Raw genomic sequence first — 72,089 nt, 5'->3', positions numbered from 1 at the left:
GCAGCAAATGAGGCAAGATGGTAACATTGAGATGCAAAATGCCCGGGTTTGCGACATAACTGACAAGTGGGAGGCCTATAATTTTGATACATTTGCTGTCCAAAATGGTACTGTTGCTGCCCAAAATTATGTCTTTGAAACCCACGATAGGATGGCCTGTTGGGCCTGTTGGGCCGAAAAGATGACATGTTGGATCGTGGCCTGTATGTGTGATTGGCAGGAGGATTTTGTCCACGCAAGTTCTGATTGTTTATGGGTCTTGTAGGCTGGGCAATAAAAGCCACAGAAGGTGGTGTGGGCTCAGACTGAAGGTTTTTAGCAAAGAGTTCGTGACTCTCAGCGCTAGCTAATAAATCAACAAAGTTTGGTATGGGACGGATAGTTCGAATAGTGGTGGAAAAACTTTCAAAAGGCTTACCAAGCCCACATAAAAACCAATGGAGTTGATCCATTGAGTCCACGGGATGCCCAATCGCGTGAAGTTGGTCACAAATCGCCTTAAATTCGCGGCCAAATTCAGTCACGGTTTTATCACCCTTTTTAAGGGCACGTAAATTGTCACGTAAATTTTGTACCCGTTCGACAGAGGTGTTACAGAAAGCCGCTTCAAAGGCAACCCAAATATCCCGAGCCGTGTTTAACCCGATTGTCACAGCAAGAGCTTCTTCAGTCAAGGAGGCGTTAATAATGATTGTGGCTTGTTGTTCAGCTTGTAGCCAAGAAATATATTCTGGGTTGGTTTCTTCTTTGTCTTTGTTAGAAATCGTTGGTGGAGGAGCAGATTGCGATCCATCCACATGAGGCACCTGGTGATTAATGGCAAGAATGGGTAACATTTGTGTACGCCAATATATATAGTTGGAACCTGAGAGCTTTATGGCTATCATAGTGGCCAAGCCATTCATTGGGAGAGTGATATTGCTTGATGAGGAGGCCATGGGAGAGAAGAAAAAAAAACAAACAGAGGAGTAGGAGGATGAAATCGAACAGAAAGATGAAAGAGAGGGAGGACAGGAAAGGGAAGAAGAAGTGAAAAAGGTGGGAGAGAATGGGAGGGGTTGGACTCAAAGGAAACTCAACCACATGGGTTGGCTCGATACCATGAATGAATAATGATTGTTTGTATTTCCCATGAATGACAAGAATTACATCAGACAATATATAAGAAGAGAAGTTACACATAAGGACCTACATAAACCAAGATAAAGCAATAGCAACCCTACACTTTAGTATTATCTAACAGTTTCTTTGATTGCCAGGAAATGAGCAGACTTGGTGAGTCGATCCACGATCACCCAAATAGTATCGTTTCCACGTTGAGATCTAGGCAGACCTGTAACAAAATCCATGGAAATTTCCTCCCATTTCCACTGTGGTATCTTCGGTTGCTGAAGTAAGCCTGCTGGTTTCTGATACTCTGCCTTGACTTTTGCACAAGTCAAGCACTTGCTGACGTAGGTAGCGATGTGGGCCTTCATGCTAGGCCACCAATACGTTGTTCTGATGTCGTGGTACATTTTATCTGAACCTGGATGTACCGAGTAGCGAGACTTATGTGCTTCGTCCATTACAAGCTCGCGTAGACCGCCATAAAGTGGGACCCAAATACACCCCGTTACATAATAAGCACCGTCTTCCTTCTGTTCTAACCGTTGCCGTGAGCCACGTAGGGCTTCAGCCCTGACGTTTTCCAGTTTCAATGCTTCTACCTGAGCATCTCGTATCTGTGCAGGAAGTCCAGACTGAATAGTAAGCTGTAGTACTAGCACGCGTCTAGGTAAAGTGTCTTTTCGACTGAGAGCGTCAGCCACAACGTTGGCTTTGCCTGGATGGTACTTGATGGCACATTCGTAGTCGTTCAGCAGTTCGACCCATCGACGTTGACGCATGTTCAATTCCTTCTGCTTGAAGATATGCTCGAGACTCCTGTGATCGGTGTAGATAGTGCACTTGGTACCGTACAGGTAGTGTCGCCATATCTTAAGTGCGAAAACAACAGCTCCCAGCTCTAAATCGTGCGTCGTGTAGTTCCGTTCATGAACCTTAAGTTGGCGCGAAGCGTAAGCAATAACTTTATCCCGTTGCATCAATACACAACCAAGCCCCTGTATCGATGCGTCACAATAGACCACAAAATCGTCTGTGCCTTCTGGCAAAGAGAGGATAGGTGCACTGCAAAGTCTATCCTTTAAGTGCTGAAAAGCGGTTTCCTGAGTATTTCCCCAACGGTAGGTGACACCCTTCTGTGTCAGTAGCGTAAGCGGCTGAGCAATCTTTGAGAAGTCTTTGATGAACCGTCTGTAATATCCCGCCAAACCCAAGAATTGGCGTATTTCCATTGGTGTACGCGGTGCAGGCCAGTTCCTGATCGAATCTACCTTGGATGGATCAACATGGATCCCATCCTTGTTTACTACGTGGCCTAGAAAGTGGACTTCACGAAGCCAGAAGTCACATTTCGAAAACTTGGCATACAGCTGTTCTGACCGAAGAAGTTCCAAGATAAGTCGTAAGTGCTGCTCGTGCTCCTCCTGACTCTTAGAATAGATCAGGATATCGTCGATGAAAACAATCACAAACTTGTCTAGGTAGGGTTTGCACACCCTGTTCACAAGGTCCATAAATACGGCAGGCGCGTTCGTTAACCCGAACGGCATGACAAGAAACTCGTAGTGGTCGTATAGAGTTCTGAATGCTGTCTTGGAGACGTCCTCATCCCGGACTCTCAGTTGATGGTAACCCGATCTCAGATCAATCTTGGATTAGTAGCTCGACCCTTACAACTGGTCGAATAAGTCGTCTATACACGGAAGAGGATAACGGTTCTTCACCGTCACCTTGTTAAATTCTCGGTAGTCAATGCACATCCTGAAGGTACCGTCCTTCTTTTTCACAAATAACACTGGAGCTCCCCAAGGCGAAGAGCTAGGACGAATAAAGCCCTTTTCCGAGAGCTCCTGTAGCTGTTTTGACAGTTCTTCCAGTTCAGTTGGAGCTAAACGATACGGTGCTCGAGCTATGGGTGCTGCTCCTGGAGCGAGTTCGATTTGAAATTCGACCTGGCGATGAGGCGTTAGACCTAGTAAATCTTCAGGGAACACCTGAGGAAAGTCACGTACAACTGGAATGTCCTCCAATTTCTTTTCCTTCGCTGATGCATCAGTAACGAGTGCCAAAATAGCGGTGTGACCCTTCCGCAAACATTTCTGAGCCTTCAGAAAGGAAAGGAAATGATGCCAACCACAGCACCACTCTTGTCGCCTTGAACTTCGAGAGATTCTTGACCAGTACGGGGAATTCGAATGATCTTCTCGCTGCATAAGATTTCTGCCTGATGTTGGGATAACCAATCCATCCCAATCACGATATCGAAGCTTCCCAAGACTATGGGAATAAGGTCGATGGAGAAAGCTTGACTGGCTAAGACAATATTACAACCCCTGACTACATGCGTGGCTTCTAGACTCTTACCATTAGCTAATTCTACTACATGTTTGGTGGTTAAGAGTGTTGGTGCACGTTTTAACAATTTACTCACTTTCAAAGATACATAACTTGTATCAGCACCCGAATCAAACAAAACAGTAACATAAATATCGTCGAGAAGAAACTTACCCATAACCACATTGGGATCATTCCTTGCGTCGCCCTGACCCAGCACGAAAGCACGACCCCGAGCTTCGTTGCCGTTGTTGTTGTTGTTTCCCCCGTTGTTGTTGTTCCCATTGCCCTGGTGGTTGTTGTTGTTACGATTCTGGTTCTGGTTCAATTGAGGACAATCACGTTTGAAATGACCTTCAACCCCACACTGGAAACATCCCCTGTTGCCCCGCTGTTGCTGCTGCTGCTGCGGGTTTTGTGGAGCTGGTGGTGGTAGTTGCTGATTCTGATTCGCAGGTCGTGAGCTCCTGCAGTCTTTAGCTTCGTGCCCTAACTTGAGACATCTCTGACAACGTTCCTTACAACACCGTCCACTGTGGTGTCTGTTGCACCTATTACACAATGGGTGAATTCCCTGATATCCACCCTGCCCCTGACCACCAGAAGATTGTTGACCCAGACTCTGGTAGTAATTTATCTTGCGCTGCTGTGCTTGAGACTGAACGGAAACTGATCCTTTGCTGGAATCCTCATCCCATTTCCGTTTGTTGTCGCTGGGTGTAGCAGGAGTAGCAGCTGGAGTGGTAGCACTGACGCGTTTGGGCAGCTTGTTCTGTTCCACCGCCTGATCCGTGAGGCGATGAGCAAGACGTTGAATGTCTTGGATATTGTCGAGGTTTGCCGATGTAACATGGCTCTGAATTTCTGATGCTAGACCCTTGAGGTACAACTCGATGCGTTTGATTGGAGGGTCCACCATGGTTGGACACAGGATGGCCAGCTCGTTCGACCATTTCGTATAAGCTTCAATTTCCGACCCCGTCATTTTCAGATGATAAAGCTCCACTTCCAACTTGTGGATGTCATCACGCGTGCAGTATTCTCTTTTGATGAGTTCCTTGAAATCATTCCAAGGGGTGGCGTTAGCAGCTGCCAGCCCTAGAATCTGTACTTGCGCGTTCCACCAAGTCAACGCAATTCCTTCCAAAGTACCAGTGGCGTATTTCACCCTGCGAGCCTCAGGGCATTCACGCATTTCGAACACCGACTCGAGCTTCTCAAACCAATGGAGGAGTCCTACTGCTCCTTCAGTGCCACTAAACGTGCTTGGACGACAGTCCATGAAGTTCTTGAAAGTGCAAACAAGTTGTTGTGCGGGTTGACCTATTGTGTACGAATAGGACAGAGTTAAACACATGAGTTGGTTTAGGAGTATAGGATCTAAAGATCCTAGTGTGAGTTATGACTACAGGATATACCTCCTGCTTGTGCGGCTGCAAGTGCCGCAACAATTTGTTCGTTAATGAGAGCCGTCAACTGGGCTGGAGTCATGTTTACACGTCCAGACATGATCTTCATAGTAAAAGTAGCATAAGTGAGAATGGTTCGCGAGTAGTGTGATGACAGAAGAGTGTAAGCACATAGGTATTCTCATGTAATAGGGTCATGTGTATCTAAGCGTACTTCGAGCAAAGTTCTATGAAATTCTAGCAAGTAGGTAATAAACATAAACCATATTACCTAGGATGTTGAGTCTTGCACGTGGAGCGAAGCGTCGTTGTGGATCGTTGAGAGCACTGTTCTGGTTATAGTCTGGTTTTAATAAAAACGTTTTCCCCTTATTAAAATCGAGTTCTCTATAAACAATGGCTCTGATACCAATCTGTCACACCCCCAAAATCCACCCGCGGAGTACCACCGCTTGGAGGCGTGACATGACCAGGATCAAGCCACCAATCATATTGAACATAGTATTTAAATAATAAAAGTAATCAATACAACCCATCACAATATGACTGGTGTTTAACAAAACATAATTTGAGTAGCGGAAGCATAAGTATGTAAACCCAAAGTAAATCATAAGTTCAAAATGTTTAAACGTTTAACATGGCATCCACGATCCATGTCCCACAACGACCTGCTTCTCCCTGTGCAAGCTCCATATGTACCTATGGTCCTGCAAGGCATGCAGCAGAGAGTCAACAACTAGTTGAGCGAGTTCACAGTTGATAGTTCAGTAATTGTAACGGTATGAGTAGCTTTATGTTCGTTTATTAAATCATGTATCGTATTAGTTTGCATCGCGGCCCTCTAGGCAGGTATGCGAAGATTAGGGGAAGTTTTCCCAAGTATTCTAGACTAGGTATATTTGTATCGCAGCCACCCGGCATGTGTGCGAAGTTTAGTGCATGGTTCGCAGCCATCCCAGGCATGTGTGCGAAGATTAGTCATATTATCGCAGCCAACACCGGCGTGTGTGCGAAGATTTGTTCTATTAGTAGCACTAGTCTAGTCGTATCTTATCAATAACCGTTCCTCACCCGAGGACCATATCATTAAGTTCCATTAGCTAGGTAAGTACAAGTAAATCATCTAATCCCATTCCCACCCTGGGAACCCCATGCCTTGGCTGTGTGAACTCACCTTGGTTTTCTCGGCAGATACACAAAAGGTTTGTTGAACTAAGAGTGGTCAACCACGTCCTAACAGGGTTACCATACAAGTCAGGTTTTGACTCAAGCATAGCACATAGGTTTACACATAATCTAACAAGTTATGTACACGTAATGATCATGGCAAACACGTATTGATCATAGAAATCACGTATCCCACCTTAGTAGTCAAGTTCGTATCAAACTAACACTTGTACGAACCCAAAGATAATGCCCAATAAATAGGCGGCCCAACCGATTGTGCGATCAGCACAACTTGTGCTATCCACAATGGGTTGTGCGATTAGCCCTATGCCCGGCCCAATAACATAACTAGTCCAATAACATATTGGCCCAATTAAATAATGTATAAGTGGCTTGTGCGGTCCGGTTAACCTTGTACGATCCGGACAGCTTGTGCGATGGTGGTTTGGGCTTGTTCGGCCCAACAGCTTAACAACATTCAACATACGTGTGTGGCCCAACATCCTGTGCGATCGGCACCGGCTTGTGCGATCCACAAGATGTTGTGCGATCATGCATAACTAAACATAATTTGCAATTGGTCTTGTGCGTCCGGCTTGTGCGATCAGATCAGGTCTTGTATGACCTGATCTTGTGCGACCGAGAGGAACTTGTGTGCTTGACAACTTGTGCGATCGGTTAAAAGGGTTCCGAATATCATGCCTTATCGGTTACAAACATTCAAAGTTTCCAAGTTTACAATTTGTCAATCAACAGTTTCTATTCTAGCAATCATCGATCAAACAAGGTTGTTACAACCAGTTCACATAAACCTAATCAAAGCATGAACACTAATCTATCAATTCACATGAACATGTAGCCGATTACATCATCATAACCCGATTCACTAGAACATCAACCAGCTAACAATCCGAATCATAGAAACATAACAGCGGATTTACATCTACATCAAACCGATTCATATGGACATTATATCAACTTACACATGTGGCCGATTAGCTTATTATCACAACATGATTCCTTGTACAACATATGATAACAGTGACTAATAAGAACCCTAATCACTAAACAAGATCAACATATAGCAATATCCAATCATCAATCATACAACCAAAATAATAACGAAACACTAACCGGATGAAAGTAGAGATAGGTGATCCGAACAAGGGTCCTCGATGGAACGGGTGTGCTTGCCGTCGGGTTTGAGAGAGAGAGGATGAGAGAAAACTAGGGTTTTGTGTGAGGGTGTTTTGCAAAAAGTATGAGAAAGTTACTAACACCCTAGTGTTATGCGTGCAAGGTGGGTGGGCCGAGCCCTCTATTGGGTCGCCATTGGTCCATGTATAAAGATAAGGCCCGGATGGGTTTGTGCGATCGGGTGTGAGTGGTGTATTTGGGCCGATTGCATACATACATACATACATACATACATACATACATACATACATACATACATACATACAAGTACAAATTAAACATAACATTCATTTAATCAACAAGGTTCACATAAGCACGTAACGTTACACAAAGTAGGTTCAAATTACGAGTTGTCACAGGAGAGAACGCTTATGGATTGTCAGATCAAAACAATCTATGGACTAGATGACGAGGTGGCGATTTTGTAAATAACATCACTTTTATTAGTATGACGCGCTTCATTAAGGGTAAAAGGGTCTTTTGACTTCTCTACACAAAACGCCAAACTCAGGAATAAAACGCTATTAAAATCCCGCCTTAACACACATAGCACACTTCATCCTAATCTAAGCGCCACTAGATATAAAATGCCAAACTTTGTTTTTAACCGATAAAGCTGAACAAACAGTACTAAAACGACAGAACTTAATTACTAGCATTTACTACAACAAAAATCGCGCCTAAAATAAGCGCAAAAAACTTCCTATATTATCAACCCCTCAGACCTACTAAAATTCACATCAAAACCCCAAACGCCATATTTTCCTCTATACTATTCATCTTAGAAATGCCAAAAAAAAAACCCAAATATCAAAAATTCCAATCCGTGTTTCTTTGATATACACTATTTCCTCAATATAAATGCCAAAACATACAAAAACTATAAAAATTCAAAAATGCCATTTCATGGAGATTCAGTTTTGTTCTCAATAAAGTTTAGCTAAATGGGATGGACAACATTGTTAGACATCTTTCTTGACTGAAGATTAACAATGTTGTCCATCTCGTTCAGCAAAACATTATTGGGTTTAGCAATTTGGGGAAGCCTCGTTGCGCCATCTATTCAGAATGTAATGTTTTGGAAATTCCCTAATGTCCATTATTCTCAAAACATAAAATATATGTCTACATAGCAAACCAAACTGTTCAAAACGCCTGGATGAGCAATTGTATGTGCAATCAGAGTTATGGAACATTACCTGGAAAACGCCAAAAACAATATCTCTATAACACCATGCAGAGAATGTTTGTCTAAAAAAAACACATTGGTTATGAAAAACGCCATTGTTTTGGTCAAAAATTACCTAAACAATTAAGTGATCAAATTAGTTAAGTGAGGTAGTGTGCTAAGAGAATGTGTTCAAAAAATATGTTAATTGAGTTGTTTGCAAAAACAGTTTCAGGATATGGCTCAGGATATAGAGATATATCTGTAATCAAACAATGAGCAAAAAAAGTAAAGGTGGACACATGATGTACGAGGAAAGCCCTTGATCAATTTAGGATGCCGGCATAAAACCTCGGGAGCTGACAATCGTAGTTGCCTAGTTCTTCTATTACTTCAAATGTCAGGATACAGTGCAGGATGTAGTGCGGATCAACTAGGTGTTACAATGTAATTCAAGTACAAGTGTTTGTGGAGAGTGGTTGCTAGAAGCTAGAGAGCTAAAGTGTGCGAAAGAGTGAAGTGTGAAATTGTGTGCCTTAATCTGATCCGCCCCATCTATTTATAGTAAAAGAAATATAACAAACTATCCTATTAAAGCGGGATCCGACGGATATTCCCTACTTGAACGTTGTAGACTTGGTCTACTAATTCACTCGAACCGAACACTTTATTCTTTTAACCTTGAGCTCTGATTACCAACTTGTAACACAAGTTCTTATAAATCAAGGTTTAACGTATATTTTGCGAAAACATTCATGTAATTAATGATTACATACATTGGAAATACGGGATTAAAGAAAACTTTTACAAATTAAAAGTCATTTGACATAACGTGATCAGATTCGTCGTTTAAAATTTATGACGATGCAAAGTGCGGAAGCGTGTATCTTTATCGTGTTCGGTTCCTCGTTGAGCTTGATCGTCTTCCGGCATCCAGAAGTACCTACATTTCATAAACATGAAATGCTTTAATCATTCAGGGTTTAAAAACATGTCTAAACGAGTCCACGAAGCGAAACTAATTAAAAATATATTTTTGTTCAGGGTCCACCGTAAATTACGGTGGCTACCGTAATTTACGGTAGCCCCTGAATGTTGATTCTTCCACCGTAAAACAGGGGGTTCATGGCGTAAAGATATATAGGCTACCGTAAGTTACGGTAGCCACCGTAACTTACGGTGGCCTCTGCAGGATTTTCCAAGTTTGCCGTTTTCTAAAACGGAAACCTTCATAACTTTTAATCCGCTTTTCCGTTTGGCCTACCGTTTCTTCTTACGTGTTTGTAATTTGATTCTCCATCATATGGGGTTAAAATCCAACATCCGGATTAACAAAATCTAAGTCTTTTAAGTTTTCGGCTTAATACCCTTTTTACCAAGACCCGTTCGTGATTTTATCAAACAAACATGTTGTTTGATTCTAAATTCTCATCATTTCCATGTTGTTATCATATTAGATTCAAATCACGGGTTTATATACATTCTTAAACCCGTTTTTACTTAGATGTATAATTGACACGTTAAGGGCATTTTAAACACTTTTACGCATAATTCACACTCGATTATTCCTAGCATCTTATTTCCACATTATTTATCAATGATCTTCCATCACAACTATAATTGTGATGGATTAAATGTGGCGATCTATATAATCCGAGTTTTACCCCTCGGATTATTATTTTACGACAAAGACTCATATAGAGTCTTTTGGCCAAGAATTTACATCTTTCACTTTTATACTTGTTCTAAGTATTAACTTGATTATAAAACTCGTTTTCAAGCGACTTCTTAGGGTTGTTGCTTAATTTCTCTTACGAGGGCGTTTTGGTCGTTTTTAACCCTTCTTTTACAACGAAGGGCTACCAAATCTAGTTTTCAAAACACCCTGTCTATAATCTAAATCCTTCGGTTTACCTTTTAAGATAACCGAATGTCCCTTTTTACTTTGCCTAACTCCCATAGAACTCCAAGTTCTAAAGGATGAGTTGGTCAATTTTACATACCTGGCTCGGATCAACTTATTAACCCGGTTTTAATACCTTGCTTTATATTCGCTAATTAAGAACGATGCGAATATCCATTTGATATCTATTCCTGTAAGCATATAACTCGACAAAAGAATCATCAGTCTATATAGTCAAAAGGTGTTGTCTACACCCTTTGACCCGTTTGGCCGAATTGACCATTTATCGATTTACCTCTTTTTAACCATTATCTTTGATTACTTTGGTGCTTACTTTTATGAACCAACGAAATACCTATGATTTGATACATAAAAAACTGTCCGTCATTTTTTACAGATAGACGGGCGGGTCCATAATTAATATTCCCTTTTTTGTTAATTGTGTAAGATTTAAACGTCTCCTCATTATATCCAAATTCATTTCTTTCCTTTGAATATAGGATATAGAAATTTTTCTTACATTTATTAGGCTAACCAGGAGACCATATATCTGGATATTATTCATCATTTTTTGATTCAATTGATTCAAACGTCCAGTCCATCTTAATTGCAAAGGAAAATCTCCTTTGATTAATATTTGTAGTTTTTCGATCGATTCTAAAAGGGATTCTTCAATATTGTTTTGATTCTTTAATTCAAAATATTGTTTTGAATTGGATGGACTAAAATTGAAAAAAATCCTCATCCTCTTCGTGCTTTCCCTTGATATTTTGATTTTCACTAAAATTTGGATTGATATTCAAATTAAAAAGAAGTAAGTTGCTTGGAATAAACCAAGGTTTCTCTTTATATTTATCGATATCATCAAAACCTTGAGACTTGTTATCCAGGAACTTGTTCAGAAATACCGCAATGAAAGGAAGATAGGAGTTTTTCGCTAGGTATTTGACCAAATAAGATCGTCCAGTTCCTATAGAACCTATCACTAAAATACCCCTAGAGAGAGATAAGGCCAAGCGGAGCGAAAAGGGTTTTCCATGAGATGGGAAATGAAAACTATTAGCCCCACACGAAGTCGGTTTCTTTCATCTTTAATTATCTTGTTCCGTTCGACTACACGACGGAACATCATATTCCAATTGTTTAGATATTTCATTCGAAATTTTTATATGATGAGAAAATATTCCACAATTTAAGACTAGTGTAAGCTATACTTACCTCGCATCCATGCCATGCTTTTCCTTCCGTTCTTGATTCGTTTGACCCGCTTCATCCACAAGCTCCCACCTAGCTTGTCAAGCGTCAAACTATTGTCATCATTTACAAGGCGGTTAAGTTAGTCATTAACAATCACGACTATTCCCCCTCACTTATTTTCTATGTCGAAGCTATTATTCGACTTCATGATTAGTTAACTTAGTTTATCAAGGTTAACTACTTTCAATCACATGGTTTACAATATTAAGTCTAAATCAACATGATGATTAGAACTCTTCTTGTTTCGTATTTCATTTAACTAGCCATACTATTCAAATAAGCGTTTCGTTCTAAATTTCAACATTTGGCTTTCTCCTTGGCATTTTATCAAACACCTAAAGTGCATAGTTTAACATATTTACTAACTAGTTCATAACTAGTTATTTTCACCAAGATTTACATCAAATCAACCCTTCATGTCTAGTGTTCGTGAATTACACCTAGTACTAGTACCATAACATCAATTATTCATCAATTTAACACTCTAATTCAAGTGTTCATCATAATATACAAAACCCACTTGGCTCATACTTGGGTAATTGGCTAACCACTAGTTTGTGGCACAATTCTAAAAGTTTGCATCTAGGGTTTGTCTCTAGACATCGCTTTGCTTCAAATTTCATCAATACAACAATCATGCATGCTCAATTTTTGATTTTCTCAATTAACCTAAAACTGAACATGAATCAAAATACCAAAATTTTACATACCTTTTTATCCCCGCAACAAGGTGATCACAAATCTGTGTTTGAAACTCGATTTAGAGCAGATTAAGGGCTTCAATTTGTGAGTTTTATGTGAAATCTAGGGTTTGGAGGACACTCCCTGGTCGCCCCTTTCTTCTGTACGACCCAAACACACACTCATGTGTGTGTTTGGTGTTTTATTTACTAATAAAACTTTCATGTTTCAAGTTTTTGCTAATTTAGTCCCTTTACTCTATTTACCTTATAGTTTAGGTGTTTTAACCTTATTATATATCACCTCAAGATTTTTAACTAACTGGGTTATCGATTTCCCCGAAAATACACATCCCCTCTTATTAACTAAACTAAACATTTCTAGTTAACTTAGCGGGTTTCGGGGATATTTACGACTAAGTTTATTTTAGGTCCCGTTAGCTCAGACCTTTTGTAAACTCTGTTTATCCATGGACCTTTATTTATCTTTTTATTAAATATTAGGTTTACTTACTTAAAATTCCTAATATTCACCGGGTAAATTTTACTACTAATGGTACTTTACCCGTCTTTTAGTACTAATGGGGTTTGATTACCAAACCCGTTTTCAGGGTGTTAAAAGTCTACCCCCCTTAAAGAGGTTTCGTCCTCGAAACCTTTTCTTTCATAATTTATCGAGTTAAACTACATGCATATGCTCTCGATAATCAATTGAGCATTGCTCATATTTTAATCGATTATTAATATTACCAGAAAATTATGGTAATACCCCTTTTTTTGTTACAAAACATCTACGTGCCTCATTCGACATAAAGCAACTTGAAATAACGTGATTTCGTTATTTCTACTAGTTCAATTAACTTAGCGATATCCATATTATCGAACCCTCTGTGAATCCGTTACTTTGACCCGTTTAAAGGTCTTTTAGTGAATTCTTTCACTTTTAGCAACCATTCCTTTTGTTTTCAATTTCATTTATTCGATTCAGTTATACTGAATCCATCGCTTACAAGCGACCAAATTTTATTTAAATGACCTTAACCGGTCTCACTAACTAGACTTATTAGTCCAGTTACTTTTTACCACTCGCTTGGTTATAATGTGATTCTACTTCACATTGCATTTCTTGACTGTGATCGTGTCACATCCTGTTTAATTTATATCAACTTTTTATTTTCGAAAGTATCACTTTTCGAATATATCGTCTTGCACCTATCAGTATCAAGACTTATACCTTTCATGTTTACTATTTATACGTTTATCAGAATTCATATTTGTAAAAATGTTATTTCTTACCAAAACCAAAGTATTAGTTTAGCGTCTTCTCTTTACCCTTTGTCAATTATCCATTCCGGGATATTGACAGTCCAATATTTATTCTTTTACTGTTTTTATTCTGTGCGAGGATTTTCAACTGATCCTTTCGCTTTGTCTAATTAACCCGTAGGTTTTATTACTTAGCCTTATGGGCTATTTTGATTAGACTTTCATCTCTTTTTTTTTATCATGACCCGTGGGTCGTTTTATCCTCATAGTTCTTTCCATTGTTTATAACCCCAAAGGTTATATTGATCCCGTAGATCATTCCTTGTTCATGACATTCTTAAAATTTCATGTTTGGTGTCAAGGCACCATGCTTTTGTTTAACATCATTTATTTTCATCTTGACATTATCTTTGACCTTGACCGTAGTCTAAGGCTACATTCGTTTCTTTTCGGACACATTTTCCGACTTTATGACTTCTCACGTCATTTATGCGTCGGTTTATCTTATACTCACCGTTATCCAGTTTACATACATTCGTATTTGATTATGTCCCATCGTCGGGCTCATTATTCTTTTGCTTTTAATGTTACTATTGTCCCGCTTGTGTTTACTCATGCAGTCCGACATGATATTATATTCGACCCGTTCAACTTTAAATTAGTTGAACGAAATTTATTCACAACTCTATTTACATTATCTTGTCATCTTTTAGTTATGACCCAAAACCCAAGTCTTTTAATTTTCCATCCGAGTTCCCGTTTCTCGGTCTACGCATGTGTTTAATTCTTACCCATCAACCGAGTGTTTTACCGGAGTCGTTATTTTTTTTACAACACTCCCGGTATGCATTAAAATCTCGTTTCATCTTTATATTCCGACTTTGTCCTTGAGTTTGGCGTTTTACAAAAACGACCCATTTAGAGACATTCGCATTTTCCGGGTTCGAGTGCAAGTACACCCCCTCCCAGTGCATATCTTGATCATTCTACATGTTTATATTCTTCGGGTTCGAGTGTAAGTACACCCCTTCCCAATATATGTCTACATCATTTTACATGTTTCCATGTCTACATGTTTATAATCTTCGGGTTCGAGTGTAAGTACACCCCCTCCCAATACGTGTCTACATCATTTTACATGTTTCTATGTCTACATGTTTATATTCTTCGGGTTCGAGTGTAAGTACACCCCCTCCCAATACGTGTCTACATCATTTTACATGTTTCCATGTCTACATGTTTATATTCTTCGGGTTCGAGTGTAAGTACACCCCCTCCCAATACGTGTCTACATCATTTTACATGTTTCCATGTCTACATGTTTATATTCTTCGGGTTCGAGTGTAAGTACACCCCCTCCCAATACGTGTCTACATCATTTTACAATATTTTGCTTATCTGATTCATTTGGGTACTTTTTAATTTGTCCCATTCACCCCGTTCTTACTACATCGGGTGTAAGCATGTCCATTATGAAAAGTTCATGGTATCATGTGTTCACTACCTACTTGGCCAGAGTAGGCATTCAACACATGACATACATGACCCTTTTATAACTTTCATATCACACCCCATGTAAGTAACACTTCTATTTATTTCTCTTGGAAACAATATCCTGGATAGATTTTCAATCCGGGTTTTTTCCAAGTTTTTAGTCTACATATGCAACTTTCTATCTCTACGTATTTGTTGCATACTACTATTTGTGCAATTAAATTTTAAATGTGCACCTGGTAATGCTTGCCCCGACGGGCGTTCCTTGCCATTAACTTTGTTCGCGGTCATTACGTGATTTAGTCCTTGGTGAGCATGCTCCTCTTGTCATACTTCAGACCATTTCTCTCATCATACCCACAATTTGTTCAACTCTCGTCATCTTTAGACGCGAGTCTCCTTCAATTAAAACATTCACAAGAGTTAGTAATTTCAAATTCAATAATCGCCCGTATTATAATACAAGGCTTTTTCTACTATACGCGTCAACGCGCGTATTTTCGTCAACCATATTAATCATTTTAATTGGGGTAACGTGTATCACACGATAGCCTATGTGTTGTTTACAACACTTTAGCATGCTAAGCTATTAACATACCTGTACTTACCGGATTTGCGATCAAGCCTCGAACCGAACACTTTATTCTTTTAACCTTGAGCTCTGATTACCAACTTGTAACACCAGTTCTTATAAATCAAGGTTTAACGTATATTTTGCGAAAACATTCATGTAATTAATGATTACATACATTGGAAATACGGGATTAAAGAAAACTTTTACAAATTAAAAGTCATTTGACATAACGTGATCAGATTCGTCGTTTAAAATTTATAACGATGCAAAGTGCGGAAGCGTGTATCTTTATCGTGTTCGGTTCCTCGTTGAGCTTGATCGTCTTCCGGCATCCAAAAGTACCTACATTTCATAAACATGAAATGCTTTAATCATTCGGGGTTTAAAAACATGTCTAAACGAGTCCACGAAGCGAAACTAATTAAAAATATATTTGTGTTCAAGGTCCACCGTAAATTACGGTGGTAGCCCCTGAATGTTGATTCTTCCACCGTAAAACAGGGGGTTCATGGCGTAAAGATATATAGGCGACCGTAAGTTACGGTAGCCACCGCAACTTACGGTGGCCTCTACAGGATTTTCCAAGTTTGCCGTTTTCTAAAACGGAAACCTTCATAACTTTTAATCCGCTTTTCCGATTGGCCTACCGTTTCTTCCTACGTGTTTGTAATTTGATTCTCCATCATATGGGGTTAAAATCCAACATCCAGATTAACAAAATCTAAGTCTTTTAAGTTTTCGGCTTAATACCCTTTTTACCAAACTTTGACCCGTTCGTGATTTTATCAAACAAACATGTTGTTTGATTCTAAATTCTCATCATTTCCATGTTGTTATCATATTAGATTCAAATCACGGGTTTATATACATTCTTAAACCCGTTTTTACTTAGATGTATAATTGACCCGTTAAGGGCATTTTAAACACTTTTACGCATAATTCACACTCGATTATTCCTAGCATCTTATTTCCACATTATTTATCAATGATCTTCCATCACAACTATAATTGTGATGGATTAAATGTGGCGATCTATATAATCCGAGTTTTACCCCTCGGATTATTATTTTACGACAAAGACTCATATAGAGTCTTTTGGCCAAGAATTTACATCTTTCACTTTTATACTTGTTCTAAGTATTAACTTGATTATAAAACTCGTTTTCAAGCGACTTCTTAGGGTTGTTTGCTTAATTTCGCTTACGAGGGTGTTTTGGTCGTTTTTAACCCTTCTTTTACAACGAAGGGCTACCAAATCTAGTTTTCAAAACACCCTGTCTATAATCTAAATCCTTCGGTTTACCTTTTAAGATAACCGAATGTCCCTTTTTACTTTGCCTAACTCCCATAGAACTCCAAGTTCTAAAGGATGAGTTGATCAATTTTACATACCTGGCTCGGATCAACTTATTAACCCGGTTTTAATACCTTGCTTTATATTCGCTAATTAAGAACGATGCGAATATCCATTTGATATCTATTCCTGTAAGCATATAACTCGACAAAAGAATCATCAGTCTATATAGTCAAAAGGTGTTGTCTACACCCTTTGACTCGTTTGGCCGAATTGACCATTTATCGATTTACTTCTTTTTAACCATTATTACGGTTTCTTTCATCTTTAGTTATCTTGTTCCGTTCGACTACACGACGGAACATCATATTCCAATTGTTTAGATATTTCATTCGAAATTTTTATATGATGAGAAAATATTCCACAATTTAAGACTAGTGTAAGCTATACTTACCTCGCATCCATGCCATGCTTTTCCTTCCGTTCTTGATTCGTTTGACCCACTTCATCCACAAGCTCCCACATAGCTTGTCAAGCGTCAAACTATTGTCATCATTTACAAGGCGGTTAAGTTAGTCATTAACAATCACGACTATTCCCCCTCACTTATTTTCTATGTCGAAGCTATTATTCGACTTCATGATTAGTTAACTTAGTTTATCAAGGTTAACTACTTTCAATCACATGGTTTACAATATTAAGTCTAAATCAACATGATGATTAGAACTCTTCTTGTTTCGTATTTCATTTAACTAGCCATACTATTCAAATATGCGTTTCGTCCTAAATTTCAACATTTGGCTTTCTCCTTGGCATTTTATCAAACACCTAAAGTGCATAGTTTTACATATTTACTAACTAGTTCATAACTAGTTATTTTCACCAAGATTTACATCAAATCAACCCTTCATGTCTAGTGTTCGTGAATTACACCTAGTACTAGTACCATAACATCAATTATTCATCAATTTAACACTCTAATTCAAGTGTTCATCATAATATACAAAACCCACTTGGCTCATACTTGGGTAATTGGCTAACCACTAGTTTGTGGCACAATTCTAAAAGTTTGCATCTAGGGTTTGTCTCTAGACATCGCTTTGCTTCAAATTTCATCAATACAACTATCATGCATGCTCAATTTTTGATTTTCTCAATTAACCTAAAACTGAACATGAATCAAAATACCAAAATTTTACATACTTTTTATCCCCGCAACAAGGTGATCACAAATCCGTGTTTGAAACTCGATTTAGAGCAGATTAAGGGCTTCAATTTGTGAGTTTTATGTGAAATCTAGGGTTTGGAGGACACTCCCTGGTCGCCCCTTTCTTCTGTACGACCCAAACACACACTCATGTGTGTGTTTGGTGTTTTATTTACTAATAAAACTTTCATGTTTCAAGTTTTTGCTAATTTAGTCCCTTTACTCTATTTACCTTATAGTTTAGGTGTTTTAACCTTATTATATATCACCTCAAGATTTTTAACTAACTGGGTTATCGATTTCCCCGAAAATACACATCCCCTCTTATTAACTAAACTAAACATTTCTAGTTAACTTAGCGGGTTTCGGGGATATTTACGACTAAGTTTATTTTAGGTCCCGTTAGCTCAGACCTTTTGTAAACTCTGTTTATCCATGGACCTTTATTTATCTTTTTATTAAATATTAGGTTTACTTACTTAAAATTCCTAATATTCACCGGGTAAATTTTACTACTAATGGTACTTTACCCGTCTTTTAGTACTAACGGGGTTTGATTACCAAACCCGTTTTCGGGGTGTTACAAGTCTACCCCCCTTAAAGAGGTTTCGTCCTCGAAACCTTTTCTTTCATAATTTATCGAGTTAAACTACATGCATATGCTCTCGATAATCAATTGAGCATTGCTCATATTTTAATCGATTATTAATATTACCAGAAAAATTATGGTAATACCCCTTTTTTTGTTACAAAACATCTACGTGCCTCATTCGACATAAAGCAACTTGAAATAACGTGATTTCGTTATTTCTACTAGTTCAATTAACTTAGCGATATCCATATTATCGAACCCTCTGTGAATCCGTTACTTTGACCCGTTTAAAGGTCTTTTAGTGAATTCTTTCACTTTTAGCAACCATTCCTTTTGTTTTCAATTTCATTTATTCGATTCAGTTATACTGAATCCATCGCTTACAAGCGACCAAATTTTATTTAAATGACCTTAACCGGTCTCACTAACTAGACTTATTAGTCCAGTTACTTTTTACCACTCGCTTGGTTATAATGTGATTCTACTTCACATTGCATTTCTTGACTGTGATCGTGTCACATCTTGTTTAATTTATATCAACTTTTTATTTTTGAAAGTATCACTTTTCGAATATATCGTCTTGTACCTATCAGTATTAAGACTTATACCTTTCATGTTTACTATTTATACGTTTATCAGAATTCATATTTGTAAAAATGTTATTTCTTACCAAAACCAAAGTATTAGTTTAGCGTCTTCTCTTTATCCTTTGTCAATTATCCATTCCGGGATATTGACAGTCCAATATTTATTCTTTATCCTTGATCGGTCAATTCGATCGGATGTTTCTTCCACTGATTGGGTCTGCTTCCCGGCATACCCTTTTTCGCTAGGTCTTCAGTACCCTTTTCCTGAATTTATGGTGCAATTCTTCCGGACTACCGGTATTTCTTTTGCCCAAACCATGCCTATGGTCTGGAGGGTATTAATCGTTCTTAACCAAATTAAAAACCTTCACTATCCCGACCTTTGTATTGAAGATATGCCAATCGCATACCGCCTCCGATCCCATGGTTCTAGAAGGTTTTTGCTTTTTTCAACTTCCGACAAACCTCTTATTCTTAAAGCCACTAAGAATGAAGACGGATGGCAACGCAAGGTTTTCTTCGTCAAACGAGATTCCATTGATGAGGGTGCTAGCCTTCCGGTGGGGTGGTTAACCACCGGTAGGATCATGAATGTCCCCGCATATCTCATGACTTTTATCTTTTACTAATATTCCTTTACTAGATCCTTTTGCAGTGAATTTCAAGGAAGTAGCTCCCCCCACTACGGAATCAGAAAAGAGAATTGAAACAGTTTACTAATTACCTGCAAGTGACAGAAGTTTTACCACACATATCCCGAGTTCCAGTCAATACTTATCATCCGAAATGTCTGGTAAGGATTACTTTTGAAATAATTAATTAGCGCAATATAATAAAATGAAGGGTATAAAATTTTTCCCTTTATGCAGCACCAGCCAAGATCCCTGAAGTCTTTGACCTCGACGAGCTGGACAGTTATTCTGATCAGGTCCATATTAGGAAGGAACCTAGTCCCAAGGCCACGGCCTCATCCAAGCCCAGCAATTCCAAGGCTATCATCCTTCCCAAACCTTCACCAGCTACCAAGCCCTGAAGTTCAAGCTCTCGTAAAAGGAAGGAGCCCGATTCCCCTATTATCTCTGATACATTCCCCTACGAGAACCACGGGTTCATCGAAGCTAGCGGGTTTATGACTTCTTTTCTCAACCAGGTTAGTATCCTTGAGCCATATTCTGCAGCTTGTACCACTTATAAGTATTTATCAAAACCAATACCTGTCCTCCTATTTTTGCAGGGTCTTGAACGTCTGGTCCATCTATATCAAGAATCCTGTAGGCTCAACAAGACGCTTGAATCCAGATTGAAGAAAGCCGAGGTTACCATTTCTGATCAGGGCATGATTGCAGCCGCCAAATCTAGGCACTATGAGGAGAAGTTCAAGGCTATGACCCAAGAACACCAAACCGCTCTCAACCGCTAAAGATGGCCCATGAAGCCAAAGCACTGGGCTTCGAATGCCCTTCTTGGGACGTTAATGCCTGGGAAACGAAGTTAAGGAGTCTTGGCGGCACCTCTACTAAGCCTGCAACTGAAGGATCTTCAAAAGCAGTCGAAAAACCAACTGGTGCTGAGAGGGATGCTGAGGCTGATCCCGAGATGGATGCTGCTGAAAATACTATGAACGAAGAAGGCGTTGCCTCCTAAAACTTATTTTCTTTAGATTTAAGAGTTATGTTTATTTTCGAACAATTTTATTTCTATATTAAGACAACTTGATAGCCGAAGGTGGATGGATCCTAGGTTTTAGGATGAAACCTTCGGTTATCAACTGGTATTGCTTATTTCAAATAATTTCTTCTTTCAATTGGCTAGCTTTTGCTCTCATTATCCCGATCAATATATCTAGTGATATATTATGAAAACTTCAATAAATCTTAGACAAAACTTCTAAAGAATAAAAGATAGTCTATTTTCCAAAATCTGTTTTGATAACACTTGTTTGATCAGAGTATTGTTTTCAACCAAGTATTACTTCCCCAATATTTCAATCAAGTATTTCAAAGAAATATCCCGAAATGTATCCCACAAATACATTTTGAGGACATATCTTAAGGATATATCCTCATTAGGATATTTGAGTTTTAATCAGAATTAAATAATTCATGTAAGGTTCACAAAGGAAAGATCATACCAGGAATTGAGTCTAATCCTAGTATCGAACTCTAATCCCTTTGCCAACTTCTCCAACTAAGATGTCCCCAGTTCAAGACACTTAGCCTGATTTTGATCTTTTAAGCTTCACACAATTGCTTTAGAAGGAGTGTCCCCTGTGCATGAAGTCTTTAAATACATAGAAAAATTTGGAACATTAGTTCCAACTGTATAGACGATTTTTGTGTTACAGGGGCAAAACCCAAAGATATACTGGAGATAAATCCTTAGTATCCTGGGGAAAATCCCAAATTTTCATGCGCTATAGGCGGGAGTGTATAAACTCCAAGACTTAGAAAGGTGAAAACCTTTAAACCTTAGAGAGTATGAAAATACACTTTCCCGAGAGAGGGTGATCAATCCTCGTATACCTTTAGGATTCAGGATATAGCCAATAGTAACGAAATTGTTAGCCACTTTTACATGAATTGGTCCCGCTACCTTGAACTATCCCCGAATAACTTGCGCTCCAGGAGGGGTGTTTAAACCCAATTCGGAAGAAAGGTGAATACCTTTAAACCTGTGAAGGGATCAGGACCCCTTTAACGTGAGAGAGGGGGCCAATCCTCCAATCTTTCGAAGTATCCTGAATGCATATCCTGGAGCTATATCCTGAAGCATATTCTGCAAAACATCAGTAAACCAAGGTGGGTGTTAGCCTGGCTAACACCCCTCCGATGCTTAAGTTAGTAATGGGTTTAAAACAATGAATAATATCAAAATTTATTAAAAGAGATAGAATTCATACCATCCTGAGTTGGAATTTAAATTCCATACTCACTTGAAATAGAGTTTTAGATGTATAGCATTCAAGGATCTTGGTAGCATATCCCCCTCCATATTCTTGAGCCGGTATGCCCCTTTTCCTGATTCTGATTCAACCTCATAGGGTCCTTCCCATTGTGGAGCCAACTTTCCATCAGCAGGATTAGTAGTATTCTGAAAAGCCTTTCTCAATACCCAATCTCCAACTTGAAATCTTCTAGTCCTTATATTCTTGTTATATGCTTTAGATATCCTCTGTTGATATGCTGCCATCCTTAGCCTTGCAGCGTCTCTTCTCTCATCAATAGTATCCAGTTCCTGGCATAGGACTTCAGGATTCTACTCAGGATGCCTGAGGTTGGATCTCGCTGTAGGTATCACCATTTCTGTAAGGATCACCGCTTCTGCTCCAAACACCAAGGAAAACGGAGTTTGGCCAGTTGCACTCTTCACCGTTGTCCTATCAGCCCACAAAACAAAGGGTAATTCTTCTGCCCATCTTCCTTTCTTAGCCCCTAGTCTCTTTTTTAAGTTGTTGACAATTATCTTGTTCGAGGATTCTGCTTGTCCATTTGCTTGAGGATGTACTGGTGTAGATGTGATCATCTTGATTCCCCAACTCTTGCAAAAGTCTGTAGTCCTCTTACTTATAAATTGAGATCCATTGTTGCAAATTATCTCAGCTGGTACTCCAAACCTAGTCAGGATGTTCCTTTTTATGAAGGATACCACTTCTTGATCTTTGACCTGAACAAACGCTTCTGCTTCAACCCACTTGGAGAAATAATCCGTCATTGCCAACATGAAAACCTTTCCTCCTGGAGCCTTTGGAAGCTTTCCCACTATATCCATACCCCATTTCATGAACGGCCAAGGGGAAACAATAGGATACAGTGGTTCAGCAAGCTGATGTAATATGTTGCTATGTCTTTGACATGCGTCACATCTTCGAGCATATTCTGTGGCATCTTTTCTCATTGTCGGCCAATAATATCCTGTCCTTAATACTTTTGAGAATAATGACCTGCCCCCAGTATGATTACCACAATCCCCTTCGTGTATATCGTGAAGCACTTCTTCGGTTTTGGGATCCTCCAAGCACCTCAGATATGGTCCTGCAAGAGATTTCTTATATAAAACGTCATTTATAATAGTGAATCATGATACCTTCATCCTAAAGGCCTTAGGATTCTCGTTCTTTGGGATGTGTCCTTCCTTGAGATATCTTATGATTGGTGCCGTCCAGGACTTAGGATCCTGTTCGGGATACTCATCATCAGGATCCTGAATACTTATTACTTCCTTATCCTGAGGATTCGTCGCATGATATAGGATATGTAATAGTGGTATTCGGGTTCCTTCCGGTATCCTGACCGATGATCCCAGATTCGCCAAGGCATCAGCTTCAGCATTTTCCTCTCTTGGTACCTGTTCAAGTGTAAAAATATCAAAATATCCTACTAATTTTTTGAGAATATCGAGGTACTCGACTAACTTCTCACCTTTAACTGCATAGGATCCATTAAAATGATTAGTGATTAACAAGGAGTCGACATATACTTGAAAATTCCTAATATTCATATTCTTAGCCAATTCTAATCCTGCAATTAAAGCTTCATATTCTGCTTCATTATTAGTGGCAGGAAATTCACACCTAATAGCCTGGGGTAATATGTCCCCCTGTGGCGATTTTAGTAGTATACCTAGACCTACACCTCTTACATTAGATGCACCATCAGTATATATAGTATCCAGGATTCTAAGTTTTCTCCTAGCTGCTGTACTTCTAAGTCTACTTCGTTTTGAATGTCACTACTGAAATCAACCACAAAATCAGCTAAAGCCTGAGACTTTATGGCATTTCTAGGCTCATATACTAGATCAAAAGCACTTAATTTCACTGACCACTTATCCATCCTACCAGACATCTCGGGTTTCCTTAGCACGTTTTTAACAGGATAGTTGGTTTTAACATGAATTCTATGTGTCTCAAAATAATGTCTAAGTTTTGTTGATGCCATAACTAGGGCTAATATTAACTTTTCTAGGTGAGAATACCTAGTTTCAGCATCTAATAAACTTTTACTAACATAATAAACAGGATACTGCTGACCTTGATGATCCTTTACAAGAACAGCACTTACTGCATTCCCATATATTGCAAGATACAGGGATAATGGTTCGCCATCCTCAGGCTTCATCAATAAGGGTGCGGTTGAAAGATACTGCTTCAAATCCTGCAAGGCTGCTTCATGCTTTGCTCCCTGTTTTGGTCAAAAATCAAGCAAAGATAATGCAACCAAATCTTTATATGTGAGGTATGATGCTTGAATCAATGAACAATATTAAGGATCACTCTGAAATGTAGTGAACAAGTGACACAGAGACTTATACGAGGAAAAAGCCCTTGATCAATGAATGATCTCCGGCATAAAAAACCTCGGGTGATGGAAACTACCGATCACCAACTCAGATTAAACAAGAAATGTATTACAACTTCGGATGATAGCGAGCTAATTACATGGATCACTATAATGTAATGTGCACAAAAGTGTGTAATTGCCAAGTGAATTGTCAAGAGCTGGTGAGAGCAGTTACGAGTGTGTGTGTGTGTGTGTTAAGCTAAAAATAGCCAAGTGTTTCTATTTAGCTCGCTATCCCTTTTAAAAATGGAAAATATCTAAGCTAACAAACATTCTGCATTTGGTGCAAGTCCTCCACGAACTCCATAACGTCCATTTCAGCCATGCACGTGCGGAATAAATATAGAATATGCTCCAGGAATATCGCCAAGACCAAGTCCAAGCTCGTACTCCTGCAAAACAACATCATATTCAAAGCAGACAATCGTTAGTATAAGGATCCTTACGATGATCCATGATCCTGATCCTGCAATACTTCCGAGGATCACCAATTCAAACAGAAGTGAGGATCACTAAACCCAACAGTAATTGAGGATCACTGATCATTGGAAAATCCTCCCCTAACAATTTCCCCCAAAATATAAGGAGTAATAACGTAGATAACGAGTTATATTTTCTTGTCCTTATCCGTAACCAACCAACGGATATATAGCCGTTGAATCCTGACTAGCCGTGGCTAACATGACGTCATTGAGGTGACTATCCTGCAAAATCATCATTATAAATTGAAGTTAGAGATAAGGGTTAGAGAGCATTTAAATTCATGCGTTTCCTCTTTAAATCCTCATTCAAAGACTTGATCAGGTACTTCTCTTTCCTTTCTCTCTTCATCTTCTCACTCTGTTTCTCCTTCTTCACCACCGTCATAATCAAGATGATGCTAAGATCCTCACCGGCTAAGGATCACAAGAAGGACAGCCCCTTGAAAAGCCAAGGGATCATAAAAGATTCTGCAAAAGAAAGTTGTTGCTTCACCGATCCACAGATAGACAGAATCCGCCATTGTTTTCCGGCGAGTACTGTTTTCAAAACCTCTGATCCCACCATTCTGAGTGATTCTGTTTTTGAAACCTGGGTAGCTTTTCCGGTCACCCCATTCATAATAGGATACACATACCCTTTTCCAGATTTCACCCAATCCTTCTTCACTCTCACTGGCATCTCCTAAATCCAAGCAATGCCTATGATCTGGAGGGTCTTGATCACCCTTGAAAGGATCATTGAGAAGCAAGGTATTATTGATCTGGGAATGTCGGAGCTTGCAGAGATGTACGACCTCGTAAGCCATGGGTCTCACTGGTATCTACTCAAACATAAACCTAGTGAAGAACATCCCATCTTCAAAGCCACTAAGAATGACACCAACTGGAAACGACGATTCTTCTTTGTCAGAAGGGATTCTATCCCTGATGGAAAGGATCTGCCTAGAAAATGGACCACTCATGGTAGGATAGAGGATCCTTAGAAGGATCACCGGATGAGTTTGCTTCTGATCAGGATCACTAACATATTTCCATTTATTTTGTGCAGCTATTTCTGTCGCACACCTCATCACAACACCTGCAACAAAGGAAAGGCTTGCTGCTTTCTGAAGATTTGATCTTGCAATAAGATCGTTTAAAGCAAACACCCAGGATTCTCAAGAAGCATCCTCAGGTTCTATCACCATGTCGAGTAAGTATCCATGTTTATAAGTAATTAAATGCTTAAATTAAAATGAAATAAGGATACTTATCTGTTTTGGATGTGTAGGTGTTGAAAAATCTTCAAGATCTTCCTCTAAATTCAGTGTCACTGACCTTGACACTGTCCGATCCTCAAAGAAGAAGCTTGCTGCCAGCCCAGCTGTCACGATCCCCAAGGTAACCAGTTCTAAAGGCAAGGGTGGCAAGAAAAGGAGGACCTCTGAGGCTGACAATCTACAAGGCTTGCCGCTGATCCGTCATCAGTTCCTTGAGTACTTTAATGAGGTAAGGATCACTGACTTAGCTTAATTATCCTGCCCACTTGAGGATCATGTGATCCTAAACTTTATATCGTCTTCTTGCAGAAATTTGCTGAAATCAAGGACTATGTTGGGAATGTTGAAGAGCTGGAAGAGAAATACTCGGACCTTCAACAAGTAGCTGTGCTCAAGGATCACAAGATTGCCTCCCTCGAAAAGGACCTCAATGATGCCAAAACCCAGACTGCTAAAGTTCTTATCAACGCTGACTATGAGAAGCACGAGCTCATGGAGGGTGCTAAAGTCCCCGCTGCCATTGCCATGTACAAGACCAAACTGCAGATGGCAAAAGAAGCTCAGGAAACTGACTTTGACAGGAGCAACTGGTACATTGAGGGCTGGAAGGCTAGGCTAGCTGAGTTGGAGGATGAAGAGGAGGCTGAAGAGGTTCTAGCAATCGAGGCTGGTGGCAGTGGCAAGGATCCGGGTGGAGAAGCAGGTGGAGCTGGTGATGGTGATGCAGCGAAGGTGTAAGCTGCAAGGATGGGCAATGATGGACACTTCTAGACATAGCCGGAGCCCATTTTTTAGAATTTGGCAGTTTATTTTGGTTATGATGTTTTTGTTGAACAATGGTTGGTCTGTAATAACTTTAGACAATAGTTTCTAGGGTGAAGGATCATGAATCCTTAAACAATAGGCAGGATAATGGGTGGTGGATGGATCCTCTGTTTAGGGGATGATGCCACTCGTTATCCTTCCGTCTTTTATTTCCTGCACTACAAAGACCCGTAAACAATGGACACCCTTTGCCAACCCATGTGGACGGGCCACGTTTTGCTGGTAGAAACGTGGGTTGGCAATTTTGACAACCTTAAAGGGTTTAACATTTTGTGAATAAATAAAACTTTAACTTTTTGGGTTATCCTGTGTTGTTATCCTTATGAATCCTTTAGTTTCCAACTGTTATTATATACTTTGTTTGAATAAGAAAAGTTAAACAAATTATGTTTAAGAATTTTAGGATATGATCCAGGATCAAATATCCTATAGTCGAAAAACTTTAGAAAGGTTATGCCGTTTTAGGATTATTGGGTTTGTTGTCAAAGAATAAGGGTCACTTATATAAATGATAAATAAAATCAAAGTGATTTAAGGATCATACCTGAGGATCCAAGTTAGGATCCTAACTCCTTAACAATAATGATTAGGACAATCACAAAGACAAACCTTAGTGGAAGGTAACGATCAAGAATCCTTGGTTGTTTAACTTCAAAAACCTGAAATAGAATATAACTTGGGACTAAGCCAACATATAAGACAAGTTAGTGACTGGGGACAAGCCCAACAATTCTGGGGACAAGCCCAATATACTAGGGACAAGCCCAAAGGATAACTAGGGACAAGCCCAAAGGATAACTGGGGACAAGCCCAAAGGATCGTGTGTAAACTGGAGTATGGCCCTCACTGGCGACTATCCAAACTTAGTGACATGAAAATGCCAAAACCTTAGCTAACGTGAAAACGTTAGAAACCTTAGGAACGGATGTATGGTACGTCTACCATTATACGTAGGATCCCGGATACAGCCAGTACAATGAAATTGTCAGCCCCTAAAGCGAGTATTGGTCCCATTGCCATGAACTGTACCAGGATCATCGTGCGCTACTAGCGATATTGGGGACAGGCCCAAACTGGGGACTAGCCCAAAAAACTGGGGTCAAGCCCAAATAACTGGGGTCAAGCCCAAATAACTAGATACTTCTGTGGAGACTTATCCTCTGCCAAGGATACTCAAACCTTCTGCAAAACTTAGAAACAAGTGAAAGAAGGATAAAGGATACAGGATCCTTATCCTTAAGTATTTAACATATAAAAAGTTAAAGAGTTTGAGGTTAGATCATTACCATAACGAGGATCCTTTGTTGGCTAAGGATCCTTCAAGGATCATCATTGGCTAAGGATCACGGATCCTTATTACATGAAGTATCTCTTCAGATGGACAGCATTCCAAGCTCTTGGTAACAAATCACCTTCCATTGTTAGCAATCGAGATGCCCCCTTTCCTGCTTCAGCTTCAATCAAATAAGGGCCTTCCCATTTTGGTGCCAACTTTCCATCAGCAGGATTGGTGGTATTCTGAAATGCTTTCCTTAATACCATATCACCAACTTGAAATTTCCTGATCCTGACATTCTTGTTGTAAGCTCTGGCCATCCTTTGTTGATAACTGGCCATCCTTATCCTTGCCAAATCCCTGAGTTCTTCTATAGTATCCAGGTCTTGAACCAAGTTTTCAGCATTTCTTTCAGGATCACGGATACTTGTTCTTGCAGTAGGAACCACCATTTCTGTAGGGATCACCGATTCTTCTCCAAATACCAAAGAGAATGGAGTTTGACCAGTAGCATTCTTGGGAGTTGTCCTATCAGCCCATAATACATAAGGTAGCTCTTCTGCCCATTTCCCTTTCTTGGATCCAAGTTTCTTTTTCAAGTTGTTGATGATGATCTTGTTGGATGATTCTGCATGACCATCAGCTTGTGGGTGAACTGGTGTTGATGTTATCATTTTAATCCCCCAGCTGTCACAAAAGTTAGTAGTTCTATTCCCAATAAATTGGGATCCATTATCACATACAATTTCAGAAGGAATACCAAATCTAGTAATAATGTTTCTTTTAATGAAGGATATAACTTCCTTTTCTCTGACTTGAGCAAAGGCTTCAGCCTCTATCCACTTGGAGAAGTAATCAGTCAAAGCAAGCATGAACACTTTTCCACCATCTCATAAATAGCCAAGTCTGTATAATCCACACAAACTCTCCATTTCCCGTTTTTCTTTTGCACCACAACCACATTAGCCAGCCATTTGGGAAATTTGACTTCCCTGATCATCTTGGACTTTAATAATCTTTCAACCTCTTCTTGAATAATTATGTTTCGTTCTGGAGCAAACTTCTTTCTTTTCTATTGGACAGGCTTAAACGACCTGTCAATACCAAGCTTATGTGTTATAATATCCTTGGAAATACCTGTCATATCCTCATGTTTCCATGCGAATGTCGACATCTTGCATTTCAAAAAGTTAGTTAATTGGTTTTCAATATCCTGAGGGATATTGGTCCCTACGAGCACCGAGATATCCGGATTATCTTGATCCAGGATAATTTTCTTTACATCCTGCTCTGAAGCCTCCACAATATCCTGGGCCCGCATCTTTAATTGCTATGCTGCATTAGGCTTAGTCGAGGATTTCATTGAGGATGAGTAGCATTCCTTTGCCTCCTGCTGATCACTGTCAACCTTGACAACCCCCCAAGGAGTAGGGATCTTGATGCACTGATGATAAGTTGACGGCACGGCTTTCATATCATGGATCCATGGCCTACCTAATATGATATTGTAACAGGATAAGGAGTCCATCACACAGAAGCGCTGTATTGAATTGACCCCTTCAACATATACTGGTAATTTGATCTCTCCCACGGTATTCCTGGCTTCTCCACTAAAGCCGACGAGTACAGTGGATTTTGAAGTGATATCCATTGGAGATACATTCATTCTTTTCAACGTTTCTAGTTGGATTATGTTGACGGAGCTTCCATTGTCCACCAATATCCTGCGTACAAAATGGTTAGCTACACATAATGTTATTACCAGAGCATCATGGTAAGGATCCTGGACAATATTCCTGTCATCACTATCAAAAGTGATCACTTTATCAGTCGTGAGGTTTGTCATCCTGGTTGGTCTTTCCCCTCTTTCAGCTTTAGCTTCCTTTGCATGTCTCTTGGCCACAGAATATGATGTCCCACAAATGTCGGATCCTCCCAAAATAAAGTTAATTATCTTGGCATCGGCAGGAGGTGATGCTGCTCGTTCAGGATCCTTCTCAGTATCCTGAGCCTTATTCTTCTTTCTTCCCAGAAGATCCTTCAGATATCCTTTGCTTAAAAGATAGCTTATTTCTTTCCTCAGGGCAATGCAATCCTCAGTAACATGTCCGAAATCCTCATGAAAGGTACACCACTTGGATTTATCCTTCCAATCAGCTTTTTGTTGATTCTTCCGAGGCCCCCTGGCTTTGTCTCCTAAACCCTGCATAGCATACATCAATTCAGGTATATTAACAGAAAAACAATATTCAGACAGCTCAGGATACTCTTCAGGATCCTCGTCTTCGACAGCATTGAATTTTTTGCTATCATTTCTACCATATGGCTTTGAGCGATATGGTTTATACGAAGATTCTGATTTCTTGTTGGTCGACTCATATGTTGTGGATGAATTCATTCTCTCTTGCATCTTTTTGTCATCCTCCAGCCGAATGTATCTCAATGCCCTGTTACGAGCTTCATCCAGGTTCCTGCAGGGATTCATCACAAGATCCTGGTAAAATTGAGAATCTTTCTGCAATGCCATCTTGAAAGCCTGCACAGCTGTCGCGACATCAAGATGTGGGATATCCAAGGATTCCCGACTAAACTTATTCACATAATCCCTCAAGGATTCCTAAGGTCCTTGAGTTATCCTATAAAGATCACTGGTTAATTTCTCAAAACTCCGGCTGCAAGAAAATTGACTATTGAATAGATTAACTAAATGAGCAAAAGAAGTAATTGAGTGAGGAGGAACGTTTAACAACCATTTTAAGGCTGATCCCGTTAAGGTAGAGCTGAAACCCTTGCATAAGCATGCTTCTTTCAGATCTGGGGGAATGGGATTAATTTCCATCCTTTCCCTATACTGGGCGATATGCTCTTCGGGATCCGTAGTTCCGTCATAGAGCTTCATGTTGGGGGTTTGAAATCTTTTTGGGATTTCAGCATCACAGATAGGGTGCGCAAACCGAGATATCCTGTGACTGTCCTGGGATACTTTTGGAATTCGCTGGACCACCCCAGGAACACTGGATATCATGTCTTTTAACTTCTGAAGCTCCCTAGATAATGCTGACGTCACACCTGTATCCTGTAAAGATCCAACACCGTTAGTGGCAAGAGTATTATTATTATTAGATACATTACCGATCTGGGGATTCTGGCCATATCCTGATGCATATCCTGAGTTTCTCACAGTCGACACTCTGACCGAAGAGGGTATCTCAGGAGTATGATTCTGGGAATGACTAGGTATAATATTTCCCCGATTATCCTCAGTGTAAACTGCAGAACTGAAGTTCAAAGCCCTGGGCTGCAAGGGAATGACAGTATCTTCAGCAGGCCTGCTCGAGCTTGACTTCAAGAGTTGTATCTCTCTCATCAGCATCTGATTAGTTTCCTGCTGCTGCCTCATCTATTCCTGTACACTACCAAACAAACTTAGAATTTCCTCATTATAAGCTAAAACAGGACCGGATCCCTGGACATTACGGGTGGGAATAACATCCCGAGCCACATGAGTTTCAGTTCCTTGGGAAGAAGCTTGAGATCTCGGAGGAGGTGGTGGAAGCACCGAACCAATTGTTGTAGAGTTTGTAGCAGACATGGTGAAAGAGCTCATGTTTGATCTTGAGGCCATTGAAAACAGTTTTGAAAAGAATTTTGAAAACAGAAAACCAAATAGCGATTTTGCAAAGGCTTTTAGTAAAAATAGCACCACTTGCCCCACGGTGGGCGCCAAATTGTTTTGGTCAAAAATTACCTAAGCAATTAAGTGATTAAATTAGTTAAGTGAGGTAGTGTGCTAAGAGAATGTGTTCAAAAAATATGTTAATTGAGTTGTTTGCAAAAACAGTTTCAGGATATGGCTTAGGATATAGAGCTATATCTATAACCAAACAATGAGCAAAAAAGTAAAGCTACACGTGATGTACGAGGAAAGCCCTTGATCAATTTAGATCGCCGGCATAAAACCTCGGGAGCTGACAATCGCAGCTGCCTAGTTCTTCTATTACTTCAAATGTCAGGATACAGTGTAGGATGTAGTGCGGATCAACTAGGTGTTACAATGTAATTCAAGTACAAGTGTTTGTGGAGAGTGGTTGCTAGAAGCTAGAGAGCTAAAGTGTGCGAAAGAGTGAAGTGTGAAATTGTGTGCCTTAATCTGATCCGCCCCATCTATTTATAGTAAAAGAAATATAACAAACTATCCTATTAAAGCGGGATCCGACGGATATTCCCTACTTGAACGTTGTAGACCTGGTCTTCCGGGTCCAATGTCTCTCAAATAACTAATTCGCCCATTTCTCTAGGAGAAGAAGTCCATCTGACCGTTAGTGACTTCCAGCTTCTCACCTGCACGTGTATTATTTAGTGAACACCAGGATATCGCCCGGGATGTTACCAATATCCTGACCCAGCATCCTGATCACAAGCAAATAGTCAAAAGCAAGATATTAGTCAGGATATATATATATATATATATATATATATATATATATATATATATATGCTCAGAAAATAGCCCATAACAACCATTAACAGAAAACGCCATATAAAAACAAAACGCCATTATTTACCTCAAATAAGGATGTACAAGGCTGTTGGAAGTCATTTATGTAAAACTTAACAAACCCATCGGGCTGATCTTCGTAACGTTGATTTATGCAATCCGCAATTCCAATTAGCTCAGCTTAAACGTCACAAAAAATACTTTTTGTGTATATGTCAACATCAATTGGCCTTCCAACAATTGGTAATTACTCTTCAACTGGGGTCGTTTGTATCGAGATTCATGATCAGTTTTCCGGTGCGTGTGACGCTGTGCTTTTATTGCAGTTTCATAATAAGTCATGAACTCAACAAGAGTAGCTTTCGAATTGCACATTTGACCAAAAAAAAAGATTCTCACTCTCCGACCTCGATGTTGTTCGCATAAGACCCCACATCTCTTCCATTCTATAGTATGCAGGGATCCAAGATGCCTTGAGTGCAAAAATATCAGATAGCCAGTCATTATCTACTAAATTGAATTCTGCGATAATCGCTTCCCATTCTGATTCAAACTCTTCAGGTGTGAGAATATCCGTCCACAAAACACCACAAATACGGTCTTTAAAATTGGTGGAATTGCATAGCCTAACACCAACCTATGTATAACACGGAAACACCATGTATAAAAAACGTATAAAATTACACAAAGACAAAACTTAATTAAAAAAACATTAACAAGCTACAAAACGCCATATATTTCAAAGCGCAGTGTATCCTAAAACGCCAAAGGTAAAAATAAGCATACCAACCTTCAGAGAAAGTTTATGCATCACATGCCACATGCATAACCGATGCCTCGTGTCAACAAATACAACAGAAATAGCCTTCTTCATTGCTGGATCTTGGTCAATGACAACAACTTTTGGTTGAGAACCAACAGCTTTTAGAAAAAACTCTCAACAACCAAATATACGTATCAGCAGTTTCCGACGCCAATAATGCTGCACCAAATGTAAAATTGCAGTGATGATTGTCTATACTAGTGAACGGCACAAACACCATAGAGTATCTACATATGAAAATGCCATGAGATTTGATACAATAATAAAACGCCATTGCATGTAAACTTATAAAACGCCATTGCATGTAAACTAATAAAACGTCATATCATGTAAACTAATAAAAACGCAATTGCATGTAAACTCATAAAACGCCAAAAAACAGAAGAATTTGAATAATAAAATATTACTTGTTGGAACTATACGTGGCGTCAAACGAAATCCAATCACCAAACACATGGTAATTTCGTTTGGCTTGATCATCACACCAAAAAAAGTCCCTTTAAACGATTGTCTTCGTCTGTGAAGTAATCATACGAGAAATTAGGCTGAGAATGTTTTTTTTTTTTCATTCAAATGTCTCACAATCATATCGGCGTCATATTCCACTATAAACAAGTTAATTTGCCACTTATAGTTCTTAAATTCAACTTTACTTGCACCTACATCTTCAAAACCGCGAAAACAAGTCTTCATAACATTAAACACCTTCACGGGACCCAAATTCAGCTTAGACATGCTGTGTATAACATGCTTCTGGAGCTGAGTAAGGTGTCGTTCAGTTGGAAGAAAATGCTTATCAGGACGTTCAACAAGATAATGGTTGTGCTCCTCGACAAACTTATACACCTTCCATGATCCATCCTCAAAAGTTACACCTAACAATGAACACAATCAGTCCTCTTTGAAAAGTTGGATCGCACTAATCGCTTCTTTTGATTGGGGTCTAATGTATCAACCTTCTTGTCGTTGTATAACCCAGATCTCATACACAAGTAATACTTAATATGTAACACACCTTTAGAGTTTGTCTTTGTAGTACCTTTCCTGACTGAAAACCCACACTCTCTGGCATACTTGAGAATACCATGTCCATTGTGGGCTTTATTTCTTTACTAACGTCAGGAATGATAAATGATAATCCAGTTTTGGGGCAAAGCCTTTGACTCGAGGAAGCAACTTCGTCTGAGAAAACACAGTGAGGAATAGAAAAATCAGAAAAACGCTATTAAAAATAGAAAATGTCTCGTAATAACATTATATATTAAAACGCCATTAATTGAATAATAAACAAGACATAATGAACACATAATTTAAAAATGACATGATGAAAACGCCATGAGATGAATAATTAACAAAATATAACATCATAATGAAAACGTCATAATTAACAAAACTGATGTTTACACAAATTAACAAATAGTAATAACTGATGTTTACAAATACTACTACATAACATTCAAAACTAATCAAATAGATGTAAAACGCCAATGATCGTAAAAACATAAGAAATATACTAGATCGTAAACGACAATTAAAATTAATATTGAAAACTCTAATTATCAGTTCTTAGTAATTGTTTAAATACCAATTAAAACGCGATTAAATTGCATAATTGAATAACACCATTGAAAATCATACAACACATTATAAAAAAAACAATAAAACAAGCTTAAATGAACAAAACGCCATGTCTGTTGCATGATTTGCTGGAACAAAAATAGAAAACGCCAACGAATTTTACTTTGTCGAATAGAATCCACGTTAGACGTCATAGATCTGAGAAAGCCTGCAAAGGAGGTAACAGCTAACAAGAAAACTTTGGAGTTTTAATTTGAAAGAAATCTTGCCGTTCTCACATTTTCTCACATTTTTCACCGTTCTCTCCTGATCCCGTTTCTAATGTCAGTTATCCAATATTGCCTTAAGGAAATCTGCTAACCTGGCGCAAACTTTGCCACGTCGCCTATTTTGTTTGAATCCATTGAAGTCTGCCATCTCAATTAGCAGACTACCTACTTTCCCCTCATTCACCCATCTACAAACACTCTAAAACTTTCTAAACCCACTACTCATAAGAAAACCTTTTCTTTTGCAAAAGCTCAACCGAAAATCTTAATTGAATTTGTCTTTTCAAAAATATTACCAATATGATTTAGCCGCTCAGAAAGTAATCCGATTAATATCTCAAAACGGGTCTTTTGTTCCGCTTAACATGATCCACTTGTATTATGTAATAATGCATGATAACAATTGGCGAATCCCTCAATCAAGTGGTGGCCTGTGAGGGTTTAAACCTGATTGTGGATATTTTGTTCCTCTTTAGGTGAGGTAGAGTTAGAGAGTTTTAGCAGTTTGATGGTAAAAAAATGATGCGTGATAGCATTGTATAACATAGTATTATGTTGTATTATATATTCTACAATACACCTAAAGCAAAATTAATTCATACAAAATGGGTACGGGATCTCAACTCCACTTGTCTTATTATTATTAAAATAAAATAAAAATAACATTGGATTTTCATAATTGAAACATCTTAATTTGATATTTAATTTTGTTTTCGGGTTGTTTTAATAGATACGACTTTTGATCTTGTCAAACCTCTACGTATTTGATCACAATGTTTTACCTGCCCCTCTTTCTCACTTTGTATAATTGTATTAGTCAACCATTCTTCTTACTTAATCAAACGACATCATTCTGAATGATTCTTAATTTTAACAAACTTATAGATACGGCCATCTTAGCCTAGTCGTATTATGGCATTATGTGTTTATCCCTAAAGTAATGTGGATTTAAGTCTCACAAAGTAAAATAAGTGAACTTTAGGATTAGAATTTTAAAACATGTGTTATTAGTTAAAAAATGAACTTATATACATTACAAATCTAATACGTGATGTTTACAACAAAAGTAAGGTATTTACATCAACTAAGCAACAAAACTAAGCCACAAGAACAACAAATAAACATATATGCTACAGTTCGACATGAACCGGAGAAGGCGAATTCCTACAAACCGGACATGTACTGTTCATCTTAAGCCATTTGTCGATACAATCCGTGTGGAAGCAATGTTGACACTCGGGTATACACCTCACAGTCTCCTCGACATGGTACTCCGATAAGCATATAGGACATGCTGCATCCTCATGCCCCGGGAGCCGCTTGCTTTCACCAAGAACAACTTCCGTATAGGACTCAATTGTCGCTTGGTCAAGACCTACTATGCTTGGTGGCACAATCGCGCCTTCTGGCGTCACAGCAGTGATGGTGGTTCCCCGATTACAATCTTTGTGGCACGCGAAACATGCTAATGCAAGGGAGGCTGCCATGGTAGGTATAGCCACGGCAAAAGCTATGACTCTGATTACACCGGAAGGTGTTGGAGCCTGAGAATCTGCAAATCGAATACTTAATATTTAGTCATCTTTTTGAAAATAAGTATATTTGGGTAGTCGGCTCAACCTTTTTTGAGGCACAAAGTGAAGCCCTTTTCCTTAAAAAATGTTTTTTTCTCCTAGAGATAATATACGATGTACCGTATATGAATACAAAAGTGCACAAAATCACACTTAGTAGAGTTGGTAGAAATAATCAAAAAGATAGATGGCAAAAATTCTCTATCCAAAACATTTTCATATGTTGTTTGCAAGACCAAAATTTGCATAATCGTATTCAAATAATCAAAAAATGATATACAGTTTAGTATATACTCAACAAGATTTGGAGCCTTAAACGAACAACTTATTTTTTTATAAAGTCGAGCCACCCCTATATCTTACCATCACGGGAGGAGTAACATTTGGTCCTTTGAGTGTTACTATTTTCATAACCACACGATCTACCTGTTGGGTAATCTTGATGTTGCGGGTTATTTACGGGTCAAGTACGGGTTGAGTAGGATACCGGTAGTGGTTAAATGAGTTGCCAAGTAGAAAACGGGTCACTAGAGCATGGATACGGGTTAGAACCATGGGTCATGGAGCTGGAATGGGTCAGCAGAATATTTGGTCCATGTTGACCGAGTTTCCTGGGAGTGGACGTTTGGAAGTTAACATGGGGTTTGTTCCAAAATAACAGGAGAACATGGGTTTATTTTAGCATGTGTTTGTTTATGTTTTTCATTATAAATAGCATTAGCACTGTACGTAGAATAAATATCTCTTGTACTCTCATTTTTCATTTAAGCAAGAAATATAGCATTAAACTTTGTGTGTTTGATCTTGGGCTGATAACCAACATTTGGTATCAGAGCGAGGGTCGAGAAACGGTGTTCGCCGTTTTGAGAGGCGTGTTCGGAGAAGGGGTAGCAGCCCTCTAAACTGCGGGGCTGAGAAAATAGAAAGACGAGAAAGTTGCAGGTTCAGTGTGAACTGAGAAGATGAAGCAGTAGCAGTGTATGATCTCGATAAGAAGCAGTTGCCGCAGCGGTTTATCACAACATATGTGTTCAACAGAAAGAAAGTGAAAGTGAAAGTGAAAGCAAGCAAGGTTGATCAAAGTCGTGATTGGAAGAATGAAGCACGAAGCAATGATCAATTTTCAGGTTGAGAAAGAATTGAAGCAGAAGTATTACCAGAAGTATTACCGATTGAAGCAGCAAGAAAATTGAATAGAAGGAAGAAGAGAAACGAACATTCCTGTTTGTTTGTGATGATAAGTATGAATAAAAAATAATCAAAATTGAAGATGGTGGTTCCGAGTGGATAAGTCTTGGTGTTTTAAATTCAAATCCAAGTTTGAATTTTGAACTCACATATTTAAAAAAATTATAAAGCAAATTACGAAAGTAATTATGGTGAAGTTAGCAAGCAACCAGCACACCTCTGAATTATTTACCCAGCCATCATCGATGGAAATAAAAGCAAGGAAGAGCAAGAATTAAATCAAGTGAAGGTCCGAACGCATGAAAATCAGGTAGCAAGTCGCCTGTGATTTATTGAAGCAAGTCAGCAAGCATGAAGAGCAAGAAGATTCGATGTAAGCAAGCAAGAATGGATCGAATCAAGCATGAAAACCGATTCCGGTTATATCATGATAGCAAGTAACTGAAGCATGTCGTTTAGCAAGAATGAAAGCGCCCAGTGGTACTGCAAGAAAGAAAGAAAGTAGCAGGCCGCAAGAAAGAAAGAAATCGGACCCGTGTGGTTCGTTTAGCAAGAGCAAGATCTAAGCCATGTGTGGTTCGAATAGAAAATCAGCAAGGAGATTCGAAGCAAGCAAGCGAGAGACTTCGAATCAGAAAGAATCAAGCAAGTAGCAAGGAGAAAGAACCCACATCAAGATTACGGGGGTGAATGTTGGGTAATCTTGATGTTGCGGGTTATTTACGGGTCAAGTACGGGTTGAGTAGGATACCGGTAGTGGTTAAATGAGTTGCCAAGTAGAAAACGGGTCACTAGAGCATGGATACGGGTTAGAACCATGGGTCATGGAGCTGGAATGGGTCAGCAGAATATTTGGTCCATGTTGACCGAGTTTCCTGGGAGTGGACGTTTGGAAGTTAACATGGGGTTTGTTCCAAAATAACAGGAGAACATGGGTTTATTTTAGCATGTGTTTGTTTATGTTTTTCATTATAAATAGCATTAGCACTGTACGTAGAATAAATATCTCTTGTACTCTCATTTTTCATTTAAGCAAGAAATATAGCATTAAACTTTGTGTGTTTGATCTTGGGCTGATAACCAACACTACCAACTCTTTCACATATCTTACAATCAGGTTTACCCCACGTTAGAGTTATATCTTCATCATCTAGCGGTGACCGATACCAATAACTATATGGTTGATCAACCGGCACCCTTAGTTGGCCGGTGATCCGGCAACCCGAACCACCGATCATTGATGTCAAGTCAGTATTGGAATCGGCAGCAAAAGTCGAAACCGAAGAATTACTGAGGCAAACAATGTGTTTAAAAGCCAAACTTGCAGTCACATTACTTGGACAACTCAAAAGAGTTAGGGTTTGGAAGTATAAAGCTGAGAATGGCGAGTTAGAGAGGTTGAACGTTAGAAGTCTAGCAGGAAGGCAGTTCAAGGGGTCGTAAATCCGAATAGATTGATAACGGTAATCGATACTTCTTACTGAAAACTCACCGGAGCCCGGGATGTTGATAAGCAGCATGCTTGGAAAAGCACAACGAAGATCAAATCCAGCAAACCCGCAGTTTTTCGGCTGCTGATCGGTTAGCCGGAAAGGGAACCGGACTCCGTTTATGCTTTGGCCACAGTAGGAAGTTGTGCAATCATTTGATGCTGCTGAAGAAAGAAGAGGGATGAAGAATAAGAGAGAAAAAACAAGTTTGTAGGACTCCATACAGGATATCCAAGATTCTACAAGGAACGAGGAACATGTGACATATCATTCTGAAGTTAAAATGTCGTCGGTGGTGACATATATAGCAAGTAACATGTTTATTATATATAAATCATTAAGATTTATGTCATTTTCATATTTTTTTTTCGGGTTACTGACGTTTCCTATTTTTTGTCATTTTGATCCAACATCCTTTGTTAAAAATATCAGTTAGCTTACACTAAACAGTTTGATATTTAGTTACTTTCATTCAAAACACCTTTACATATGAAAAAATGAGAAAATTATTACTATATATATATATATATATATATAGTAAGGTTAACATACAAAAAGCATTATCATACATCACGTAGGAGACAATGGTAACTGTTGGATCAGGGGTATAATCACGCATGGGACCACATAATCACGCATGGGACTATAATCACGCACGTTCTATGATAGTAACGCACGTTATATTTTTTTGTCATGTATGTTATGTAAGTTAAGCCTTGAAGTACATTATACTTTCTCTTTCTATATATATATATATATAGAGGTCGGTTATCATACAAATAACCTAATCGTACATTATGTACGCGTCATCCACAACCGTCGGATCATCTTTCTTAAACAGCGCCTTTTTCTATTAAAAATATCAACATAGGATTAATAAAAAAGAAACCGCCAAGGTTAAAATCGTCAAATTTAAGATCAAAGCACCTGAAAAACGGCGAACAAAACCTCAAAAATCATAACGTAAGATCCTAAATCAAAACCAAAACCGAAACGATTCTTATTCACCAAATCGATCGATTCCTATTTCACCAAACTCTTCTGAGAAAATGAACTTCTGATGAATTTAGAAATTCTGTATGCACTGACTATCGAAGAAGATGATGCAGATTGTCAAATCATGTGCGAAAACGTCGACAATGCAAATGCGAATTCGGTATAAAAAGAATTCTTTGACATTTCATATAGTTTGCGAATTCATGGGATGCATATGCGATATCAGTAAAAAGTAAAGAATTCTTTGAAATTTCATATAGTTTGCGAATTCATGATAATACACATGCGATATCAAAACTTTTCAAATCCCCTTCATATAGTGTGCGATTTCAGATAAATTAAACATGCGATATCATAAAAAAGGATATTTAAATGTTTGTTTCTTACAGTTTGCGAATTTCTTTCGAATCAAGTGCGATTTCGAATAAGGCTGCAAACAAAACTTAAAAAAAAAACTTTGTAACAAAAATGCAAAAAAAAAAAACTACCAATCTTAAAAACTAAAAATGATATTATTTTACATAAAAAACTTAATTTATTAACGATGTGACTATAATTTGACATGTAATGATGAATTTTACAATAAATACTACTGAACTTACCACCCTACCTATATAATAAATTCACTATATTAATATAAAAAATCTTGATAACTACCTTCTATATTAAGACATAGAAGACCAAATAAAACACACACAAAAAACACAGACACAAACAAAAATGGCATCTGAAGATATGGAAAAAATAAAAAACATTGCAATCAAGGAGCTATTGTCAACTCGCACGTTGACAGAAATAAGCACTGATGTCACCTTTTCTCATCTGGTTCTTGATGTGCAGGGCAAAATCCTTGAACAAATCAAGAACAATCAAGCAGTAAGGGAAAAGCTACTTCAAGAACCACCATCAAGCTTCAGGGACAAAGCTTTGGATCACATAAAAGAGCAATCTCGAGCTGATGACTTAGCCTTCTCTTTCCTGACAGATGCTCTAAACACGGTGAAGGAGAAGATGGAGTTCAGCTCTACTGAACGTGACAAAATCTTTGCTTCAAGTAACTAAATTTCTGTTAAATCGTTTTATGGTTGTAGCTGTGTTTGACAATAACCACTATTTTGTATTTTGGATATATGTTTTGAACAAATCTTATGCTTTAATATAATTTAAAATCGCATTAATGAAATAGGGATCTTTGCCACAATAACATAAAAAAAAAACAAGATAACTCAAAATCGCATGTATTAAGAGAGAAATCGCATTTGAAAAATCATATAAACTAAATATAAACTGATGCGTATAAAATCGCATGTTTATAATACTAAAATCGCATGTGAAAAATGATATACATAAATGAATATAAAAATCGCACGTGTTTCGTATAAATTCGCATTTACATTTAAAAAAACATTACTCATCCTCGTCATCTTCATCTCCAGACACCTCTTCCCACTGATCTTCTTCAGATCCATCATCATCACTAATGTAATCTTCAAAGTCATCCTTCTCTTCGTCGTCTTCACCCTCATTGTCTTTGTCTCTCAAACCATCTTCAATCTGGACACCCTTCATCTTCTTTTTTTTGCTGTTTACCTTGTTGTTTGGCTTTCAGCTCCTCGCAAGTCCGAATGTCATGACCTTTTACATTGCATACACTACATGTCCTTGACCTTTTCCCTTTGCGGCTGATCATTTGTTCCTTCTTAGATTTAATCCTTCTATGCGAGCCGCGACCTTTGTTTCTTATACCAGATGGCACACGAATAGTGGGGGGGGCATTAGTTACTGGTTGTTGATAACCAATCAACTTTGAAAATCGGTCAAATTCTGGATCAAGTTGCTTGGTTCTGCGACTCTGATCAACTATCTCTTTAAGCTGCATCATTTGATCCCTCACTAAAACAAGTTCATCAAGGTCGGAAATCAAATTACTAACCAAATACTCCCCTGTGTGGATGATTTCACGAGCAATCCGTTTAGCCCTCTGATGCACATCCTTGCCACCCACATTTAGATTGTACTTAACATTTAACTCATTCGGCACAACATCCTTCGTCCATCTCTTCATAACATATTTGTTTGGTATTTCTTTAACACCAAACATCTTGAAAAGAAAATAGATGTGTTTGCATAGAAGCCCATACTACTCAAAACGCAAACAGCTACACTGTGCAGTTACATCATTCTCGAGATTCTTGAACCACACCTAGAAAATAACCAAAAAAAATAATAATAAGATTTAAAATCGCATGTATAAACATAACAATTCCGCATGTTTAAACAATCATGTAAGTGAGTAAAATTAATATCGCATGTGGAACATAACAATTTCGCATTTCTAAAAAATAATGTAAAATAAATAAACTAAAATCGCATATGTAATGTAACAAATTCGCATATCTAAAAAAAACATGAAAAATACCTCCAGTAAACCATCTCCATGTGCTTTAAAGTCCTTCAACAATATTCTGATACGTGGACCTTCAACTTTGGTGTCCATCGGCAAACATTCAGAGATTGTTCCATGTATCTCTAATTGCTGATCAAAAAATATAGACCTGGTGTAGATCTTAGCAGCATCTTTTTCCAATGTAGTTTGACTCCAATCAGCTGGCTCAGTATATCTTGAAATATGATCATTTTTTCCTATGATTGAACCTTTGAACATCCATTGCCCCATCAAAATGATTCATGAACTCTACGAGTGTGAGTTGTGAATTAGCAACCTGACAAAAAAAATGGTTCTCACTCTCTGATCTTGAAGTTGTTCTCATAAGACCTGACATTGGCTCATGCCGGTAAAAAGCCGGAATCCACATGGATCTCATCCCAAACATATCATCAATCCATTTGTTTTCAGTAAGACCAAACTCAATCAACACCAACTTCCACTGTCTCTCGAATTCTTCAGGCTCAATCGAATCAGTCCAAACAATGTCGCACATCCTCCTTTTAAACTCATCATTATTGCACAACACTTGCCCAACCTTTAACAATAAATGCATTTATATCAGTCTATTACAAAAAGCTATAATAATTAAAAATAACACCAACAAAAACACAAAAAATGTTTCATGCTCTACCTTATCTGCCACTTTTTTCATTATGTGCCACATACACAATCTGTGTCTGCTAATAGGGAAAACCTCCTCAATAGCCTGTTTCATAGCAGGGTCTTGATCCGTCACTACAACATTAGGCTGTCGACCAAATGACTTTAAAAATGAATTTAGAAGCCATTTATATGATTCAATACTCTCTGATGCCAACAACCCAGCTGAGAGTGTTACATTCCGACAGTGGTTGTCAATGCCTGTGAACGGAACAAACACCATCTTGTACCTGAACAACAAATGCGAAATCACGTTTATTATATGCGAATTAATAAAAATCAAATGCGAAACCAGGGGGAAAAACATGCGATATATTCAACACCACTCTGTTGTCTACACATGCGATATTGAACACTCATTAACAGACAAAACATGCGAAAAATCAGTAACAAAACATGTTTGTCTTTGAAACAGTTACCTGTTTGTCTTGAAGGTTGCATCGAACGATATCACATCGCCAAATTCCATATAGTTAAGCTAGCATAAACCATCAGCCCAGAACAACCCAGTTAACCGTTTGCCATCATCAACAGAGTATTCAAACGAATAATCAGCTAAATACTGTTTTTTTTTTGTCAGTTATCCTATTAATAACCATGTCAGCGTCATACTCTCCTATATAGCTGTTTATTCGCTTCCTAAAATTTTTGCAATCATCAACCGTGGCACCAACGTTCTCGAAACCACCATAACGTTTCCTCATTATATGGAAAGCTTTGACAGGACCAAGGTTTAAAGTGCCAAGTTCCCAAACCATCTCCTCCTAGACATCTGACAATTGTCTGTAAGCTGGGAGCATGTGAATGTCATTTTGACAAACAAACTTATGGTTATGACCATCAACAAATCTCTTGACTGTATATAATCTACCATCCACAGTGCAAATCACAAGTTGAGCTTTGCATCCGGTCCTAATAGTCCCCCTGTTCCTGGTTTTGAATTGCTTTTTTGACTTGGAATTATCATCAATACACACAGGCTTATGTCCCTCTTTAGAACAAACAAAATATTTAGTTTTGATTATACCACCACTGTATACTTCGCCACCTTTCCGAATAGAAAAACCAGCTAGCTTAGCATATGATTGATAAAACGCATATGCTTGTTGAATGGAGATAAATTGCATCCCAACAACGGGTGTAGCTGATGCCTGAACCTCCGGAGTGTAAACCCTTTCATCTACATGAATCAAAATAAAAAACATAAAAAGTCATATAAACCACATGCGAATCGTCTGATCAATACATGCGAAATGATGATATTGATTAATCTGAATTACATATGCGATTTATTACATAATCAAATGCGAAATTACAAAAAAAAAACAAAACCAAATGCGAATTGTAAAGAGTAATAACATGCGAAGTTATACATACTGCTTCTAAAAAAAAAATACATAATTATCATCAAACATTCAAACTACAAAAACAGCTACAACAATGCTACGCTTAAACAAAAAACAATTATACGAACAATTTAGATATCTGAATTAACATAATTACCAATAGAAATCTCGTTTGCAGCACTTGAACTTGAAACTGGAATTAAAATTGGATTTGCAGGTCGCGGATTTAAAACATCCTCAATCGAAACTCTTTGATAAGCAGATAATTGAGCATGATCACCGATCGGTTGATTTTCTTCAAAATCATCTTCTGTTCGTCCAGTGCTACTCTGTGGATCCATCGAAAATAGACAAATTGAATGAAACCCTATCACGTACGAACGAAAACTGCAAATTGTGAATTATGGAAAATTTGAAACTGATTTGAATAATAATTACCGGGATATCAGTGTAACAAACTTCTCGCTGAATGAATGAAGAGACGAATTTGCCCTCTGATGGTTAGGTTAATTGTCTGATTTAACCTTCTTAAACCGAACTGAATCAGGACACGTGTACGGCTCACAATATAGCGTACATAATGTAGGATAACCATATTTGTACCATACTCTTTACCTATATATATATATATATATATATATATATATATAGGGGAAGGTTCAAATGAAAACCACTAGTTATCGTGAAAACTCGAAAACTAACTAAAAAAGCCTAAAAAACATACCAATTTTTTTGTTTTTATTTTTTTTGCATACCAATTTTCGCTATTTATATTATATAAAAAATTGTTTTTCAAAAAAAAATTTGTAGTGCATATATGTAATATTACACATGTGTATGTGCTACACATGTGAATCATTACACATGTGCACTCCAAAAAAATATTTTTTTTTTCTGAAATTTTTTTATATAAAAAAACTTGCGATTTTTTTTAATAAAAAAATTGAAAAAAATAAAAAAAATTGTGTGTTTTTTAGGCTTTTTTAGTTAGTTTTCGAGTTTTCGCAATAAAAGTGGTTTTCATTTGAACCATCCCCTATATATATAATACTAATGTATAAAATATATAAAAATAATGTAATTTTTAAAATATGTATAAAAACTCACGCATACATATATACATACATACATATATATATATATATATATATATATATATATATATATATATATATATATATATATATATATATATATATATATAGGGGACCGCTAGAATGAGAACCACCTCGAGTTGTAAGAACCGCGAGAACCACACCGTACGAGGCGAGGTGGACCAATTTTTTTTCAAAAACGTAGATGCATGTATTATAAACACATTCGTAAAACAAATTTAAAAAAAATGTTGTGCGTGTAGTTTTTTACACCACAAGTTTGTGGTTTACGAGTTCCGTAAATTTACGGAACTCGTAAACCACAAACTTGTGGTGTAAAAAATACACGCACGGCATTTTAAAAAAAAAATTTACGAATGTGTTTATAATACATGCATCTACGTTTTTGAAAAAAAAATTGGTCCACCTCGCCCCGGATCAAGTAGTTCTCGCAGTTCTTACAACTCGAGGTGGTTCTCACTCTAGCGGCCCCCTATATATATATATATATATATATATATATATATATATATATACTAGGGGTGTGCACAGTTCGGTTCGGTTCGGTTATTAGCATTATTCGTAACCGTAACCGAAGTCATCGGTTAATCGGTTCGGTTAATTCGGTTAATTTGTCGGTTTTCGGTTCAGTTCAGTTAATTTTCGGTTAATAACCAATTCAAGCAAGAGCTATTTTTTTGCTTAGAAATACATGTAATGGAGGTATAAATACATGAAATAGATGTATAAATACATGAAAAGGGTGTATAAATAAATAAAATGGAGGTATAAATGCATGAATAGATGTTTAAACATATAAAATGGAGATATAAATAAAGGAAACGAAGGTATAAATAAATGAAATGAGGGCATAAATAAATGAAGTAGAGGTATTATTAATGAAATGAAAGTATAAAACATGAAATACATGAAACAGAGGTATAAAAGCTAGAAATATAAAAAAATGATTTGTTTCGGTTCGGTTAATTTCGGTTAACCGATGGTAAAAAAATATCCGTTAACCGACTTTCGCTTAATTCGGTTTCGTTTAATTTCTGTTCGGTTTTGCAGGTTTTCGGTTCGGTTTCGGTTAACGGTTCGGTTATTGCACACCGCTAATATATACAGATATAACACCACCACCACACACACTCTCTCTCATCCACCACGACAACCACCATTGCTCGTTGCCACCACCACAACAACCACAACCTCACCACCACAAACCGTCTAACACAACCACCACCACCTGCACCTCCAACACACCACCTCCACCACACCACCACAATCACAATCACCTCCACCACACAACCACCATCATCATCGACACAACCATTCCCTGCCACAACCACCACTGTTACCCACCTCCACCATTTAACCACTCACAACCGAATTCAAATCTCCATTAAACCCCCAAAAGTACCAATCACTTTCCAAACCCCCAATTTCACACATTTCACACTAAACCCTAATTTCAACATTTGATAGTTCACAACAATTTACTTTTCACCTATCGATCTCCTAGTCAAACCATCAACATTAGTTCTCACTACCTCAGTGATGCAAACCCGACGACGACGATCTCCAAGTCTTAGCCCCTTGTTTTGGTTTTTTTTTCGAAAGTTGGTGCAATTGACTTGACCATGTTGGTTTTTCTAGTGGTGGGGGTGCTGTGGTCGAGTTGGAGATGGTGGTGGTGGTGTGGTGTGACGGAGGTAATGGCGGTGGTGTGGTGGAGGTGATGGTGGAGGTGTTGGTGATGGTTTAGTGGAGGTAAAGGTGAAGGTTAGAGAGAGAGAGAGAGAGAGAGACGTTAATAATATGTGTGTGTATAATACTTTTTTGTTATATTTCTATTTTCTATTATGTTTTATATGTAAATGAGTTTGGATGAAAATAGAAAGTACAAAACTATTTAGTGTGAGTTAACTGATATTTTTTAACACAATTAGGGTGATGGATCAAAATAACAAAAATGAAAACATCAGGGATTCAGATAAGAAAAAAAAACCTATTTAGGCTAAGGTGATATTTTAGATCAAAACAATCAATCAATCATACCTAGTAAAATCCCACAAATAGCAAAGCTATTTGTAGGGTCTGGGGAGGGTGGGATGTAGGCACACCTTACCTCTACCCTTAGGGATAGAGAGGCTGCTTCCAGAGAGACCCTCGGCTCCAAAACACCCAGGAAAGAAATAAATAGAGCATGAGATGTGTGTGTGTGTGTGTGTATGAAGCTACCAATGTAGTATGAGTTGCGAAATAGTGCATGGTAGAACAGAACAAATATGACAACACAAAACAACCTAATCACATAGTTACATATCTACGACCATACACTACACCTAGAAACACCACTGAATAAAACATCCTATACACATAGTTACTTATGTACGCCCATACACTACACCTAAAAACACAATTGTACCCTCTCCTAGAAATCTTTAACCTTAATCCTACGTCTCCACGAGCTCCTATCATGGACCATGTTCTCAGAGAGGTGCAATTTTTGCAAATCCTGCCTAATCCGCTCATCCCAAGTAATTTTGGGTCTGCCTCTACTCCTCCTCCCCTCCACCTCGAGGGTTTCAACCACTCTAACTGGTTCTATCGTCTGCCTCCTCTTCACATGCCCAAACCATCTCAATCTTCCCTCCTTTATCTTATCTGATATACTAGCTACTTCTAACATTTCCCTAAAAACTTCATTTCTTATCCGGTCTAACCTTGTGTGGCCACACATCTATCTTAGCATTCTCATCTCTGCTACCTCCATCTTGCGTGCATGTACTTCCTTAATGGCCCAACATTCAGTTCCATATAACATAGCAGGTCTAATTGCAACCCTATAAAATTTCCCTTTCATTTTGTTGGGAACCTCCTATCGCACAATACCCCAGTGGCAGCTCTCCACCTACACCATCCGACCTGGATGCGGTGGGCAACGTCACTATCTATCTCCCCATCCCTCCGGACAAACGATCCTAGATACTTGAACTTAGTCACCTGCGGGACCGCTTGACTGTCAATGGTGATCTGAATGTCCTCATCGTTGTCTACTCCACTAAAGTCGCAATACAAGTACTCAGTCTTAGATCGACTAATCTTTAAACCTCTTCCCTCTAAAGCTGCTCGCCACTCTTCTAACCTCACATTCAGGCTTTGTTTACTATCAACAACTAACACGATATCATCTGCAAAAAGCAGGCACCACAGAAGAGCCCCCTGAATTAACTTTGTCAACTAATCTAGGATAACTGCAAAGAGAAAAGGGCTCAAAGCGGACCCTTGGTGGAGTCCTACCTCCACCGGGAAAGAATCAGTATCCCCTACAGGTGCTCGGACACTAGTCTCAGTCCTAACATACATATCCCTAATTAAGTCTATATACTTCCCAGAAACCCCTCTACTCTCCAAACTGTCCCAAATCAGTCTACGTGGCACACTGTCATAGGCCATTTCAAGATCAATGAACACCATGTGTAGGTCCCGTTTCTTCTCCCTATACTTCTCCATCAGTCTCCTTAGAATATGTATTGCTTCCGTAGTCGATCGCCCTGGCATAAAACCAAATTGGTTTACCATGACTTGGGTTTCTCTTCGGATTCTCGTCTCAATAAAATAACAAGTTACTCTGTTTTTTAACATTACACTACTGCATCATAGTTGTGTGATTATTTTACTTATAATCAACATATCTATAATACTATATTAAGATAACTGAGTTTACTACCCTTTTTGTATTTTTGTCTAGGTACAAATCTTGTAGCATCATGTACAAATGAAGGAAGCCACTTTAAGGGCAATTTAGACATTTCATCCATAGAATCCATGCCCACTTATGTCTTCCATTAATTGAATTAAATTAAGGAATTAAATAAAACTTTTATAATAATTAAAGAAATTAATTGATTAAATTAAATGTTAGACATCTAACATTTGGGATTTTCATGATTTAATAGTATGTATAAATATAATATATAGATTTATATTGACTATAAATAGGTTTTCTACCATTATAATAATTTTACATTGTGTACACATTTTGATGCAACATGTACAAAAGAGCCAAACTGTTTTAGAGAGGGTAAACTTGCACATTGTCCAAAAAAAATTAAAGACACTTTAGGGCATTTTAGGGATTTTGGCACCTTTTTAAATAAAAATAATTCAAAAAGTTATGGGTACTAATAAGTAATGATCATCAAGGTCATTATTTATTGAATTGGTGAGGAAATTAACTATTAGTATTTGAAGGGTTTAGCCTTGCACTAATCTATATACAAACCAAAAGCCGTAACTGATATTGAAGTTAAAACCCTTAAGTAAATGCTAAAAACACTCATGTGTATATAATATATATTCCGCTAGGAACATGTGTTGTATGTTCAATGTTTTTGCGAGCAATGTTTTATTTTGTTCATACTGGGAGATGTAATTACATGCACATTGTTTTTCTGATCCATTGCAAAGAGAACATGAATTAAGTTTATTTGTCTAAGCTTTTTCTCAACAGATTTTTTTTTTCGAAAGTGGTTAGTAGTTTGTAGTTTTAATATTTTCTCCACAAGATATTTACTTTAATTCAAATGCTATTGAGTGTTTGGTTTATAGTTTTATATCTTAATATTTATCTACTATCCTTTTATTTATTTTCATTAGGTGGAAGGAAGGTAAAGGCTGATAGAGATGAGTCGTCTCCATAAGCAGCTATGCTTGCTGCACAAGAAGTTTCAACAAGATGCAAGGTTTTTACTTGTTACTTTTAGTGTCTTGCTATATGGTAATCATAGCAGTTTGTTTTTGTTTGATACGTTACAACTAACAAATTTATGTTGTAACAACTGGAGCTTGGAATCAATGCCCTCCACATAAAACTATGGGCAACTGGAGGTAACACGACAAAGACACCCGGTCTAGGTGCATAGTTTGCTCTCAGAGCTCTTGCCCGTTCTGGCATGAAGATTGGTCACATTGGCATGCTTATATTCTTTATTTTTTATATACGAGTTTTTGTATTTGTTATTTTTCCTCTTTGTAGAACTTTTATTTATGTTTAAGGAGTAGCTGATAAGTAAGTTGTATGTTTCGATGATGTCAGAGGACGTGACACCAATTCCAACAGATAGCACTCATCGAAAAAGTGGGAGAAGAGGAAGGAGGCTGTGATATGTTTTTTGTCTACAATATGTTTTCAAAGTATCTGCAATTTGGATTATGGTTATCTTCAACTTTTGTAGGTTATTTTTATGTTCTGGTTGACATTTGGGGTGACATTCATTTTTGTTGAACTGCTTTATATTTCTGTTTAATGATATTCTAATCACTACTAGAAAATTTGGCAATTGTCACCAAAATTTGCTACCAAAAAAATCGGTGGCAAATTTAGCCACCTATTTCCCACGGATATGTAAATTAAGCGTACTCAGCATCGGTTGGTAGCAAAGCGGTGGAAAATTTTGCCACCATCTATTTTTGGTGACAAATTCGTGGAAAATAAGAATAATTTCCATTTATTATCCCAAATATACATGTATTTTTTTAATTGCTACCGTCTTGACGATAACAAAATGAAATTTTAAGCCCAAATTTAACTAGGCGGGTTAATATCCCGCTCAATATTTAGGGTTTTGATTGAAAACCAGCGTGTTTACTAATAACTCATCCACCCACTCCACTCTCCAGTCACCAGCCTATCGTCGGCCGTCACAGCCCCTCGCCGGAGCAGGTCGCAACACCTTCTGTTCTTCAGCCTTCCCTTACTCGTTCACTTTCTTCAGCCTTCATGTTCGTTTAAACATTCAATTTGTTGATTATAACTTTCAATTTGTTCATGTAGACATTCGATTTGTTGATTATAACTTTCAGTTTGTTGTTGATTTTATACTCAAATAAGGTTCTCTGCTTCAGAAGTTTCAATGGACAAGGGTTTTTTATTAACCGGTGAAAATGTGATCAATTATAAACTGTGAAAATGTGATGATCCTTTCTTGTGTATCCTGAATTTGATTATAAATTGTGAAAATGTGATCGATTGCAATAACCGTACAGAATTTGAATTAAGTTCGAAGTGCGAACCCATCTCTGAAAAGTTATAAAATAACGCTTCTAGGTCGGATCTTCTTAAGACTCTTGGGATTTCTCGTGTTCTTAATGTGAGTTGTTTGATTGTTTCAAGATTTTAGTTAAGTTATTGATTGTTGTTGGGTTGTTTGATGGGTTTATTGTGGTGTTGATTGTTCAAGATGTCACTTGATAGTTTCTGTTTTGACCCTTTTTGCATCTTGATTTTCTAACATGTTTAATTTTTCTTGCAGTTGTTGGATAGTTTTGTTTGGCTTTAGACTCTTTAGTTATTTGTTTGTATTAAGGTGATTATTGATGTTGTAAGATGTATAAGTTTGGAGTTATAGGATTGTTTAAATGTGTTGATGTGTGATTGGTTGAATGGTGCATTGAGTATCTTTTTTGAAAACTGGATATGGTTTGACCTTTGAAGCCTGTCGGCTGCTCATTGTTGTATGTTTTGAGGTATGCATTTTGATTTACTTGTTGAGCTAGATCATCTCCAATGGGACGGCCGTGAGGCGCCTGTAAGATGAGGTGGAATGGAGAGGGCAGAGGTCGTCTGTATAAAAGGACGTGCTGGCGGGAGTAGAGAGCGGATTGTGAGGGGGAGGTGGTTGAGGAATGCAAACGGGCAGTGCTGACGTGGAGGCGCCAATGTCTCTTTCTTGTAAGCATTGGTTTTTAATGTTAGTTGATGAAGTTTAAGTGTTAATGGTAATCATGTAGATTCACTAACAGACTACCTCATGTTTCCTTGTAAGCATTGGTTTTTAATGACTTTGGTATGTTTTACAGATTTGTTATATTAACCAGGCCAACAATCCCATCATTGATGAGAGCAAGGAAGAAGCAAATGACACATAGTTTTTTCTTTCTTTTTTGTTCAATTACTAGGGCCTGTTCTTCCCAGATTGAGAAATTTTCTAATTATATTCTAAGAGAATTTCATATAATAAGTGACATTTCAATTGCTAGGTCATGTTCTTCCCAGAGTGATTATGATTTTCTGGTTATTTTAGTTGCTATAAGATAACTAGTGAAGTTAACGTGTGCAACTTTTTTACGCTATATAGGTTGGTCAAGATGTAGTATTTGACACAAGCAAGTAAAAGAAAAGGCATTGATATGCATGTTTCCGCTCTGGTAATTTCATTATTATCATGTTTCTTTATAACTTTCCATTTTTTATACAAATAAATAATGTGGCATGTTGGATCCAGGTGAATGATACAATTGGAACATTAGCAAGAGGTAGATACAACAACAACGACGTTGCCATTGCTGTAATTATGGGTACTGGTACAAATGCAGCTTATGTTGAACAAGCCCAGGGTATACCAAGATGGCACGGCCCGCCCCCTAAATCAGGAGAGATGATGAGCCACTTTTGGTGTTGATCACAATACAGCCTTTATATTAATAAGTTTGGTGAATATATCTATATCAAACTTCATTTGTTGTGTAGGTCATAAACATGGAGTGGGGTAACCTCAACTCGTCACATCTTCCGTTGACGGAGTATGATACTGCATTGGATATAGAAAGCTTAAACCCAGGTCAACAGGTGATTGTTTCTGCATATGCTTTTGCTGATACACCATATATATTGTTATTAACACATAATATTGACAGATGTATGAAAAAATGATTTCGGGGATGTACCTGGGAGAAATTCTTCGTAGAGTTTTGCTTAGGATGGCCGATGAGGCTGCTCCTTTTGGTGACACAATCCCCCCCCCCCAAACTAAAAACTCCATTTGTGTTGAGGTACTATTCCATGTTAAACCGTTTAATTTGAATATCCAAAACGAAAGTGGTTTATTGATTTTATGTACATAGTATTTTAATCGTACGAAGCTGATTGTTACATTTTTTGTTATGGCACTCGCAGTTAGCAATGCATCACGACACATCCAAGGATCTTAGAGTGGTCAGACACAAACTAAAAGACATTTTAGAGGTACATTTTTAAACTAGCCAAGCCAATAGAATAGAGGTGAAAATTGACACAATTTCATAATACAGATTTAAAAATAGAGTTGGATCGTTGTCAAAACAATATAGATTTTTTAATAATTTTACACAAAAGTGATCCACCAACTAAGGGACTCTGGTTTTGGACAAATATGCTAAGAGTATTTTCTGTTGAAAGACAACTATTTATAAAAAAAAGGACAAAAAAGAATTCGGGTCAGCCGAACGCGATTCGTTCTGAAACTTAATCGTCCTATACATGTTTGCCACATCTATGATTAACACAGTCGAGAAAGTTGGTCATTACTAACCCAAACACTTTGGTTGCAGATATCTAACACATCTTTGAAGACACGAATGCTCATAGTCAAGTTTTGCAATGTCATTGCCAAGCGAGGGGCCCGTCTTGCTGCGGCTGAGATTTTGTGTTGGTGCAGTTTTTGTGTCCGATGCTGTTCGAATAGATTAGTTTTATTTTTATGTTGATAATGTAATAGTTAGTGAAACGGTTAAACGAATGTGTATTGACCTGCTTGTTTGAAGTGGTCAAACGAGAGGGTTATGTGTTTGACCGTGTGTGTTTGCAAGACAAAGGGGTGTGGCTATAAATAGCAACCCTTTGGTTCATTTGCAAGATGAGAGAGAGTGAGAGCTCATTGAGAGAGTTCTTAGAGAGTTTGAGATGTGGTTTTAGTGTTTGGGGGAGAGATCACCACTTGGTCTCTCCCCGGATGTGTACTCCTTTGGTATTGTTCGGTTATCTTGTAATCGGGCCGCTTTATAATGTTATACAACCGGATTAATAGAAAGAACTTGTTTGTTTATCTCTAATCTCTCCCGTCTTGAACATAATCACTCACTAATCACGGTTTCGGTCCGAAATCTGGAACCTACAGTTGGTATCAGAGCCATGGTGCCCGATTTAGTGAATCTAACAGTTTGCTAACTCACATGTGCTCTAGATCTGTGATTTTTGTGATTTATTGTTCGAGATGTAAAAGTGGGTAACATGAAGAAAACCCATATTTGAACCGAGATATACAGATCTGAGATGAATCGGACTGTACAAAAGGGTTGGGTTTTCTATTTTACACTAAGAAAGTCAAGTTTTCATCTTGTTTTGAAGATTTTTCATCAAATCTGCAAGTAACCAGTTCGCTGTGTTCTTGATGCTTGGTGGCGACTGTTGAGAGAAGATAGGGTTTCCTCATATCTGCCTCCACGAAGAATCCCTGTGCAACGAAGACTCCTTATCAACGAACCGTCAATAGTCTTCGTGGAATTGTGTGTGTGACGAAGACTCAAGGTTCATCCAACTCTCACCCACGAAGACTCCTTCATGTCAACGAACACCTCCATTGGACGAAGTCTCATGTCACGAAGACTCCATCATGGCGAAGACTTAATTCGACGAAGACTTAAACTGTTCGTTGGATTCTATTTTGGGCTTAACAGTGTATTAGTCCATCATAAATCTTTGTCAGCCCAACTTGATTGTTCGTCGGCCCACTTCTCTCCAGGAAGAATGAATCTTCGTCGGTCCAAATGAGTGTTTGTCGAACATAAAATGCTCGTTGGATTGGTCTTCGACAAAGATTCAAAATTCAATTCTTCGTCGGATATTTTAAATGGTTCGTCGGCCCACTGAATCAAATCCAGTCAAGGAAGGATGAATTAAATTGTTCGTCAAACACATGAGTCTTCGTCAAACACATGAGTGTTCGTCAACCACATCACTCTTCGTCAGCCTATATGATTCTTCGTCAGCCCCACTCTTCGTCAAACATTTGAATCTTCGTCGGCCATTTAACTCTTCGTTGACTCCTTTGACTGTTCGTAGGGGTTTTGGGTATTAGCGAAGAATCACTAGTCTCCGTTCAGATGCTTACTGCTCACCGGTGGGTAGTAGACGGTGGTCTTAGGTGGGGCTGTGGATGTTCAACGTGAAAACAGTGGGAGTAAAGGGTGTACAAGTTGCTGAAGTTTCTTCGCAGAGAGAAAAGGAGAGATTGACGGCGGTTAACGGCCGTGTTTCGGACATGATTTCCGGTGACAAGTGGGAATGTCCGATTACATTTGTCGGCTGGAGTTGTTTGATGTCGACTGGTTGCATTTGATATCGAAGAAGAAGAAGAGGTCAGACTTGAAAGATGACAGTTCATCGAAGAAGACAGGGAAGTTTGGCGGCTGACACATGTGTCTGCAACTAGGTCTTTGCAAAGATAATATATTGCATGGGCTTTAAATATTGTGTTGGGCCATATAGAGATTGATGGGTTTGCTGGGAACTTTCTGCATGGGCTGTGATAATGGGCCAATGATTAGCACAGATAAAGATTTATTATTGTATGGGCCCAACTGGTAAATGAGGATTGCTAAATCTGTTTGCAGTAGAGTTTCTATTTGGCCAAGGTATGTGCATGATTGTTATTGCATTAATCTTCATGAGCCCACCTGCATTTTAAAATAAAAAAAAAAATTGACGAGAGTGATGGCTGTGATTGCACAATTTGGTTTGAGGTTAGATGATTTGTTTGGTTGTGATAGGCCCCACTACACTATATATGATATTGGGATCTCTTTTGGGGCCTACATAATTTAAATATTTCCTTGAACATGGATATATTTTAGGGGTGTAAATTAATGGGGATGTCCTTATTGGACCGATTATTGTGTGAGCCCCATTTGTTTGAATATGCTTCTTATCCACATGATTAGTGCTCAAGAAATGGTCTTCTCATATATGCCAAATTGGGCTTCATGTCTGCCAAATTACTATGGTTTAATGTTTAAAGAGGGTCTATATTGGAACAAATGTTTCAGATGAGACATGGAGTCATGGACCCGTCTCTATTCGTGATTTGCAAAGTAGGGTCGGGTGTTCGTGAAAGATAATTGAGTCGAGCTTCGACGTAAAATTCGTACAGGTCCGTGAGCGCGCGGGATGATGAGGTATGATCAAAACTTGATTTTTGTTAAACGTGGGGTAGTCACGGTTACCGGTGCAGATGTTAAAATTGGTGACGTGGCTATTTTGGGCCAAAAACGGTATATTTTTCTTCCGCACATGAAATTTGTTTTGTTATCGGTGTTCATAAATGTTCGAAAAATTTTGTTTATTGTCATATTCTCGCATTTGGTAACGATTGAAGGAACCTGGAGAGCCAAGACAGGTCCTAACGAGTTCACAAAGTCGAAGAGTTATGCCTATGATGGAAGTTTCTCAGATTAGGTGTTAGCAGAACTTTGGGGGGATACAAGTCGGATCCTACGGGGCTAGGGGGCTTTCATTATCAACTAGAATATGCAAAGAAGAAAGTTTCTTTCGTGATTTTTAGAAAAACCGAGAATGCTTGAAAGATTTTGCTCAATGGAGAGAATATGTTCAGTGTAGTTGACGACAGTTCTGCTTAGTGGAGGGAATTTGTCAAGGTTTAGATATTTTACCAAAGAAATGGGGGGATAAAAATTTTCATATGTTTAGGAATTTCTTCGGTAAATTTCTAAACGCAATCACAGGTGGTGGAGTTTGTGTTTTTCTGGTGATACAAAAGGTTCTGCGTGGAATGTTTTGCACATACACATATTTGAGGATTTTAATTAATTCTCCAGCCAGCGTGAAGGGTTTTGCACGGAAACATACAGGTATCTAAAGTCTACAGTAGTTTCAAAGCGCTGCTCACTGAAGACCTGGGAGAATCTTTATGAGATTTTGCAGGGATCTGGGTGTAATTCAATTCGTTGAGTTCACAAACGATGTACTTGGTCAAGCTGACATCCTGAGTACTGATGTTGAAGATCCGTAGTGCATTACTTGGTCAAATTCACAAAGGCGAGACAATGAGATCTAGATGTAGTTCAACTAAGCATGTTGGTTGAGCTTGCAAGTGATATACTCGGTCTAGTTGACTTCCTGAGTGTTAATGCTGAAGATCAAAGTGCATTACTTGATCGATTCCACAAAGATGGTTTACAGAAGACAGGTCACCAGAAAACTCTACCAATGTAGTATGCTTGAATGAAATGGAGTTCTTATAACAATATCAAGACTTGATGCAACTTTTAAAGAATGGAACCCTTATCAAATGCCGGTTGGAGTATTGTAAGATCAGCGGAAGATCGGTCAATTTAGCCTTGTGAGGAAATTGCACAACACCCAACCGGATACGCGTACTTTGAGGGGGGAAATACTGTACGAGAAGCTTCAATGGTTTGGTATTGCTATGAAGACTCAAGTCAAGATACTACATACCTGGATCATCGGTCAAGGGGGAATTTGTTAACACAGAGAAGATAACATCAACAAATACTTGACTGAAGATCGATTGCAGTTGCATTTTCAGCATTCGACAACAACGAACAAAGGGGAATTTGTTGGTGCAATTTTTGTGTCCGATGTTGTTCGAACAGATTCGTTTTATTTTTATGTTGATAATGTAATAGTTAGTGAAACGGTCAAACGAATGTGTATTGACCCGCTTGTTTGAAGTGGTCAAACGAGAGGGTTATGTGCTTGACCGTGTGTGTTTGCAAGACAAAGGGGTGTGGCTATATCTAACACCCCGAAAACGAGTTTGGTAATCAAACCACGTTAATACTAAAAGACGGGTAAATTACCGTTGGTGGTAAAATTAACCCGGAAAATATTAGGATTTATATAACAAAACCTAATATTAAATAAAAAGGAAAAAGAAAGCTTTTGAGAAAATAAAGTTTATAGAAGCCTGAGTTAACGGGATTTAAAATAAACTTAGTCATGAATTCCCCGAACCCACTAATTAAACTAGAAATGTTTAACCAAGTTAATGAGTGGAAAATTTTTTTAAAAATTAAGTGGGTTGTGGCCTACTTAATAAACTAACCAAACAAGAGGGGCCAAAGTAGATAAACTTGAAAGTTTAATTATAAAATGAAATTTAAAACAAAACACACACTTAGAGTGTGTGTTCTGTTCAATCAGGAGAGCTCCCCATGAGCCACAAACCCTAGTTTCATAAGAATCATCAAATTGAAGGCTCAAACGAAGTCTAAATTCACAATTGAACGTGAATTAACGATCACCCAAGCTAGGGGATCATAAGGTATGTAAAATTTTGATGATTAGTGAAGTTGTAAAATTTTAATAATCATCGTAATCGCGAATTATGAATGAATTATTGAAGCTATGATTGAATTAGTGATGCATACTTGCTTAGGAACCAAACCCTAAGTGAAAATTATACATATGATGATATAATTTGAATGATTTGATGATTTACCACACTAAGATAAGTGGGTATTAATCATATGATGAATTTGATGATATAATTATGAATAGAATCATCATATCTAATAGTAATCAGGAAATACTTGAACACATGATGTGTTTGAGTACATGATCATACTTGCTAGAAAATGGGTTTGTATGATAAAATTAAAATGATTATATATTATGATCAAAATGATGTTTGATATCATCATGTATTAATCAAATGAAATTTGATTACAATAACTTGATTTCATAAGTAGTTAAAACGGTAATATAATAAGGATGCTTACCGTATAGTGGCAAAGTAATAAAACGAGTAGTTAAGCTACATCGTGTAATTACTTTTCTTAATAGGCAGTTTGACTTTTTAAAGTCAAAATGACCTTTTATATGATCGAATGATAATTTAGACATAAGATCGTAGGATGGAATAGTCGTGAATGATTATGACTAGTCTAACCATCTTACAAATTATAATGATAGTTGACGCTTGACAAGATAGGTGAAAGCTTGGGAAGGAAGCGGGTCAACGAATCAAGAATGAAGGACAAACATGATCTGGATGCAAGGTAAGTCAAAGCTTACACCTTTTATCTAATACCTATTGGTTTGATAGGTTATGAATAATAAAAGTCATCTTTGAACTAGAATGTTCCGACAAGACATGTGTGGTTCGGAACAAAAGACAATAATGATAAACCACGTTAATGGTAAAAAAAAAAAAAAAGAGCTAATACGATTATGTAGTCATGCAATGACTAATAGATAGCGAGTTTTGAATGATTACCTTATAAGGTAAACCAATACACATAATAAGGGTAAAACGGTAATTCGGTCACTCGTTGACGATAACCGTTAGTTTATGAAAGACACTTTATAGCGTAAGCTATAATGGGTCAAAAGAGTCAAGAAATGATTTATAAGTAAAATGACCGTACGGTGTAAACCAGAGCGAGTCATGTGGATAAGATGGTAATAAATATCATCTCGCAAAGATACACGGTCATTTAGACCAAATGGGTCAAAAGGTGAAACTATCACCCTTTGACAATATCGACTAATGATTTTGTCGAGTTGTATGATTACAGGAGTAAATTCGAATGAATTTTTGCATCGCTATTACTTAGCGGTTATTACGCAAGGCATTAAAACGGGTCAATATAGTGATCCGAGCCAGGTATGTATAATGGGTCAACACATCATTTAGAACTTAAGGTTCTATGAGAGCTAGACAAGTCAAAAAATGGTCATTTGGTTACCTTAATAGGTAAAGTTAATTATTTAAATGACAATCATTATGTTTTGTGAAATATAATGATTCTTAAACAAGATCATAGTTAAAAAAAATGGGATTTTTGGTCAAACATCTCATTAAAAATCCTTCGTTGTAAAAGAAGGGATGAATTTGACCAAAACGCCCTTGTAAGCTAAATCGAGCAAACGACCCTTAAAGGTTGTTTGAAAACGAGTCTTATGATTAAGTAAATACTTTTAATAAGTATATAAAGCGAATAGTGTAAATAGTTGTGGTGGAAGATCATTTGATAAGTAAACGACTCTATAAGAATCTTTGCCGTAAAATGAAATCCGATGAATAAAACTTGGAATATATGGATCATCACATTAAATCCACCACAAATATAGTTGTGGTGGAAGATCATTAGATAAGAAATGTGGAAATATGAAGCTAGAAACGAATGAAAGCGATTCGTGCATAAAATATGCTTAAATACCCTTAACGGGTCAAAATAAGCATATGAGCGAAAACGGGTTAAGAATACGTAAGAAACCCATGATTTGGACCCTGAATAACAGGAAACGGATACACTATGAGGTTCATGATAATTTGTATGCAGCAAACTAGTTTTAGTTTGATAAATTCATGAACGGCCAAAAGTGGAAATTGTATATTAAGACGAAGGGTTAAAAGTCTTAAATTTTTTTAATCCAGATGTCGGATTTTAACTCCATATTATGGAGAATCAATTTACGATCACCTAGGAAGAAACGGATCGTAAAACGGATCAATAACGACCAAGTTATGGCCGTTTTCGTAAAACTGAGTTTGGCTGGAAAATTTGCAGACCTGAACCAAAACTTTCTGTCGAAATGCACACGTCGCGCTACGCGACGGAGATGACCATATGGCGTCGCGGCACGCGACAGGTTTGGGTAAACAGCGTCGCGGCATGCGACGGCTGTAATACCTGGCATTTTGTTGCTGTTGATCAGTTTGATCTTCGGAACTTGTATAAACAAGTTTTAAACGCTCATAACTGATAATTTTTTAGTGTTTGGACTCATGAACTTGTTCGGACATATTTGAAACTCTAAAAGACTAACTCGTTTCGTGTGTTATGAAATGTAGGTATTAGGGAAAGTACTGGAGGATGTTCAAGATCGATAAAGAACCGAACACAATCCAGATTCAAGCTTCCGCAAAATGATTCGTTGTCATGTTTTTAAATGGAGAATGTTTTATAAGATGTTGAATTGAGTTATTTCTTAAAAAAATTTTAAGAAATGCATATCTTGTAATGTATGTGTAGCATAATTAAATAATTATAGTCGAAAACTGTATGAAAATCGTATAAATGGACTAAGGGTCTTACAAGTTGGTAATTAGAGCTCCATGTTAAAGAATAAAGTGTTCGGTTCGAGACTTGATCGCAAAATCCGGTAAGTTATTCAATACATTAATGGTCTAGCATGTAAAGTGTTGAAAACAACACATAGGGTTATCGTGTAAAACACGTTACCCCAAATAAAGTGATAAAAGACTGATATAGTTAAACGAATTACGTGTGTTAACACGTGTCGTAGAAAGCCTTGTAGTAGAGTATGGGCGCTTATTAATGATAAACATTACTAATCTTTGTATACGTTTTAGTTAAAGGACCCTCGCATCCGAAGATGACGAGAGCCTAAAGAATTATCGATACGATAAAGAAATGGTCTGAAGTATGACAAGTAAGTCATGCACGCTAAAGACTGGAATCGAGAAACGATCTCGAAAGAGAGATCGATCAAAAAGGATAGTTTATCAGGGCAAGTATCTACAAGGTACACGTCTTAAACTTATAGCATAAACAGAAATATGCAACAAACACATAGTGAATGACAGATGCATATAGAATATGAAACTTGGAAAAACCTGGATAGTTTACCTATCCAGGATGACGTTTCCAAGAGAAATTCAGTAGAGATACGTATTATTCATAGTCGTGAATAATAAGACAATAACTGAATTTATTTAAAAATAAACTTGGACAAAAATAATCATCCAAGTAAGTATTCTCAATAAAAATCCAACTGAGAAAAGTAAGGATCACATCAACGAATGTGATTGTATAAATGGTTATAAAAAGGAACATTGTATATGTTCAAAGTGTCACACCCTGACTTTGCGGAAGCGTGGGTTATTTGGTGTGACTTCTTAATACCATAGCAACAACCATAACAATGTTATATGATAAAAACATGAGATATTCACTCATAAATAAAGTTTAGAAAAAAATACCATATTATACTTGTCTTAAAACAACAATCGCTAAAATAAGTTACAATCCCATATCTTGATTTAATGAGTTCGTAAAAACTTAGCAAAAGACTTTAAACGATACTAGGTTTAGAGATATGTAACCCGTCCAGGAAAAGGTTACACCTTCTAAACCCTGCATGACTTCTTTATTCAAACGCAGCTTGAAAATACGTGCATACCGTGCCAGATCCTTTAGTTCCCTGAAATACATGTAGTTTGAAAAGTCAACATAAAGTTGAGCGAGTTCATGTGTATGTGAGTCTGTATAAATCGTTAGAATGTGTCTGTATAATGTATGTTCTTGGTATGTAGCAATAAGGAAAAAGAGATCAATTAATGTGTAGCCAATACATTAATAAGTGAAATGGCCTAGGAAGCACTCGAACCTTTAACGCGTATTTCGTACCGGTCCTTCCGGCGGAACGACATAGTCACCACATGCAGCCACACGCTGGCCCATGTGTGGGGCTTGCAACACCTGATAGATCTATCACTCATGCCTCTCGGTCCTTATACAAGGATTAATGGTCTTACGATAATAGCCTACCCATTCACGTGATCTAGCAGTGATTTCCTTAGCTAATCATACCATGTTTAAAGCGTTTGTAAACAGTATGCAACATGTATTTCACCCCCGAAGTTGTAAAACTGAAAACAATTAAAAGAAAAGGGGGACATGAACTCACCGTATTGCGTCTTCGTACTCGTAACCCAAATTTCCGCGGCAATCACGACTACCTACAATGGTCTAATGCCTATTAGACGAACGGGTAGTGCCTGGTCTTAGTATATATGATTTTGAGTTACGATTCTGGTATTATTCCCAGTTATAACAATTGTATTTAGTTCTGGGATATTAGTTAGACAACTATTTTAGAGTTATACTTCTCAAGTATTGTATATGCGTATTTCCTTCCCAAGGATGGGGGTATTTATACATGTATGCTTTATAATTCCGAAAATATACTTTAAGTCCCACTTATCTAAAATATTCTGTCTCCAAAATATACATATTTTTCCCAAAAATATTATATTTTACTTCACAAAATTTCCAAAATATATATATTTTTTCCCAAAAATATTATATTTTATTCCATACAATTTCCCAAGATAATACTTTTTCAAAATACATCATTAAGAGTATTTTCCGAAAACACGCGCGTTACATTTTAGAGTTCGCGTTGTAAAAACAATACCAATGTAACTTAAATATTTATTTGTGAGGGCGTTGGTATTATTTTGGAGTCGTATATTCATGACATTCCAAGTAATATTATTTTTACCCTAAAAATAATATATCTCTAGTTCACAAAATAATCATGTAAGCACACAAGCGTTTTATTATGAAATATATATTCTCAATATATATTTAACAGGTTTCATTTACGAAAATCCACCTCCGACATTTGGTTATTTTGTGATAAAAATCATGGCGAAATTTATATTTTAGAAAACAAGTTAAAAATATATTTATAACACTTGTCACCAAAAATATTTCCAAGTGTTATATTTCTAGAAAAAATTCGCCAGAGTTTCATCTGTAACTGGAGGTGTCCACGCTTACAAGCGTATCATTTTCTTTTGTAAAATCATGTTAGCTCGTTCTCAAATAACCATCCCAACATTTAGACATGCTAAATACTACTTATATCGTTACAGTTTTAATATACAAAACTGGGCTGTTTTCGGGTATTTTAATAAAATAGTTATCTTATTCCAAAAATTCCCAAATTTATACAGAATAACTTATACGATCCATATATTATTGTGTAAAAATATCATGGTCCAAATCTTCACCAATATTTTGTAAAAATTCATTTTCCGGATTGCATTCAGATTTACCTTTTTCTGACTGCAGTTCACAGAATATTTTATTTAAAATTCATTGAGAGTCCGATTTATGAAATTCCAGTTGGAGGATCATGGAGACAACAGTGACCATCTACAGTATAAATTTTATGATCTAACTCTACACCGAATTCAAGTTATGACTGAAAATATGACTCTCATTTATTGCTGTAAAAATGCAGCTTTAGCTGCTGTTACAAATCGACGCTTTAAAAATCGTAAACGAAGTCCAAAAATTATGATTCTGGTGCCATTAGAACCGTATTTCATAGTACATAGACCTAGACTTCAGAAAATACATTTTTCGTTTTATTAAGGCCCTGTTACAGCCAGTTAAAGTCGGCTGAAAAGGCAATTTAGCAAGCTGTTTATAGTATAAGTGCCATTAAAAAGTACACATACGATTACCATTCATTCTAATACGATTATCATCAGACCCTAAGTCATTTACAGCAGATTATTGTTCATTTAATTCAGATTTACCATGTACCATCATCTCTTATCTTGTGTTCTTTATGTAAAGCTTCATGTTTGAGATTTAAGTGTAAGATCTTTTAGTGTTCATAGATTTTCATCATACTTTAACTATTAACCACCTCCATAAGATGTAAAATGAATGGATCTAAGAGACTTACCACTAGCTCAAGGCTAGGAGAGTTCAAGTGAAGAAATGTGGTGGTTAAAAGAAAACGAGAGAGGTCCTTGAGCTTCCGAACACACCACGCTTCATTGTATGATCCCTTGCACCTTTGTGTATGTAGAAAATGGTTGAACAAGACTTTGATGATGGTGATATGGTGGTGGTATGATGGCAGCCGATCTTCAAAGAGAGGGAGAGAGAGAGAGTGAAATTCTTTTGAAGTGTTTATGGAGATGAAATGCTTAACCCTTAAGCTTATATATGGACCACCTTTTCCCATTAACCCTTAGGTAAAATGTTGTCAAGATATTAGACAACTTTAATTAAAATATTCAAGAATTGTAAGGGTGTGTCCCCTTGGGGGACCGATCGGTTAGGGGGGGTTATATTGGTTAGATTTCAACTAACTAGTTAGGTAACTAGTTATGTTTAGTTAGGAAAAATAGATTATTAGTGTGTTATGCAATATAACGGGTGTTAGGGTGTTCGGTGTCACACCCCCAAAATCCACCTACGGAGTATCACCGCTTGGGAGCGTGACTGACCAGGATCAAGCCACCAATCATATTGAACATGCATTTAATATTAAGTAAAATAACTGAAAACCATCCATTCAATACAAAAGGTGATCAAACAAATCATCGTTTCAAAATGTAGCGGAAGCATAGTAAATAAACCAGTAGTAGTTAACAGTTTTAAGTGTCATAATAGCTCAACAGAAAAGCCACGATCCTTGTCCACAACGACCCGCTTCTCCAGTGCAAGCTCCAAGTACCTAACGATCTGCAAGGCATGTAACAGAATGATCAACAAACTAGTTGAGCGAGTTCACAGAAAGTAAATGCGTAATAGTAAGTTCGTTTGTAACAGGTGGCTCTACTGGGCCGTTTGTATGTTCTATTGGTGGTGGTGTTCCACGTTACTGGTGGTGGTGTTCCACGTTACTGGTGGTGGTGTTCCACGTTATTGGTGGTGGTGTTCCACGTTACTGGTGGTGGTGTTCCACGTTACTGGTGGTGGTGTTCCACGTTACTGGTGGTGGTGTTCCACGTTGTATAACCACTAGACTACTCGCAACTATAGGTATCCTTCACAACCGAGGATAGTAAAGTGGTAGTCTAGTCATAGTGTCAATAGAGTATCTAATCAACCTTTCAATCCCATTCCCAACACCCCGGGAATCCCATGCCTTGGTAAGAGTGTGAACTCACCTTGGTTTGCTCGGTATGCTAGGTTATGCACTCACAAGTAATTAATCACGTCCTATTGTATGCACGTATAACAAATCAGTTCATGTTCGTATAAATACGCAGGTAATCCATATCGTAAAGCATTTCACAGTCAACATCATGTATCACATACGATAGAGTTCTTGGTTAATACAAACAGGGTTATTCAGTAGCACAATTAACAGGGTCGTCATGTTTAACAAGATCAACATACTTAGCAAAATAACACGTTTTTCGCAGAACTGATACACTTAACATGGTTAATACTTAACACAGTTAACACATGGAACAGGAATAATAGCTTAACAAGTTAACTAACAGAGTTAACGAACAATTAGAGTTAACAGCTTAGCAGCTCATCGATGGTTTACATGCTCTACTGCCCTACATACTTAACAGGTTTACGAGCAGATCGCAGGGTTAACATCATATCATATCAGGCCAACACTCGGACAACAAGTATAAGCATGAAAGTTGGACTACATGTATCTTATTAAAATTACAAACCACATGAATTGAACTAAGGTTCTGATCCCTTTGTTTTATACAAGAAGTCGGACCTAGCTTCTTAAATTAACTCGGACATAAGATGTCCATTAAACTCGGACATATGTTCTCTTATTAAACTCGGTCAGGGTGATATAATATTAACTCGGATCACATATTAGTTTAAAGTCGGACCCCATAAACAAATTAAAAACTCGGGCCATATAGTATTGTTGAATGGCTCGGACCCTATGTTTTTCATATAAAAACTCGGCAGGTAGTACCCCAACACTTTATAATAAACCCCACTATTTTTGGCCGACCCACTTATATTACATGAAGGTTATTAGACCAATTTTTGGTCCAATGGCACACATCCACACACATATATGATCACCAGTTTCCTGACAATTGCACATGCACCAAAGACTATGATAGCCGCCCAAATCACATGTATGCCCAATTGAGTTTTGATATATATATATGTTAGTATTTGTTGTGCCTCTAATTTTGATTGGACCAACATATGCAATCGTGTGAACCAACAAACATCATCAGAACAATCACATCTTCATACTATATTCAATGCATCAATTACTCAATTATGAATATACATAGCATTATCATTCACATATGACTTCTGCCATTCTTATACAAATTAGAACTTTATGGCCGACAATGTTAAGTATTAACATGTGACTGGACCAAATATATAATCACATGATTTATCAACTCACTAACAACACCATCATTCAAATCGGCAGTTCATCATTCCCAACCCTTGACCACCGATTTGACCCACTATCTCAATTTCAATGAACAACCCATGATACTTTCCATTACTCTTATCGATACCAGCCGACAAATCCATGTGGTGTTCCTTATTTTTGCAATTCGACAACATATACAAACAATTAACAAATATCATCACCGAAGAAATGCAAGCATAATATTCACATAATTGTTTTAATAATTCGTACTAACCACGATGAACAAGAAAACAATTCTGATCGTTCTTTGGGATTTACGAAGTCACCAGGTTGCCGCCGTTAAATGAGAAGTCCTAGGGTTTGAGAGTTTTCGGTAACCGCTCTCAAGTGCACCACCTAACTAATATAGCTACGCATAAGGGTTTGGGCCTATACTGGGCTTTGGCGAATCTGGGCTCGGCGAAACACATATGTTTCGTCGAGTAGGCTGAATGGCAAATAACAACTCTGTTTCGTCTAGTTTGTTTGATGATGAATCACATCTCGATTCGTCGAGCATTACGTGATTTAAGTGTTATATAATAATTCTAATATTATATTTTACAACAGCAAGTAATCACCTATATGCACAAGGGCAATACATTTCATTAAAACACAACGCGTAAATTACAAGTCCAACAAGTCAAACAACTAACAGTCAAGTCAACGCGCAATAAATGCGAAAGTGAAAGTCGGAAACTTGAGTTGTCACATTATCCCCAACTTAAAAGAAATTTCGTCCCGAAATTTAGCATGCGGTTACTGAGGAAGCTAGATAGGTTGTATCGTTTACTGGTTTTCCTGGGGTGTCACATCATCCCCCCGTTGATTTGGAATTTCGTCCCGAAATTCTGTAGTAGTAGCTTCAGCCTCAGTAGTGGTTGCATTGGTTTCGAATAACTGGGGGTACTTTTCTGTCATCTGGTCTTGGCGTTCCCAGGTGTACTCTGGGCCACGTTTGGAGTTCCAACGAACTCGGACAAGAGGGATTCTCTTGTGTTTGAGGACCTTAACATCCCGGTCCGTGATTTCAACTGGTTCCTCGACGAACTGCAACCGCTCGTCGATAGTGAGTTCCTTAAAAGGAACTATAAGGGTCTCATCTGATAGCCATTTCTTCAGATTCGACACGTGAAATACATTGTGAACTGCACCGAGTTCAGCTGGTAGGTTCAGTATGTAGGCTACTGGGCCTATTCTTTCAGTGATTTCGAACGGTCCAACAAACCGTAGATTGAGCTTGCCTCGTTTACCAAATCAAACCACACCCCTTTCAGGGTGAAATCCCGGTCCCCGACCTGAAATTCCAATGGCTTCCTACGCTTATCTGCGTAGCTTTTCTGGCGATCGCGAGCTGCCGCCATGGGTTGTCGTATCTGTGCAATTCGTTCAGTAGCGTCAACTACCATTTCTGGACCTGTAATCTGACTATCCCCCACCTCTGCCCAACCGAGAGGCGACCGGCATTTACGTCCGTACAATGCCTCGAATGGAGCGGCTCGAATGCTGGTATGATAGCTGTTATTGTATGAGAACTCCACTAAAGGGAGGTGCTTTTCCCAGCCGTTGCCGAAATCGATAACACACGCTCGAAGCATGTCTTCTAGAGTTTGAATCGTGCGCTCAGACTGCCCATCCGTCTGAGGGTGATATGCTGTGCTCATGTCTAATCGAGAGCCAAACGCTTTGTGCATTGCTTGCCATAGCTCTGACGTGAATCGTGCATCCCGATCCGAAATTATGGAGGTTGGCACTCCGTGCCTCGAGACAACTTCTTTCAAGTAGATGTCTGCTAAGGTAGAAAACTTATCCGTTTCTTTGATAGCCAAGAAGTGAGCAGACTTTGTGAGTCGATCAATGATTACCCAGATAGTGTCATTCCCACGCTGGGATCTAGGTAAGCCCGTAACGAAATCCATGGAAATTTCTTCCCATTTCCATTGTGGTATCTTGGGTTGTTGCAGTAGACCTGCTGGTTTCTGATATTCAACCTTGACCCTCGCACAGGTCAAGCACTTGCCAACATAGGTGGCGATGTGGGCTTTCATACTTGGCCACCAGTATGTTGTTTTGATATCGTGGTACATTTTATCCGCACCAGGATGTACCGAGTAGCGAGACTTGTGCGCTTCGTCCATCACAAGTTCTCGTAGACCGCCATAAAGTGGGACCCAAATACGCCCCGTTACATAGTAGGCGCCGTCCTCCTTTTGTTCCATTTGTTGTCTTGAACCGCGTAAGGCTTCAGCTGTGACGTTTTCGGGTTTTAATGCTTCTATCTGAGCAGTTCGTATCTGTGCAGGAAGACTGGACTGAATAGTAAGCTGTAGCGCTCGCACGCGCTTAGGTAGGGTGTCCTTTCGACTGAGGGCGTCGGCCACAACATTGGCCTTGCCTGGATGATACTTGATGGCGCATTCGTAGTCGTTCTGTAGTTCAACCCATTTCCGTTGACGCGTGATCAAATCCCTCTGCTTAAGAATATGCTCGAGACTCCTGTGATCGGTGTAAATCGTGCACCTGGTACCGTACAGGTAGTGTCGCCATATCTTAAGCGCGAAAACATCAGCTCCCAGCTCTAAATCGTGCGTCGTGTAGCTCCGTTCATGAATCTTGAGTTGTCGCGAAGCGTAAGTAATTAACCATATCCCGTTGCATCAACACACAACCAAGACCCTGTACCGATGCGTCACAATATACTACAAAATCGTCCGTGCCCTCTAAAAATGAGAGAATAGGTGCGCTACAAAGCCTATCCTTTAAGTACTGAAAAGTCGTTTCCTGGGAGTCTCCCCAACGGTAGGTGACACCTTTCGGTATTAGCAGTGTAAGCGGCTGAGCAATCTTTGAAAAACCTTTGATAAACCGTCTAGAGTAACCCGCCAAACCCAAGAATTGGCGTATTTCCGTTGGTGTACGCGGTGCTGGCCAGTTTCTGATCGAATCAACCTTGGATGGATCAACATGAATCCCATCCTTGTTCACCACATGGCCTAAGAAGTGGACTTCACGAAGCCAGAAGTCGCATTTTGAAAACTTTGCGTACAATTGCTCTTTTCGAAGAAGTTCCAAGTTAAGACGTAAGTGCTGCTCGTGCTCCTCCTGACTCTTGGAGTAAATCAGGATGTCGTCGATGAATACAATGACGAACTTGTCAAGATAAGGTTTGCACACCCTGTTCATAAGATCCATGATGACTGCAGGCGCGCTCGTAAGCCCGAATGGCATGACAAGAAACTCGTAATGGCCGCAGCGAGTTCTGAATGCTGCCGTGGAGACGTCCTCATCCTGGACGCTCAGCTGATGATAACCAGACCTTAGATCAACCTTGGAGTAATAACTCGACCTTTGCAACCGGCCGAATAAGTCGTCAATGCGTGAGAGAGGATAACTGTTCTTCACCGTCACCTTATTGAGTTCACGGTAGTCGATGCACATTCTGAACGTACCGTCTTTCTTCTTTACAAATAACACTGGAGCTCCCCAAGGCGAAGAGCTTGGACGAATAAATCCCTTATCCAAGATTCCTGGTAGCTGCGTCGATAGTTCTTCCGATTCTGGTGGAGCTAAGCGATACGGTGCTCGAGCTATGGGTGCTGCTCCTGGAGCGAGCTCGATTTGAAATTCGTCCTGATGATGCGGCGGTAGACCAGGTAAATCCTTGCGAGACACCTGAGGAAAGTCGCGTACAACTGAATGGTCTTCGCCAAAGTTGCGGTGTGGCCCTTCCGCAAACATTCCTGAGCCTTCAAGAAAGAGGTGATGCCAACCACGGCACCACTCTTGTCGCCTTGAGCTTCGAGAGGTTCTTGACCAGAACGAGGAATGCAAACAATCTTTTCTTTGCATAGGATTTCTGCTTGCTGTTGCTGCTGGCGATTTCCGTGGGCTCCTGAATCCTTAGCTTCTGCTGTGCTCTG

General features: G+C 38.2%; 3 protein-coding genes across 3 annotated transcripts; 1 reads left to right on the top strand and 2 right to left on the bottom strand.

The window, feature by feature from the left end:
- Positions 1–36,629: 36,629 nt before the first annotated feature.
- LOC110925948 (RING-H2 finger protein ATL22) lies at positions 36,630–37,120 on the bottom strand. The gene has a single exon (XM_022169738.2). The coding sequence runs from the start codon at positions 37,070–37,072 to the stop codon at positions 36,716–36,718; it is 357 nt and encodes a 118-aa protein (XP_022025430.2). The 5' UTR covers positions 37,073–37,120; the 3' UTR covers positions 36,630–36,715.
- Positions 37,121–39,375: 2,255 nt separating this feature from the next.
- LOC118488913 (putative RING-H2 finger protein ATL21A) lies at positions 39,376–40,059 on the bottom strand. The gene has a single exon (XM_035986344.1). It carries the CDS (start codon positions 40,057–40,059, stop codon positions 39,376–39,378), a length of 684 nt encoding a protein of 227 aa, XP_035842237.1.
- A 12,934-nt stretch (positions 40,060–52,993) lies between these two features.
- On the top strand, positions 52,994–56,375 carry LOC110925045 (hexokinase-1). The gene is made up of 8 exons (XM_035986343.1): positions 52,994–53,053; positions 53,544–53,597; positions 53,675–53,829; positions 53,919–54,018; positions 54,087–54,270; positions 54,350–54,414; positions 54,759–54,855; positions 56,269–56,375. Exons 1-8 carry the CDS (start codon positions 52,994–52,996, stop codon positions 56,373–56,375), a joined length of 822 nt encoding a protein of 273 aa, XP_035842236.1.
- The last annotated feature ends 15,714 nt before the right edge of the window (positions 56,376–72,089 follow it).

Source organism: Helianthus annuus, chromosome 17 (assembly GCF_002127325.2).
Source record: "Helianthus annuus cultivar XRQ/B chromosome 17, HanXRQr2.0-SUNRISE, whole genome shotgun sequence".
NCBI classification, from domain to species: domain Eukaryota; kingdom Viridiplantae; phylum Streptophyta; class Magnoliopsida; order Asterales; family Asteraceae; genus Helianthus; species Helianthus annuus.
The sequence above is the reverse complement of the archived record's forward strand: the minus strand, read 5'-3'. Positions and strand labels throughout refer to the sequence as shown.

Bases quoted from the DNA above. Each gene is read 5' to 3' on its own strand.
- LOC110925948 (XM_022169738.2), bottom strand. From the start codon at position 37,072: ATGGCAGCCTCCCTTGCATTAGCATGTTTCGCGTGCCACAAAGATTGT.
- LOC118488913 (XM_035986344.1), bottom strand. From the start codon at position 40,059: ATGGAGTCCTACAAACTTGTTTTTTCTCTCTTATTCTTCATCCCTCTT.
- LOC110925045 (XM_035986343.1), top strand. From the start codon at position 52,994: ATGGAGAGGGCAGAGGTCGTCTGTATAAAAGGACGTGCTGGCGGGAGT. The intron at 53,598-53,674 runs GTAATTTCATTA...TGTTGGATCCAG, and splicing joins ATATGCATGTTTCCGCTCTG to GTGAATGATACAATTGGAAC. The intron at 54,019-54,086 runs GTGATTGTTTCT...TAATATTGACAG, and splicing joins GCTTAAACCCAGGTCAACAG to ATGTATGAAAAAATGATTTC.